We start from the raw sequence: 72,089 nt of genomic DNA, 5'->3' as shown, positions 1-72,089 counted from the left end.
TTTCCAATCTACAGATATCAATGCTATCTGGACCTAGAGCTCTATGGGACCTAACTGGTTAACTTCAATTTGCAACTGTGTGTGTGCTTGTATATGTATATATATAGTATATGTATATATATATATATATGTGTGTGTTTTTTGCTATACATAATCATTTACTTAAACCATAATACCCCCCAGGCTCTTCATAAGAACACCTCTTCAGTTTCAAGCCACCTTAAATTCTCCAATCATATGAGTAAGTCAATACACTTGTATTTTACATTCTATATATTCCCTAATCTAAATGATACTTAACCCTTCTATCATTCATACATAAAGCCTGCTCCTCTGAGACACAAGCCCTTTTTTACTTTATTTTTGGACATATTATACTATCAGGTTTTCAATATCACAGTAAGTGTGACCATTCAAAATAATTTATTATCTATGTAATTATGTATGATGCTTAAAAATATAAACACATAATAAAACCCTATTTGCCACTGAATCCCCGTCTCTTTTTCTATCTACTTCAATATTCTAACCTCTGGGTCTTTGGAGAACCTCGCTATAATTACTATATCTATAGCTCACAGTATATTAGTGCGGTGGTCAGTGGGAAGAATACATCTTATATTGCTGGCCAGTGGGAAGAAAGTCACCCTTACAGATAGCTCGAAAGATCATTGGGGTCACATAAAATGACCTCGGAAGCAAATATTGTTCATTGCTCAAGGAATGTCCAGCAACCTCTGAAGGAACCCAATGATCCCTACTAAGTCCTGGTGGAGAAACACTAATCTACATCAAAGCCATCCTAATATCTTGGCCACCTAATCTCCATTCATCTCCACCAAAGCTATCTTAATATATTTGATCACCTACTCTCTGTCCGTCACCCCCAAGCCATCTTAATATCACCTATTCTCCATCCATCTCCACAGAAGTCATCTTCATATCCTTGGTCTCTGGTTCCCCATGTAACTCTACCAAATACATCTCAATATCTTGGTCACCTAATTTCCATCCATCTCCACCAAAGACATCCTAATATGTTTGGTCATCTGTTCTCTAGCCATCCCCACCAAAGTCAGTATTCTCCCTAGAAATTTTTGGGTGGGAAGAAGCTGTAGGCAGATGGTGGTCCCTGCACTGTGACCCAACTTTTCAGAAACCACACAAAAACAGCCAGGTGATTACTGAAAAGTGCTGGGTGGTGCTCCCAGCTAAAAGGGGCTGGGGGGAACACAACAAAGCCATCTTAGTATCTTGGTCACCTTATCTCCATCCATGCCCATCAAGGCTATCTAAATGTATATGGTTACCCATTCTCCATCCATCTCCACCAAAGCAATTCTAGTATCCCCTGTCACCTGTTCTTCATCCATCTCCACCAAAGCCATGTTATTATCCCTAGTCATCTATTCTCCATCCATCTCCATCAAAGCTATTCCAATATATTTGGTCACCTGTTCTCCATCCATCTCTATCAAATACTTCTTAATATCTTGGTCACCTAATCCCCATACATCTCCACCAAAGCCATCTTAAAATTTTGGTCACCTAATCCCCATTCATCTCCACCAAAGCCATCCTAGTATATTTAGTCAACTGTTATCTACCCATCTCCACCAAGGCCATCCTAATATATTCGATCACCATTTCTCCATCCATCTTCATCAAGGCTTTCTTAATATATCTGGTAACCGGTTCTTTATCCATCTTCACCAAAGCCATCCTAATATATTTGGTCACCTACTCCCCATTCATCTCCACCAAAGCCATCCAAATATCTTTGGTTCTATTTTCTCCATTTTTTCAATAGGTGTGTCATATATTCTATACATGCAGCATGGGACACATCCAAGAAAGAAATCCTCAAAAATAAATAGTTATCAACATACCAAGCCACTAAGGACCATTTAACATGGATGTACATTTTTCTGATGTACCTTCTAGACAAGTGCATTAGGTTCCTATAGATTCTGTGTCATAGCAATATTTTATTTGGCCTATATCATATCATTAAATGTCAATATTGTGACATCATACACTATATGAATTATTGCTTAGAGTTTTGATGCGTACTGCATATTTTTGAGGAGATGATGGAATCAGCAGCAAATAGTAACAATCTAGAATAATACTAAACGATCAGTAGATGGCGATGCAAGACAGCACTAAAAAAGAACACATTGTTTTCGGTCCTGGATTCATTTGATGTTTGCCATAATAATACAATTCCAATATTAGAAGTGATGAAGTATCTGTTCCAGTTCTCAGCTGTAAAACAAAGCCCTTAAATTTATTCCCCCTGGAAAATAATGTGCAGTAACTGATTTTAAAGACAGCAAAGAAACGCTACTTTTCCTTGGCATGACGTCACAAATGATGATTTTAGACAAAATGAGGCCCTGGTTAGTTATGAATTTGGAAACTGAAATACAAAACTGTACAAATACAATATAACCTTGTAATTTTGTCAATTGGAGCAACCTAGGCCATTGCCCACTTTGCCGTACCATAAAACTTTCCATGTTTCTAACTACACAATGCAAAACCCCCAGCACTTATCCCTACTAGCCAGTAAAGAAGAGTTATTTATTATTCTACCAAATAAAACTATGATGAAGGTATAGTGGAATGGTTCAGGACCAGCTCAAAGGCAAGGTGACCACAATGGTTGCCTTCTGATTGCATACCTATGCCCTTGTATACCTTGTGACTGTCCATGTTGGGAAAAGGAAAGCACCCACTGCCCAAAAGTGCCCATTTAGTTCCAGCGGTGGCATTGTCTGGCTGTAAAACAGCTCAGGATATACCAAATATTCAGGTAATTGACTAATAAACAATAATGATGGGGCAAATTTTTACGCTTATCAGTTGCTGATGCTGGAAACATTTTTCTTTTCAATGACACTCAGTAAATTACATACATACACTTTGTAAACTGAGATTTATGTTTCATTGACCCTTGCATTTTATACACTGTTATACAATACATACCCCTGACCCCTGCACTTGATTTATTGTTGTATGTTGTCAACACGAATCCCTGTACTATATACACAATGTTGTACAATACATACTCCTGACCCCTGCACTCTGTATGCTCCTTTGTATGCTGACCACTGCACTATATACACTATGTTCTACATTATATACTTCTATCCCCTGTACTCTCCACTCTGTATTCTATATTACATACTCCGACCCCTGCACTATATACATTATGTTGTACATTGCATACTGCTAAGCCCTGCACTCTGTATACTCTTTTGTATATCATTTACACTGACCCCTGCACTATATACACTATGTTGTACATTACATAATTCTAACCCCTGCACTCTCCACTCTGTATTCTATTTTACATACTCTGACCCCTGCACTATATACATTATGTTGTACATTGCATACTGCTAACCTCTGCACTCAATTTACTGTTGAATGTTGCATTAATCCCTGCACTATACATACTCTATACATACAATATGTTGCACATTACAAAGATCCAACCATTAAACTTTACATGCTGCTGTATAAAACTTATACTGACCCCCTTATAGAACCTACTCTATGTTGTACATTACAATCTCCTGAAACCTGTACTATATACAATATGTAATCTATTACATAGTTCCATACACTGCACATTTTCTGCTTTGCTGTATTGTTTTTACAACGACACCTCTTCATACTCCGTGTTGTACATTTCATTGTTCTCACCTTGTACTCTATATACTGTGTTGTATGTTACATACTCTAACATTTACTGTTTACTATGTTTGCTATGTGTGCAATAAACAAGCACATGAATATATGTCAATAGGGCGAATAGATCTTTTTTTTTAACAACGTCCCCTTAGGCTAAACCAGGCATGGGCAAACTACGGCCCCCAGGCCATATTAAGCTTTTTCATCCAGCCGGTTGTACTCTCGCTCTACTTCAGTAGCTCCAGTGAAGTAGGGAGAGAGTTCAATGGGTCACTGTCCTTGGATCTGGCGGGTGACCCACCGAGCGAGATCAGGAGAAGCACCGTGCTGGGGGGGGCGCACCGGCCATGTGCCCTATACAAATCCTGGGCTCGGGGAAGTGGGCGGAAAAACCTGCCCAGATCTGCGATAGGAGAGTGGGCAGGTTTATGCCATCATGACATCACGTTTAGTGGCATCAGTATGGCATAACCCTGCCCACTCTCCCATCGGCCAGGCCCCTCTGTCAAATTTTATATCAGATTGTGGCCCCTGACTAAAAAAGTTTGCCCACCCCTGGGCTCAACCCACAGATGAGCATAATGTTTTCAAATGCACCATTGGCATACTGCATCTTTTTGTTTCTTCATTTTTGCATTTTTAATATGATTTTTATATTCAATTTTAATTTCTTTTATGGCTGCAAAATTCTTGATCTTCACAATTGTCTAAACAGGTCGGAGTAACAGTACATAAATACATACCTGTGTTCCTGAATAGCTGTTTCATTTAAAATACATTGGGGTCAATTTATTAAGAAGTTAATGCGGAATTCAGCAGCATTCTCTGGTGGAGAATCAATCACTACCATTGAAAACACATTGGAAACATTTTTCTGCATCAGCTTGGGTTAGTGGTGAGTATATAAAGCTTGGGGCTTTTATGTTGAGAAAAAATACAAATGTGTGAAGCAGATCCACTGATTTAATCATCCTCCTTTTACTGAACTCCTAATGCATAAATGTTCATTTAAATAAAATCCTCAGATATTAGTGCACTTTGTGTCTACTAAATGCCTTTGCAAGACCAGATATTACCAATGATATTATCAATGTGTGCTGCAAATAACCAGTGCAACGAGCAGAGATGTGGGCAAGGTTGAACCAGGGCTCAGCAGAAGTAGTCCCTAGGGCCCACTGGGACAAGGGCAGCAGAGGCTATGAGCACACCAGAGGTAGATTTTAGGGCCCATTAGAATGCATAGCTTTCCTGGCATTTGGTATTTTTCTGTAAGGCAGCAGAGACCAGGTACCCACCAGAGATAGTGCCTAGGGCCCACTAGAATACATAGCTTTCCTGGCAAATTGGCATTTTTCTTTAAGACAGCAAAGACCAGGGACCCACCAGAGGTATTGCCTAGGGCCCACTAGAATGCATAGCTTTCCTGGCATTTTTCCCTATAGCAACAAAGACCAAGGACCCACCAGGGGTAGTGACTAGGGCCCACCGGAATACATATCTTTCCTGGCATTTGGCATTTTTCTGTAAGGTAGCAGAGACCAGGGGCCCACCAGAGGTATGGACTAGGGCCCACTAGAACACATAACCAAAAACTAATTTTGGAAGCAAATGACTGGGTCCCACCAGAAGTTTTTTTTATCGTTCTTCAGACCAGTCCGAACCTGGATGTGGGAGGGACCCGGCATGTCCACCGGCTACAGGCTGCCTGCTTTAAACTATAGGAGGGGGCAGAGACAAGAACATCCCCCCCTGCACAAGAAGAGAGAGCAGCAGTGACTAGCCTTTATTATAGGAAGCTCCTGCACAAAGGCAAAGTTTTACGCTTGAAATGAGGTAATGATTACCTATACCAACACTACTAAGTCTGGACTACCAGTCAAGAATGCTGGCATGTAGACTAGAGATCCCATGGGAAAAAAATAAACAGAGTGTGTGTTTGTGAGAGAACTGTTAGTTAATTTGAGAGTTAAGTTTATGATGTAAGTGATGACGAGGATGGACCCTGGTGATGAACGTTAGTTATTTTCATGTTTGACCAGGTTGTTAGGTTAGGAAAGTTTTAGGTATTTCGATGAAAATTTAGGTTGTTAATGATTACAGGGCACAACCCAGGAGATGAAAGAAGGTGTTAATGTTTACAGAGGTCGATCCAGGTAGTAAGAACTGGTTCCAGTGAACACAGGAGATTTTTCAAGTGATAAGGGAGAGGGGGTGTTAATGATCACAGGGGTTGTCCTGTCTAATAAAGGGGAGCTTGAGTGATTATGGAAGTAGACTACTTGATAATGAGGCATGTTGGGGATCACAGGATTTTACCTGGATATTAATCTAAAGCTACGTACACACTTCCAATAATTATCATTGGTAAACGAACGACGAATGATCCTGCACGATATCTGCAAACAATTGTATGGCACCGATCCTGTACATACAGATAACGACACAATCTCTCTCTCTCTCTCTCTCTCTCTCTGTATTTGAGTGTGTGTGTGTATATATATATATATATATATATATATATATATATATACACACACACACACACACACTCATATACACAATACAGCCTGTATCGATCGAACGTTCGTTCATCGCGCATGCTCAGACCATGCACGATCACTGAACGACCGTAAACACGATAGATGGTCAACGATCGTCGTCCAATCCGATCCGCCGGTCTGGTCTTTCATTTCCAACGACTATCCTCATTCGTCGGCGTTGTTGGTTACTTTTTTAACGAACGATTTTTGGCCAATCGGTCGTTCGTCGTTCGTTCGTCATGCATTTCCAACGATAAAAATTGGAAGTATGTACGCAGCTTAAGTCAGCCAGGGAAATCACTAGCCTCCTTCACCGTCAACCCCTACCATACTGATACAAATCCCAGTGCCTTTTGCCACTGGGTGATGCATCACCGTAAAAGTACTAGGACCAAAGGTGATTGGTTCGGGCCCTTTGATAATGGATGTGTAAATGACAAGCCTTTGCTGGGATTCCATCATGGAAAAAATTGTAATAGCATGTTATTTTATCCATATATATTATAATATTATTATTATTATTATTATTATTATTAATAAACTGAATTTTTATAGCGCCAACATTTTACACAGAGCTGTACATTAAATAGGGGTCATAAAATATACTAGATACACTAGGTAGTAGTTTAGTGTTTAAGGCTTGTAAGTATAAAATATACAAAAAAGTCAAACAAAAAAATGCACGGTAAATGTTCAACTTGCTTCAGTCCATAAGAGGTAAACAACTGCTATTCCAGACAGTCGTAGTCTTACTTACAGAAAAGGCTGGTATATTTTAATCCTTATCTTAGCTCTATATGGTGAAGAGAGAGATACACCATAATGCCTGGAAAGGGAAAAAGAAGCGTGTGTGTTTAATATGAAATGTTCCAGAGAACGAAGAGTGACTGTAGGAATGGAGTCCACATATCTACCATAAACAGTTCTAGATAGGGCACTCTTGGAGACAAGGAGTTTTAAATTTGGTTTGTGTTATGACAACTACAAGCTTAGCAAAGAGCAGAGACTGAACTGCTCGTGACTTTTTCTTTCCCAGAGAAGCACTTTAGACTCTTAAAATGTTTAGATTTGGAGTACAGAAGATGGTTTAGAAAGAGCAAGAGGACATGAGGCGTGTGTGTGTGTGATCCTAGCCCAACAAATGTACGCATATTACATACCACGTATAGTGGTACTTGGCTTTTAATGCATTTCATTTTAGGAAATCACTCATAGACATAAAAAAACATACTTGTGGTAAGGGGTTTTTCATATTTGACTTATGGATAAATCCAGTTGCCTCTGGAGACCTCCAAAAGTGTTTTTAGGTTATACATATTATTAAAATATTTTTTTATGAGATGCATTTTTAGTTGTTTATGGTTTCATCTTTTCATATCGTATTTAGAGGTCTGTAAAAGCTCTCTCTTGCTAAAACTCTGCTGAGCCTTTGAAAGATTAATGTTTAATTCCTTCAGGGTTTAGGTCAACATACCCAGCATGAGTTTTTGCTCATTTTTTTCCATGTGGCCATGACCTTGCCATGTTACATAATAACACAGGTTAAAAAAAGACACAAAAAAATACAACTTGAACCACAAGGGAAATAAACGTTTAGTGCTATGTCTTACACAATATCTTATAAGTATGAAGGCAATGGACACCGTTCTAAGAAACTGAAGTCAAGTGTTTCCAGTGAAGAGCACTATTAATGGTACAGCATACAAAGACAATTGTGGGACTCCGGGACTGATTTATAAAAGCTCTCCAAAACCGGAGAAGATAGGTGATGCAGCAAACCTAGAATGGATTTCTTAACAATCATTTACTATTAATTGGAAAACAAATGTTTTCAGTTCTGGACCAGATCCATTCGAGGTTTACTGGTTCAATCAAGGTCTACCATGTTAGTCTATCTTCTCCAGTTTCGGAGAACTTTTTAAATTAGGCCCCCAACAATTGTGGAACAACAATTTAGTGAGGGTCAGATTTAGATCCAACTTAACTGTATTCACTTTGCACCAAAAGAAAACCTGACCTTAACCTCAAAGAACACCTTTGGACTGGATTAAAACACCAATTGTGAACCAGGTCTAATATATATGCAAAAGGTATATCTACAGTATATCTAAAAACTCCTATCACAGCTACAATATATGACCTTGTTGGACATTCTAAAATCATGGTCATTATAAAAGCTGGCCCATGATGACCATGGTTTTGGAATGTTTCAACAACCTCATCTACTGTAGGTGTGATAGCCTGTTGTCCAAAAACATTTGGCCAGATTTTATTGCTAATTTCTATTGTACATATTAGAAATAAATTTATAGGGTACATAGAACCATTTACTTTAATCATTTCCCCCAAAAATTCATTCTCGGTCCAATGTCTCTAACACACTACTTCCACACCAAGAATTTTTACAAGGAGCCAATTAATCTACCAATATGATTTTTAGATACAACCCTTTCGAACGATCAAATGGCATGCAATTGTGTCTGGGGTGGGTTTAGAACCAAAGGACCAGCCAACTGGCCACCATTTGGTATTTACATAATAATTATAATTATATGTAAAGTTTTCTTTAAATATATAGAGAGAACATTGAGTATCACTAACACTTTTACTTTGAGCAGTTTCTAGTCCTTTTTACCCCGGAGGAACCCTTAAAACAATTCTCAGTTTAGAAGAACACTTGCTAATTTATTGAAAAAAATTATTTGAAGGACAGGGGGGAAAATTGCCCCCTAAAGTGATGATTAGAATATTACTTCTACAGACATCAAAAAATCACTGATGGCATCTAATTGGCTCTTCCACTGATGGCTCTTCCAAGTAGCATTGACTCTGGAGTTATGCAGTCACCATTGAATGGCCAAGATCAAACTCCTAACTACCTCTAGAGAAACCCTTGGGTTCCACATAAATCAGATTGAGAATGGCTGAAATAAAGAAAAATGTAAACTGACCCAAAAGTTTTACATACCTTATTATCCTTGCATGTTATCAAATCATAATCCAATCCAATCCAAATGACATAAAGATCCATAAAACCATGTTCCTTAAGTCACCAAACATTGAATGCCTTTAGCTTGCAGTGATGACAATCAGCCCTCTTTGATTGACTACCAATACATGCCAACACTTTCAACTTTCCTATTTTATTTATATATGTTTTTCCTTTGCATCTAATTAACAGATAACTCATTCTTTATATCATTTCCTTTATATCTCAAACCTAACTTGCATTATATAGCAATCAATAACAATAATGCAAATAACCCACAGAGGTCAAACAGTCATTGAGCATCACAGCCCCTTGGCCAATCTGACCACTCGGTTAATTCACCACAATGTCCAAAAAGAACCCCACTCACCAACAAATGTCACAAGAGCTCATGTCTTTCTTTGCTTTGGGGTAGCTTTCAGCCTCCATTGGTGTTTAGGTTTGTGCTCAATGGCAGATTCCATGGACAACTGCTGCATTCATGTATTTCCCATGAGCATTACACATGCTCACATTATTTTATCAAAGCTTGATATTAGTTTTTAATTGGTGTTCTTTCACAATTTAGAAGAGTTGGAGTGATTTAGAAGATACTGCAGGACTCATTAGTAGCGTTGAACAGGTTGGTTGAAAAGCTTTCAATAGCAGTAACAAATAAGTCCCATTGAGTTAAGATTATCTTATCTTGTATCTCTTTTAAAATGTTTTTAATAAAATTGTTGAGACAAAATTAACAAAAAGAAAACAGTGTAAAGCACCTAGAAAAGAATCCTGTAGTAACAATGGCAATCCTGTAGTAGGCCAATGGCAGAAACCACAACGTGCAGTAGGGGGCCTGATATCCATCACCTCTAGTGTTGGACATCAACTGCAGAAAGGTCATTTTATTGATGTATCAACAAAACAGAAATGTATTAATTTGTGTCCTTTTATATAGATAGAGTTCAGCTTTAAAAATCCTAACAATCAATAATAAAGGCTCTCAGACTAGCTCCTCTGACAGCAGACGGAATTGTCAAATCGCCAGCCAAGAAGACCAAGCTGTTCTCTGCCATAAATATACCAGACGTAATAAAAAGGCAAACATCATTTATCCCCTATGAGTTTTTTTAATAGCTTGTTCCTCAGTTCCTGGTGACTGGATGATATGAGTCACATTGCTTGGCTCACAGTCAAATGCAAAACTGACGGTGGGAATCTCCTGGCTCCATCCCACACGCCATGATGTCACTACTAACGTTAGTCTCCAGTTAAAAATTAGGACATAACTCAATGTAGACAAAAACCTCTTTAATTAAATTGCTAAGAATGGATTTTCATGTTAGGAAAAAAACAGCCATTCCATTTACAAAAGTTGTAAACAGTTTTGGCACTAAAAGACAAGTTCATTATTTGCTGCTTTCCCTTGTGCATTTGCTCATAGAGCTCAAAGCGACCCTGATTTAGTAACAGAGTAGAACTTGTTCCCATTTCTTTCACATAATTGGATATTCTTTGCAATGTTCATTTTTATTTTAGATCCATGACCTATTCACACATAAGGTTGGGGGAGAGCAGATAAACAGCCAATGGCTAATTTTGTGAATCAGGCTTTTGCTCCTTTAATCAATCAGGATCACCATGTCTAGACAGAAGGACAAGCAGCTTCAAAAACTCAACTGATACAGCTAAATTGATAACATGAAGGTAACCCTACTCTTTATGGATTTAAAATCCTCTATCTTTCCTAAAAAGGCTATGCACAAGATTTTGTAATGGGAAGGTGTTACTATTTTGCCAAAGGAGCATTTGGGATTGGGTCAGCAGTAGGGTTGAGGTCAGGGTTTTGTGTAGACAACACCAAATTCATCAAACAACGTCATTTTTGGAGTTGGGTTTGTGCTCAGAGGCATGTTGGGACCTAAAATTACCTTTCTTTACTTGTTACCACAGTCTGGAGTGCACACCTGAAATAATTATGAAGGCATCCACATAGTAAACGTTCACCACTCCTTCACATCTTGCCCTCAGAGATGCCAGTGTACATATACATCCCATATAAATCCTGTTTAATAAAATGAATAATAATTAAGGTAAGGGTGTCTGGTTCTCCTATGGTGCAAACAGAAAAAAGTTGAAGAACCACTGATCCTAATATGGAAGTCCACCTGATGCAGCTTCTTGTGATGGGATATAAATAATGATTCAGAGCAGAGTTGTCACCCAGATCTAGCCTGTATCTGCTTGTACTACAGCGGGATGAAAAAAATGTTGTAGGGTGCATGGCTACCAGCTTTGTTACCTGTTCATGAACCTATAGCTTGCCAGTCAACACCTGCCCACACTAAAGCTACGTACACATGTCAAATTTTTCTCGCCCGATAATCGGCTCAGGGCAGATATCGGGCGAGAATCTGGCGTTTGTACAGCCCGCGTCGTTCATCCGTCCGTGGTCCGTCGATCCTAATGCAAGGGAAGAAGGGGGGAGAACGCAGCAGGGTGCTGCTCCGTCGCTCTCCCTCTCCTCTCTCCATAGAGCAGAACAGTGCTATATGTACAGAGCTCGTTCATGCATCGTGCTGTTCTTATGGTTGAAAAGGATCGTGAAAGATCTTTTCCAAAAACAAGAATTGCACGTGTGTATGCGGCTTTAGTCCCACTCACTTTTTTTTGGATTGACAGTATTGCCTACGATACTGATGTTCTCCCACTGGGCCTGATTTATTAAAGTTCTCTAAGACTGGAGAAGAAAGACTATCATGAGAGAACCTGGGTGATCCAACAAACCTGGGATGGATGCTCATCATTAGTTGTCCATTGTTTTAAGATCCATTCCAGGATCGCCGGATCACCTAGGTTCCCCTATATTAGTCTATGTTCTCCAGCCTTGGAGAGTTTAATTAAATCAGGCCCACTGTGATTTACAGTGAGAGGGGAAGCATGTGGGACACAAATGAAGGAGGATTTTGCTCAGTCAGGGAAGCTAAAGGGTTTTGATAACTTTCTGAGGGTTGCATGGGACTTGTTTAGAAGATCATAAAGGTGCTTTGAAATATACTTTAGGAATTTTACGAATTTGCCTTGACTTATAGATAAGGTGCATTTGGGAACAGGTTATTGTCATCCTTCTACAACGGTCTACATAAGGGTTTCATATGGGGTTCTGCAGGAGGTTCACTGGGGTTCGGCAACTGGCCAACATTGCAGCAAATTCATATCCATCTGACATTGCCTTTAGGGTTTCACTCTGAGGATAGACAGGAATGCAGGATAAGCGAAGAAGATCTGGTCTCTCTAGGTATAGAACACTGGCTGGGAAATTTTTACCCTTAAAAACCAAATCAAATGTTCTTTAGCCACTGAACACCGATGTATCTTTATTGTTTATACAGACCTGAGTATTTTTCACATATCAAACATTTATTATTACTGGTCACTTTAAAGTACTGTGAGCTGTAAGTAAGAAAATTATTTCAGGGGATCACAAAAACCTTTTAAGGGTTCCTTCAGACCGAAAAGGTTGAGATATCTTCATGCAATCCACCTGACCTTGTTTTTATTTGAAGTTTTTTGCTAACTGACTTTGTTTTATTGTAAATAAAAAAAAAAAAACAGCAATAAGAAGTATTCGGACAAGTGCTTCATAGAAACTGCCACCATAGAGATAAATGATTTCTACTTTCTTCCTGGGAAATTCAGTTGAAGGAACACAAGTATGTGTTGCCAAATCGTGAATCTAATTTTGGCTTATAGCCCAACTAAACACAAAATCAAGCAAGGGAAATTCTATTCTTGCTCAGATTGGTAAATTAATTCAATCTGGTACAGAAACAAAGTGGCAGACGTAATCCAGTGCTTGCATACTGTATTACAGATATTTCCACTCATTTAAGCCTATAGGAAGGTCAATCAGATGTGACCATGTGACACCCAAAGTAAGAAGCGCAGTAGATGCCAGGCTTCATTTCCAGCAGTAGTAGAAATCATTGGCCTGATTTATTAAAGTTCTCCGAATCTAAAGAAGATACTATTCTGGAAGAACATGAGTAATCCAGCAAATCTAAAATGGATTTCCTCAAACTCATTTCCTATTAGTCTGCAAATGTTTTTAATCATAGACAACGATCCAGGACTCTAAATGTTCCAGATCACCCATTATGGTGTATCTTCTCCAATCTTGGAGAGCTTTATTAGATCAGGCCCAATGTGTATACATGGAGGAGATTTTGTAGTTCACATGAATTAGGTTGTAAGTACTTGTAGGACCTGGACCTGCCCAAACTTAGCTCTTCCTATCCGCATGCTTGGCATATGAACTGGTTGACTTCTTGTGCTGCTTCTTCATTTCACACTCCAATTACCTGTAAAGGGACTAGGAGAGACTAAGACCAGGTCATATGCAGGTGTTTATACTGCTTGCATTTCAAAAATAAATTCCTTTGTGTATTATTTATTACACAGCTGCACATTTTGTGTATGTATATTATATGGTTTGTCCCAATCACCATCATTATCACCGGACAGCTGGTACATTCCTGTAGACATGGCCCATAGGCTTGGTTGCATTTTCTTTGCACTAGAGTTGAAACTAGGGCCATGACATTATTTGCTTGTATGTTCTGGTATGTATGTTTGTATTTTCTCCTTGTGTTTATGTAGGTTTACTCCCATGCCCTAAAAACAAACTAGTAGGTTAATTGGCTTCCACCTGGAATGGCCAATGTTTGACATTACTCCATGACTTTAATTATGTTAAGGAGCTTTAGAATGTGAGCATCTCTGAAGTTGAATTTTATATTTATTAACCTCAGTGCTCTGATTCTTTTCTAATCTGTTGTTATTCCTAAGTAATAACAAAGGTCCGTCATATGTGCATGAATATATGGTTGTGAACCTAAAGCCGGTCCTTATATGGTAATGAAGCTGGCGCGACTAACTCCATCTTGTTTTACTCAACCTGACAGATAGGCTGAGAGGTTTAGGAATTTAAAAGGATTAAAAAGAAACTAAAGACATTTCCATGCAAGATATACAGGTCAGCAATTGTATTTAATGTAATACAGTAAAATCACAACAGTACACTCTTCCAGAGATTAAACCACAGTCCTAATACACTAATAACTATTTTTTTTCATAATGACACCAGAAGCCTAAGCACACTTTCAATATTTTGGCACATCTTCACAGGGGAAAGGGTAATTTTATGAGTGTTGGTGAGACCACAAAGTATCCTGTGACTGTATGTTTTTTCTTTTTTTTATAACAGTGTCTCCTCCATCTAAAAGTCAGCAGCAATGTTACATCCTATTGAGAACAGGAGGAGCACAAGGTCTGTGATTTGGCACAAAGATCCAAGGGTTCACAATGAAGTGAGACATATTTCCACTAAAGGTAAACAGCTGATACATCCAAATCCAAATACAATTCAGCTCAGGGTCTTCCCAGCCTTCCAGGTCCCAATCTTCCATTTTCATTGTGTCTTTACTTTCACCTTCAGCAACTTCAGACCTTATCTTTAACTTGCCCTTTGTACATAGACTTCCCATCCCAAGATGCATCATTTTCTAGAAAGTCCAAACTTTGAGAAAACCAATCTTGGGGATGGTGGAAACCAAACTTAAGAATGATGGAAACCAAATTTTTGGGATGGTGGAAACCAAACTTTGTCATGGTGGCTTTAAAAATACCTAATTATGAACATGAAGATGAAGAAGGTTTTACAGATAAAAGGTAAAAAAAAGTGGTAAAGTTTGGACAAATGAAGTCTTTGGGACATCTCATGTGGCTCATATGATCCTACATGCTCAAGATTTCATAATGCTCCACTGAAGCCTTTAACGTGAAATCAAATATAACTGCACAATAATGTTAAGGAACATATGTATCTAAAGAAATTAAATTGTTTTAAAAGATAACATGGATTTGTATGTGATAGACAACATGGTGTAAATTTAATGGGCCAGAGTGTTGTCCTTGGGTTCTGGGTTCCATGACCATCCTTGGCGTTACTCAACAGAGGACTTCAACACAACACAACCAGCAAGCTATCTTCTAGGTCCATGTCTGTTTATGGCCCTTTCAATGAGGAGATAGTTGGCCATTTATTATACTGAAGCAACATTTTTTACTCCCATCTCAAGAACTTCTCAATAAACTGTGGCCAGCTGGAGGAACAGGGGGGTTGAATGGGGCCGTGGTGGGCTAAGGGAAGAACAGCCATTGGCCGCTGTAGGCATCATGCAGACAGGTGTCACCACAAGCTCATGCAAGGGTGTAGTGCCTGACATGGAGATCCCTGGTATGGGGGGACTCCAGAAGTCAAGTCTTCACTTTCTGGCTGTAAATGGCAATAGAAAGAATAATTAAAATCAGCAAGGACTTTTAAAAACTTAAAGGCAATACAATAATTATACAATATTCCCAAAAAATGTGTTACTCCAGCATTATAGGACAATAAAGGAAGAAAGCATAGCTAGCTAATCCCAAGAACTCAATTTGAACATGTTGAAGTCCACTAGTCCTTGGATGTGGTGGCTGTTTTTCTTTTTTTTCACTTGGTGATCCTTCCAGCAACACACTACAAGTCCTACAATGGCAAAGTTCATTCCCCATGTCTATTTCATTCAGTTCTATGCAGTGACCTAATTTGAAACTATTCCACTGTGCAGGAGCTTACTGTAATACAGAGCAATCACTACTGCTCTTCCCTTGTGCAGTGTGACTGGTCCTATATCTACTCTCTCCTGTAGAGGACAGCCTAGAGTAAGTGGGCCTGTTGGGTCACTCTCGGAGCCTAATGTTGTCACCTGAGAGTATTATAACCTCCACATCTTCTCTGTAAACTAGAAGGAGGTTTTCTGTAGTCCTCAAAGACAATTGGAAAAAATGCAACTGATAACAGTCTGCAAAAAGCACAGGACAAATCAAGCTGAAAAGATTTCTGGAAGCATCAACAGGTTTATTGTTGCATTTATTTGGCAGTCATAATGAAAGACAATTTTTATCACAGTTGGGTCAAATTAATTTCACTCTTGTCATCCAGTTCTTACCTCCAATCACCACTTATCTTTCTCCTCCTGGACCGTTTCCCCGCTGTTTTCATCGGTATCTGCTTCAGCACTTTGACCCATTTTAGTGATATGACGTAGGAAGGACGTTGCATTAAATGCCCTCTAAGCAAAAATGTAAAAAAAATTGCTTTATGTGATACATTTACTTTTATATAAATGTTTTCACCTGAGATTCGCCCAACTTTTACCCTACCTAAATCTAATATAAAAAATATTTAAAATTTGGGTAAAAGTTGGGTGAATCTTGGATGAACACATTTAAAAAAAATCCCTTAATGTTTTTGTGATGTACATGTAAAATCAGCTCAGAGACCCTATCACCAACTTTGCCATTGGTGCCAAAATTTACCAAAATGTTTCTTTCCCTTCTGTAAATTATAATTTTACTTAATTGCAATGCAAACCTTCAAGGATAGGTAATTCCCTAGCATAGCCTCCTTCGTCACACAATATAGTTCTTTCAACTGCCAGCCAATAGCAATCCACTATTCTGCATATCTTAACAAAAGAGGGGGACCTGTCCTCTCTCTACGCTTTTGTGGATCAAAGGCTGCTGTCCCCGGTTCTCAAATAACGAAATAATGAGCATTCCTTTACAATATGATTTAGAAATATAATTTTGGGAAATAAAAGTCTATGGTGTGTGAAGATGAAGGAGTGCTCCTGCTTCAATGTATGAAAGTCCAAACAGAGTCTTCAATGATTGTTATCACATGGATACATTTTCTGGAATGCTATATGCTGGCATGTCATACATGACTGTAATTGTTCAGTAGTAGCTCCCACTTTTCCATAGGAAATACAAGTATCCCTTTTACAACAGGGCCCTGAGCTACAGACCATTCATAATCCAAAAACCGTCTCACCTTCCACTGACTCCGGGCAAAATTCTTCTGGATTTGCTCACTAACAGAGCCATGGATGTCTCTTTCGAGAGCTGTGTCTCCTGAGATCCTGCAAGAAGAGAGTGATTATTTTGACATGGAAACTTGTTTAGAGAACAGAATATAGAAAACTCAATACAAGACTGATGGAGAACTATCTGAAAATTTTATAGTAAAGGCAAGCTGGCTGCTCTTCTTTCCCCATTTATTGTCAACAATAAAACTCCTATTTTGCTCAATCCATTCCATCCTCCAAAATATTCCTTATCTTAATCCAAACTTATTCAACAAGTATATTATCCACTACACAAACAACTATGAAGTCATAACATACGTTTACTACCTGCAATAAAACTCTCTTGAAAGCGCTTAGGTAATTTAAATTATAACAGTTCCCGAGGTGGAACTTAAGATATGGATACCTGGGCAAAATTATTTTTCCTTGGATCCTAATATCTTCCGGTCTTGTTATAAACTCACTAAGAAACCAAAGAGACTAACCTTCCTATTTACTTTAGTGGAAGGACAATAGAAATGCAACCAGTACAGTTTACCTTTTTGACAACTCTCCATCATTTTGGAACAACCAGACACATAACTTTTGGGTCCAATAAGATTTGATATCCCCTGATGAAGCTAATTTAGGCGAAACACGTCGCTTGAGACTTATTCTATGTCTCTGGTAATTCAAACAATATTGTATGTACAAAAATCATATGTAGTTCTTGAGCTGATCTTGTATTTTCTCTTGAACATAGCATGAGTATGATATGTTTTTATACATTTTTATGTTTATGTTTGTGTATACATTTTTATGTTTATGTTTGTTTATGTATTACTGCAATTTGAGCTTTTCAATATGAAATAAAGTAATTGTTTTGCCTCCTTTTCTCTTTCTCCTCTTCCACTCTACTTTCCTTTACAATAAAATATGTATTTTTTGAGGCTTAGCACACCATCAAGTCTACCTGCTAGTATCTCATAAATTATCTGATCCCCCCAACTTGGCATAGTCTCTGATTTCTTATTGAGATATCTGAATAAATTTAAATATAACTGTCCATTAATTAATTGATCATGTAGTTTATTTGAAAATGCCAGCAGAGTAAATTTCACCTGGTACCAGACCCCATACCAGGAAAAGGAGAGACAAGAGCCAAAGTGAGCTGCAGTGATCATGGGTCAAAGTGATAGAGAGGTGAACTTGTAATTCCACTGCTTCTCCTTTACTATCCATTCATAGGCTGGGGAAGGGAAAATACCTATTTGTATTATCCTGAAATAGAGAAAAGTCAACCCTTGTGTCTTGTCAGACAGGGCTGTGCTTTGTGCCACAAGCTTGATTGGTAGAAATGTAAATCCGGTAAGATGTAAGGTGTAAGGTGTAAGGTAAGATGTCTCCTTTGTATGTACTTTATATTTGCATTTAGACAATTGCCTGAAGATCAATGTTAACTGTGTACAAAACTATATCAGCAGTTTTAACTGCACAAGGAAATTCATTTTGAGTATCTAACTGGCGCTTCTTCTTCTGGGACTGCTGATTCCTTTTGGGTAATTTTTCTATGTAGCGAAAGAGATTGCCTTTGCTGAGAGCATAAACACGGAAGCATCAATCACACAGAATAGGTACACAGGCTCAAATAGAAAAAGCAAAGTATCATTTAATGTTTTGCTATATATTCATCATGTGGGAAAAACTGCACTCAATTATTACGACTCATGAAATGCTTCACAATGCACCGGGGACAAGCTGGCAGCTCTGCCAAGCACTGTTGGGACGGGACATGCTGGTTTGATATGAGAAATGAAGATGTATTTTCCTGTTGGCGTTTTAAAAAAACTAAAGTACATAATGGAGGTAACATAGAAGGAAAAAGCAGAAACAAAAAGGGGGGGGGGGGGGCAGGGAGGGCAGAGATGTTGAGAAAGGATTGCTCAGACATCTTTCTGTGGGCACACAAAAACTGACAAGGCTAAGCTCAATTCTAGTTGGCTCCTTGGATGTACCCCCAGATCAGGGATAGTTTTAGGAAATGGCAAAATAGAAAGTGGGGACCCCAAATAATTCCAGCTTACTCAACCCTTTCAAATCTGTTTATTGGGGCACTGGGTAATTGGCCAGTTTGCCCTAAAATTGTCCTGGTCTCACACCTTTCTTATACCCACCACAACCTTCAAACATCTGCAAAGAAAGGAATTTCAACCCACCCATGATCCCATTCATTATACTGATAACCAAGGCTGTGGAGTGGTTGAGCATAGGTTGATTCTGGTGAACCACCTCAATAGTGTTATAAAAAAACACCCATCCGAACAAGCCACAACACCTGCATTCAGCCAGGCATCCAACATTTTCAGAACCAGACCAGTAGAAACAGTCTGTGCTTATTTTGGGACGGGTCTTCTATGATATGCGGTTAATTAGACTTGTGTTTGAGCATGTAGCAGTGTGCAGATAGTAATGGATAATGTGAGAAATATTCTTCACAAGAGAATAAAGTGAATTGTTTTTGCATGGACTGTATTTTGTCTTTTTCTTGGCCTGTTGCCTAAGCCTGCCGTGAACTTGAACTTTTTACAAGTGGAGTGGCAGTCGAGCGGTCAGCGCAGTGATCTTACCATGGATGCTGCAGGGCTTGTTCACAGGTCAGCCTCTTCTCCGGCTCCCTCTCTAGCAGGTGTCGAATAAAATCTTTAGCTGGATAGACAGATGTAATGTAATGAGGTGAGAAATTCAAGAGTTCACCACAATTTATCATCAACTGGTAACAGACAGCTCAATCATAGCAAATGAACCCAGAAGACACAGAAGACTGCTGGCACAGGACCAGTCCAGATCTAGTGAAAATTCCAATTTGCTTTTTTGTTTCTCTTGGACCAGCAGAGATGACCCTTTGAAAGATACGAGGTTCTATGTTATAAAATATCACCTGACCTGCATTTAAAAGTGGATAAATGTGGACAGATCCCAGTACACAGAATACTCCATGTATACCAAGCCTTTGTTCATTGGCCTGTAGGCCACAATACATAGCAAAGAAACCTGTGATGAAGAAATCCCGGCCTCAATAATGCATGCCAGGGAGTTTGTGGGTATTTTGTATATGATTCCTTAAAATGCAACTCCAAGAAGTCACCCCTTTTATGTTACCAAACATAAAAAGCAGCTTTGGCTGCCATATGGCCTGGTTTTCTGGTGCTTTTCCCCAAAGACTCAAAGCTCCAAGGTCCAGTACTGGTCTAACCTCCAACATCATTCAAGTCAGTTACTCTAAGCCCAGGCAGTCATTGACACACCCCATGAGGTTTTCTTTAACATGTCAGACTGGGTGTCCTTCAACACATTCAAAAGAGATTCCCACATTATGGCATCGCTGCCACACACAATTTTCACATTTGCATACTACACAGCCCTGTTCCAGAGCGAAGAGGACCCCAGGGCATCATAGGATCCACCAAACAACTGCTGGATCCAAAGATTGCATAAGGGAAATAATGCATACCTTATAGAAGAAATAGGTGCTGGAGATTGGTTTGATGGTAGAGAACAGGCTTGATTTTTACATTGTGTGTGTGTGTGTGTGTGTGTGTGTGAATGTTTGCTTTAAAGAGCACATTATTCATGAATCTAAAAACCTCAATCTTGAATGTGCAGGCAACCCAATCAAGACGCAAGGTCCCTATTGTCCTTAAGCCATACCAGGTTTCATTAGAAGAAATGCCCATTTAAATTATTACACATCTTCAAAAGATAGGCAATAAAAAAAAAAATAAAAAAAGCATCAAATGTTAAAAATGTCTGCTGCAAGGTACAATATCAGTTACAGTCTAGTTAAAGCAGCAGTATCTTGCTCCCTATGGACTAGATTCCTGTGTAATGTCTCCTATAAACGTATCTTTAATGGTTGACAGCTATAAGACAGGACACCTTTATACCCTGGAGATCCTATTATTTTATTTTTATAACCAGTGAAGATCTTTTTCCCCTTTTTAAACCTTCATTAGAAGGGATTTTTGTGGCTCTGGAAGCATACAGAAAGCTACAGACGCATTAAGTGAGTTTGTCTAGGCTAAAAAAGTGTCGATGAGATGTGATGAAAGGAGCTTCCAGTAGGGTCATACAGAGCGAAGATGACAAGACAACCTTTATACTAACTTTTCACACAGACGATGGAAGAGACAGCAGGACCAGCTGGCTACATGGCAGATATGTATGGATCCTCATACACTGGCCATCATTAACCATGAGGTGTTTGAGGGCACTGGCTGAGGTAGCACGTAGGAGCGGTGAACACCTCAGCACACCTTTATGGTAATCAACAGGGCAGATGTCAGAGCTTCTTCTGTCATTCCAATAGTGTTTCACGTGAAAAAGGGAAATCTTTTTTGCAATTGATTAAAAGCAAACTGCTGCTCTGATATATAATATATTCTTACCACCTAAAAAAAAGATATAGGACATAGGCTCTTGTGTTTCATTGTAGGCCCTTTGGTGCCCAACTTATGTCCCACTGGTACCGGGGCCCGAAAAGTTTAATTTTTTGATGCATTGGACAATCTAATAATATGGCATGCAATAATAAGCCTATAGAAATGTAGCTCACTAGTGAGTGGGCTCTAAACCTTGCTCTCATCTATCAGACCATACTTCATATTTGGTCTGAGCCCCACCTCTTTTATAATACAAAAACCAGGAAAGTCCCTCCAGGAAAAAAAAATAATAAAATGCAAAAAAAAAAAAAATACAATACAAAAAGAATAGAAAAGAAACAATGTACCTGATTCGGATATGTCATCCCAGTATGGTGAGTCAAATTCATACTCTGCCTTTATGATCTGATTGAAAAGCTCAGAGTCATTTTCGTCATAGAAAGGCGGATATCCACATAATCTAAAAAAGAGCATCCTCATGTTAAACAACTGTTCATCCTTTAGTTATATGTAACGATAAAGTGAATGATAAAGTGAATAGATATTTAGGCATATGAATTTTATTAGGAAGTATTGATTGGGAAAACAAGCCCCCAAATGTCTTCTATAACATTAAGCACTGTGAACCAACTGATTTATTCTCGAAAAGTTTTCAAGAATTACAGTTCTTCTCCTTTAAACTATAAGACATATTGTTCTTGTTCAGAAGTCCCCAGAAGTTTGTAACTAATGTAAATATGGGGAGGTAACCCAGTTGTCACAATAAATAATTATCACTGCTTCCATTGGCTAGTGGTTGTCAGAGGGCAGGGTTCTTGTGAGGTGAAACAAAGCAACGTGCAAAGGAATGCAAAATAGAAACAGATTTGCTTCCACTTTAAGCTTAACTGATACCTGAAAACACCTGCAGTCTATAGGCTGAATAAATACTACCAATCTATTGCCTATCCCTGAATTATGACACCTAGGCTGCATGCTTAGTTTTGTAATTTTATGTTTACCTAAAGCAGCCTTTTTGGACTTTTTTTTAATTTGGAGAGAACCTTGAAATAACATTCAGGTATTCAGGAAACCCCTGACAATAATAACAACGTCCCCATTGCTGGCTTTTGGGATGGATTTCACCCCCTAGACAACAAAATGGTCACTGGTGTCATTTAAACTGATCTGAGAGGCAAAAAATGCTTATTGCTCAAGAAACCCCCCAGCAACCTCTGGAGGAACCCTGGGGTTCCAGGAAATCTTGGTTGAGAAACATTGCTCTGGAGTTTGACTTTGGTACAATATGTAACAAAATATGTTGATTGAGATACGTGTGACATAGGGAATAATCATCAGTAATAGGGGATACTTACAGAATATAGGAAATGACACCTAAGGCCCAAACATCAACAGCTTTTCCATATGGCTTCTGCTCCAAGAGTTCAGGGGCTGCAGACACAAACAGCAAATCAGCAAATGAAGATGATGATGAAAGCCAATAATTTATTCTAAATTGTTTAAGTATATCAGAAGAGTTTAGTGTTCGTATATTAGGTATTGAATCAGATTCTCTAAACATTCTTTGATGGAAGATCAATCACCATTATTGCAATTACATGGATCTGCAAGAGTCTTCATCAAATAATGTTTGGGGAGTCTCAAATGTATTTCTTTATAAATAGACTCCTTTTGGTTGCCAGTGAAACATCTGATCATCTAAAGCCAACAAAGCTTACATGCTCTTGCAAACTATTCTATTGGTAGAAGAACTCTACAGCACAAGGGAAGGAAAAGCCCTCACCCACGTAGCCTGGTGTCCCACAAGCTGTGGCCATCATTCCACCATCTTCAATCTTGGAAAGGCCAAAGTCACTGATCATGATTTTCGAGTCTTCAAAAGGAGTTGCATAGAGAAGGTTCTCTGGCTGAAAGCATAAAGTATAAACTGAAACAAATAAATATACAAGCTGTATGTGGCATGTGGAATGCTTCTGTTTTATGATAATGAGGAACATGGTGGACAGATCACATAAATCAACTAAATAAAGAAGTCAGTAAGCATGGAGTCAGCCAGGGCTGCTGATTGCAAGAACAATTCAAAATGGTGGTTATCTCACTTTAACTGCATGGATAATACAAGCAGATAAACAATGGTCTTTGCTCTATTCTGATTGTCCTATATCTTGATCTTGAACAAACTTTGAAGACTTTTTCTTTGAGAAATACGCATGCATCTGTGCTCCTGAACTGAACCCATCATGTGAGAAAGTTAACCAAGGATCATGAACTGTTTACCTCTTTACATCTACCCATTTGTTTCCTATCAAGTTTTAAAGGACACCATGTCTGTAGGGGGCAGACTTTTCCATTATGTTTTAGCGCAGATGTCAAACTTATTGAGATTCATATTTAGTTTTGGAGCCCATCATCCATCAGCCTACTAGGACCTATCATATAATTGGTTCAAGTTATGGTTTAAGCAATGTTGATTTCTTGATGAGACTTTTGATAAAAAAAAACATCATTAAACCCCATCATTTAAGACAGGGGTGTCAAACTCAAATACACATTGGGCCAAAATTAAAAACATAGACAAAGTCACAGGCCAAAATTCAAAACAATCCAATGCGGGGCCACACATAGGCAGATAGGCCACTTGGCGATAGACACGAGTGATGGCGCTACTACAATTCCCGGCATTACTTGCGTTTATAAAACAGTCCAATGCGGGCCATGCATAGGCAGAAAGGCCGCTGGTCAATAGACGCAAGAGATGCCAGGAATTGTAGTAGCAGCGCAATTTCAATGCAGCAGCGGGCCAGCTGCAATTCATATTTAGGATTTCTTTGGGGGCCAAAAAAAGGACGTTGTGGGCCAAAGTTTGACATCCCTGATTTAGGAGATGCCCCGTAAAGGCAGAAGGATTTTTTTTATCATGATTTAGGGTACTTCTTAATAACTGTCTGCTCGCATATATAGATAAAGGGTCCATCTTAAAGGTGATGGAATGGCTTCCTGACTGTCATCAAAACATTTTTCTCTCTGTATGTAATGACAATACAATGCATATACACATATCTTCTAGTTTTCATTTGAATATTTCTTTGACAATACAAACTTAGGATCAACAGTAGTAGAACTTTCCTCTTGGCCTTTTTTTACAAGATCCAGAACCTGAAGATTTGTCAATACTAACAGTGCACACATACTTTTGAGTTTGAATTTTCAATTTATTCCATAAAAGAAGAATCGGGACCTTCTCATGGGGATTTCCAAACAGGTTATAAGTGATCATGAGCATTCTTTTTCATTGCTAGCTTGTTACAAATGCTCAAAATCAAAATTATTCCTTGGTTTTATTGAGCTACCTATGGTCATCAAATACTTCTTTTGCTGTTAAAAATCAAAGCAGAACAGCCTGGTTAATAGTCTAGTGTTGGAAAAAGAAGGAAGGTGGAAATAGGAGATGGCGATGACAGATGCTTAAGGCCCTTATAAAGATGTTTGCTGCATGGCCGTCTCCAACTTCAATACTCTCTGAGACCAGAAGATCCAAAAGAAGCATGCAGATCATGAAGTCTCAAATGACCTGATGATCACATGTCTTAGTCTATGTAATTGTTCTGAGACCGTGGTCCAGATAGTTAGGGATGAGCGAGCGAGAATATTAAGTTCGATCTCGCGGCGAATGGGGCCTTTCTCACTTACAGAAAATGTAAGCGAGAACGAACTTCTGATTCGCCAAGAGGTCGAGCTCTTGTTGAACAGGAAGATTTCAAGGGTTGCATCATGGGATCGCACACTCTTTTCAATGAATGCAGCCACAGCTGCAATCATTGAGGGGATGCCCAGCACAGGAGAACCTCCTGACATTGTTATATAGGTATCTCTTACAAATGATACATTTGTATTTGTAAAAAATGTATCATTTGTAAGAGATACTTATAATACAATGTCAGGACGTTCTCCTTTGCCGGGCATCTTCTCAATGATTGCAGCTGTATCTGCATTCATTGAGAAGAGTGTGCGATTGCATGATGCAGCCCTGGAAATTAACCTCTAGTGGCTGGGGATTGCACGAACAGGAGGATTTCAAGGACTGCATCATGCAGCCCTGGAAATCCTCTGCAATCCCCGGGCACTAGAGGTTAATTAACCTCTAGTGCCCCGGGGATCACAAACAGGAGGATTCCCAGAGCTGAATGCAGCTCTGGGAATCCTCCTGTTTTAATTCCCTCTTCTGATGGTTTCGCAATCCATTGGAAGTTCGAGGAAATTTTTGCAAGAATGCGGGAGGCATTCTCGCTCATCCCTACAGATAGTACTAAACCCATCAAATCAACAAAGACCACAAATGGTTTAGTATCTTCAAAAGGGAACGCCTGCACTTGCAGCATCCATAATTTCTATGGCTATTAAAAATTGGTGGAAAGTTGTATTTAGTAAGCTAATACAAATTGCTATGACTCCACTTGTCCACATGTCCACTGCGCTTTGCACACAACCATTACACTTCACAAAAAACATTACATTAGGTCATAAATCATTGATATCCTATACAGTTCCCTTTTTTTTCCTATTACAGTTTGATTTCACAATACCTTGAGATCACGGTGTACAATTCCCATATTGTGCAAGTACTGCACTGCGTCTAGGACCTGCCGGATGAGCTGACTGGCATCCTTCTCTGTGTAATATCCTCGTTCAATGATGCGATCAAAGAGCTCGCCACCCGTTACACTACAAGACAGATGTCATGAATCAGTGTGCTATCTCTGCGTATTACAGTGTCACTCAGATAAAGTAGGGATTAAGTATGTTGAACATCAGAGCAATTTTGGATTAAATGTGTTTCTGGGGTGTACCTGAAGATAGCAGATAATCAAAGCTGCCTGGGTCACTTAATCCGCTCTGTTCTCTTCCAACAAAAAATAAAAGTGGAAGTAAATTCTTGTTCGGGTCTTTTTACCCTCAGGGTTCAACCATCCTAAATCTAGTGTACTGTAGAAGTGTATTAGGCAGCTTTATCAAAACCACACTTCAATGTGCATTCAACAGCCACCTGTGCCTAAAACAAATATGATTCCCTTTTTTAATCACCCTACCCTGTTGGCTGCCTATTTGTGGAATACAAAGACACCTTCAGCCCTTTGCTATATGAGACAAGGAGCAGTCCTTCCTTTTTTATAGATAGTTTTGACTGAACAGATAAAAGTGCTCACATAGGATGATAATATGGCAGTTCAGAAGAGCTGTGATCTCCAAATAACCAGCAAGTGCCTCTGAAATTTGGGACAAAGGCTTAGAGGGTCTTGCGGCCCTTTCTAGGTTTCTGGGAAATCATCAAGCTATTCAAAGTCTTCAGCATATGCTTTCTGTGCTTTAAATTTCAGTCAGCTTATGGCCACTCGGGCATCTCCTAGATCTGGGACCGCTAACCAACCCATCCTTCTCCAGACTCATAACTACCTACATCTCCCATACCAATGAAAATTCACATAATTCCTCACTTCACCTATGACAAAACAAGAAAATCAACATTCATCCACTGGGACTCTATCCCACATGTATGGTTGTTGCTTACCAAGACTTTTTTTAGACTCATAAGGAGTCCTTCACCAGCTGGCAGGAATCTACCGCTCTCTCTGAGCTCATGAGCAACCATGACCTATATGACCTTCTAGACCGGTGTTTCTTAATCAGGGTTCTACAAGAGGTTGCTAGGATTTCCCAAAGCAATGAGCATTGTTTTTTGCTATTCGGGGTCAGTTTACAGATATTAGTGATCCAGTTTGGAGATCTGTAACAGTGAAATTTTTCCCAATGACCAGTTATATAGGAGGCATCCTCTCTACTAACCACCACACTAATGTATTGTGAGCTGTGGATATAGTTATTATAGAAAGGGTTCCTTGAAGACCTGAAAGTTATTTCAAGGGTTTCTCCATGTTAAAAAAGTCAAGAAAGACTATTCTAGATTCCTAGATTCTAGAATTCTAGATTCATAACTTTCAACACTAGCCAACCTGCAACCACTTAACAAAAATATCTTGACATAAAAGAGTATGTAAAGCCTTAAATAAGAAAATTATTTCAAGGGTTCATAAGAGGTGAAAGGATTGAGAAAGCTTGCCCTAGACACTGTATTAGTAAATAGTGACAGATAGTTTGTGACAAACAGAAACATCGGGACCTTGAGACAGCTGATATGTTCTTTTATCACATTGTCATCCTTGACCAGGATGAGGCACACAATTGATTTATAATAACTTGCTTATTACCATTCAATGGGCTCCCTTTAGCTAGTTCTGAATTAAAATAATATTTACTTACAGTTCCATTGCCAAGTAAAGGTGAGTGGGGCTCTCGTAGATATCTTCCAGGGCAACAATATTATTATGATCAATCCTACAGAGATAAGAATAAAAATAGTTACAGGGAAGAATCTTTAAATACTGCATCCAGATTCAAAACAGAAGTGAAAAACATGGAGGACTGGGCTGATCACAGCTATAAAAAAGGCCAAGCAGTAAAGGTGCGTACACACTTCCAATTTTTATCGTTCCAATCGAACGACGAACGATCGATTGGGCAAAAAATCGTTCATAAAAAAGTAACCAACGACGCCGACGAACAAGGAAAGTCGCTGGAAACGAACGACCGGACCGGCGGATCGGATTGGACGACGATCGTTGAACATCGTTCGTGTGTACGGTCGTTCGTTGATCGTCCATGTTCAGAGCATGCGTGATGAACGAACGTCCGTTCACTTTCCTGTCGTGCACATAGTTCCTCTATCGCTTAAACGATCGTATCTATTGTGTGTACAATATCTACGAACGATCGTGTCGTTACCTCTATGTGCAGTATCGGTGCTATACGATCGTTCATATATATCGTGCAGGAACGTTCGTCGTTCGTTTTCCGACGATAATAATTGGAAGTGTGTACGTAGCTTAACTCTATTCATGTGAATGAGGCTTCTGATCACCAATTTTGGTTATTTACAATAGAGGCAATCAGTTATCACTTCAAAGTAGTGGATATAGAGGAACAAATAATTGGTTATCTGTTATCTGATCTCCACTTCTTAATAAATAGTCTCCTTCATGTTGTGCACAAAGAAATCTCTCCCTATCATGAAAGCCATAATGGACTGTTTGTCCCCCAGGCCAAAGCTTCCCAGTCCAGGGCTTAGCTGCTGTCTCCATATTTTCTGTTTGAAGTATCTATTGCTTATCATAGACCAGCCTGCATAACTTAAATCTTAAAATGATTATTATAGCTCTGTATTTTCTAATATATCCCTAAATTATTACTTTTCTTAATGCAAGCAGTGTAAGTACAAGAATGGGACCTAATATCAGCGGTTTGTATGGGCTTGGGGAGATTGGCTGATTATGTGGCTTCTCCCACCCCAATCAGTTGTGCTACTGTGCGAGCAGTAATCATTGGGTGGGGAAGAGACTCGGTAGAGAGGAGATGGTTCACACAAGTGTATTTCAACTCTTGATTACTGCAGCAGAATGGGTGCACAAAGCCTACCGGGTTACCTACCCGGGAGGCTCCATGCAGCTCCTTATCTGCATGCCCGATCTCACGCAAGCCCAGTGAAATTGGCATTTTTTTCCCCATCTGCATTGCACTGCGCGGGCTTGAGATCGGGTGACATATGAAGAAGAAAAAAGAAGACCAAAGAAGACCAGTTTTAGCAGTTTGACATTGAAACTTAGCTGTTAGGATCTAGGGTGCCTATGGGGGGAAATGTTGTAATCTTGATAGCCTGTGGGTGCAGTGTTTTGATCTGGCATGCCTGTGGGGGCATTGGTATAATTTCGCATGCCTGTGAGGGCTTTGTTATGATCTGGGGAGTCTGTGGGGGTAGTGGCATGATCTAGGGTATCTGTGGGGGCAGTATTTTAATCTGGGGTATCTGTGGGGGCAGTGTTATAATTTTGAAAGCCTGTGGTGGCAGTGTTATGGTCTGGGGTGCCTGCGGGGACAGTGTTATGCTCTGGGGTGCCTGTGGGTGCAGTGTTATGATCTGGGATGCCTGCGGGGGCATTGGTATGATTTGGACTGCCTGTGAGGGCTATGTTATGATCTGGGGAGTTTGTGGGGCAGTGTTATAATCTGGGGTATCGGTGAGGGGCAGTGTTAAAATTTTGAAAGCCTGTGGTGGCAATGTTTTGGTCCGGGGTGCCTGCAGGACAGTGATATGATCTGGCTGCCTGTGGGTGCAGTGTTATGATCTGGGGTGCCTGTGGGGGCAGTGGTATGATCTGGGGTGTCTGTGGGTGCAGTGTAATGATCTGGCATACCTGTGGGGGCAGTGTAATAATCTGGGGTTTCTTCAGTTGGTCAGGTCTGGGTTCAGCAATATTATAACCAAACAATGAGCTAAACTGACCCTGAATAGACTAAATGACCAGTCAGGGGATTTTTTTCTTCCCTGATGGCATGACATATTCCAAGATGACAATACCAGGATTCATCAGGTTTAAACTGTGAAAGAGTGGTCCAGGGAGCATAAGACATCATTTTCACTCATGGATTTGGTACCATAGAGCCCAGACTTGAACCCCATTGAGAATCTTTGGGATGAGTTAGAGAAGACTTTACAAAGCTCTCCGACTCTCCCATCATCAATACAAAATCTTGGGGGGAAAAATTAGTAAAATTCCAAATGAAAACAAATGTGACATTTGATAAGCTCATTGAAACAATACCATGGTGAATGTGTGCCTTAATCAAAGCTAAAAGAAATCCAAGAGAATATTAGAGTGTGTGATTTTATTTTTTTGCCAAGGCAGTACATATATACAATATATTTATACACATAAGAAGGCTTTTGGCTTGTGTTTAACATGGACAAGTTTTAAAAAAGAGGTCTGTGCCAGTTGCTCTGATGATCTTCAGATTTATTCTAAGTGCCACTGAGTAATGTACGGATTGATAGCGCTTCTTATGACATTTTAAGAGATAGCTTTATTTCCCCCCGATCTGTGAAATCTCACGTACATAATTATACGGTGGGCGGGTAGTAAAAAAAAAAAGATGGACGTTGCTTTGAATAATTTCATCTTTCCTGGGAGACCAAGCACAGGGAGTTCTGAGGTTCCCATAGCAACCATGAAAGTTCTGCTTTTGGGCTCAAGTATGAAGAAGCTATAGAACTGCTGAAAAAGATTAATTTTTGATCAGATAACAGCTTAGAAGGCCACATTTCAAAAATGCAAAGAATTTTATTTTGGTGAGGAGGGGGGTCCTTTTGTAAAGGATAAGCTCATACAAAAGGCGACGGATCTATTGGGGTTTTATAATACAGGTTGAGCCGTATTGCATGTTCTATTCTTACATAAACGTAGATAGGAAAGAATAGTGAGACTGTTTCTTTTGGTTTCAACTTTTTTTGTGGCCAAGAGGAAAACCAGAAGATGGCTGGTCGTATTCAGATAAAAGAAGTCAGTTGGGTGGTAGAAATGGTGTTGGCTCATGTACCTTGCTTGGCCATTAAAAATACCTCATGGACATAAAGCTATTATTCTCTTGAAACTTTGGAGTTCTTTGATACCAAAATTAATCTTCTTCTTTATGAAATTGATGATGATGTCAAATGGAAACAAAGATTTAGGGACAATTATTGCCCGGTAATTTCCTTATAATGGCAATCAGAAATGGCATTGGCTTGAACTAATTACCATATCTGAATGGGGTGAAGGTTGCCAATTCATTAAAAATATAGCCATGATCGCTTCCTTTTAAAAACGAAAAGGTAAACGTGGCGATAAGACTTTGAATTTATGAGGCTTCCAAATTACTTATGTTATTAGAGGTTGAATCTCCCAAAGATTCTGCTCATAGTGCAGGAGATGCTAAGATAGGGGTGTTAAGCAAGTCTTTCCATAATTCGTACTGGAGTCACCCCTTGTGAGTGTAGGTTAGCTTTTCTCAATATAAGATGGTATTAGTTTTGTCCATCCATTGGTGGTCCTTAGTGGACTACTGCTAATTCCAACTTTGGATGATCACAAGGGATTTCCAAGATTTCCAAATACCCATGGGAATACTAAAGGCTAAGAGCCCAGTTTTTGTGATTAAATGTTCCTTTTCAATAATGGACAAGTTTGGGGTGTTTCCAAAACATATAGTTGACCCATCTAAGGGCAAGAGTTGATGAAACCAGTTTGAGAAGCATTTAAAGTTCATTGGCAGGTTATCATTGACCTTAAAATGACCTCCTTCTGACCTCTATTTGACTATATGTAAAACAGGTTTTGCATTTTCACTTGGATGAGAATGCAAAACCCATATGAATCAATAAGAAGCCCATTGGAACAGGCCCTTTCCATAGAAGGGATCTGATCACCTTCTGAAGAGTCAGTTCTGTCCATGGTGGCCCCTGCTCAGGTTACATTCCCCTTGCTTCTATAAAAGCAGACAATGAAAGCCTGCACAGAAAAAATAGGATTTCGGGTAAAAGCAGAAATCTGTTATATGTACAGCCATAAAGAAAGGTGCCAGTTGGAGCAGAATCGTGCACAAAAAAGAAGCAGCATTGATTATACTATCTCAGGAGCAAATAAGGTGTCTCTGTTGGCATTGAACAGTGTCGTACTATTATTCCCTGTACTGCCATCCGGTAAATGAGGGGTTGTTTAAGGAGGCACAAAAATTGCATCACATATTAAAGAGTACATACTGAGAATTGAATGACTACCCCAGTCTACCCAACAAATCTAAGATGGCGGTGCCCAGCAGAAGTCTCTTTAAATCAGTGGTGCCCACACTTTTTTTGGCATGTGAGCTACTTTTAAAATGATCTACCAACAATAAAAACTTGGACCTAATAACGTCTGTGCGTGGTAGAGTTTATTTTGAAAGGCAGGGCTCTGCGATCTACTCGCGCGGCCTTTGCGATCTACCGGTAGGGCACTTGTTGGGCACCCCTGCCTTAAATGCCTGTACATCACCTCCTCAGTCTTATAAGCCTGGACTGAAATCAAATCACAAATGCATTAACAAAATCTCCCCATTTTTTGTTGAACTGTTACTACTGCTATTAGATGCAGACTTTTTTTTTAAATGTTATCCCACAATCATGATTCTAATTTAACATTTCTACACGCTGGTCTGCTATGAGATGTAATCCAACCTTGTTATGAATATTAAGCTTCTTGTCTGTAAAGATTTTAATTGAATGCTTAAATTTGGCATGAATCTGCAGAGTTGTCTGCATGTTGAGATAATCTCTCAGGTTCTGTAGCCGTACTGTGATGCATGCACAGCTCCTATTATTACAGCATGGGACACTAACTGCTATTAGTGCCTGAGTTCAGCCTGTTCAGGGTAAACAAAAACAAAAAAACACCTGGGGTACGGGATAATAAAAGTGGTACTGTGCAAAGTCTATGCATGCAGAATAAGAACAGATACAGAGAAATACACCAGGGGTATAGAAAAAGAGAAGTGGTACTGTGCAGAGTCCATTCATACAGAATAAGAACAGATAACCGAGAATTACATTGGGGGTACAGGAAAAGAGAAATGGTACTGCGTAGAATTTAAACATACAGAATAGGAACAGATACCGAGAATTACACCCAGGGTACAGGAAAAGAGAAGTGGCACTGTGTAGAGTCTATACATACAGAATAAGAACAGATACTGAGAGTTACACCCAGGGTACAAGGCAAGAGCAGTGGTACTGTGCAGAGTCCATACATACAGAATAGGAACAGATACCAAGAATTACACCTGGGGTACAGGAGATCCTGTGCCATAAATTACAGGGTCCTCTGCATCATTAGATCTTCTTATGAGGGTCAGAAGTCCTCAGTGATGCAGACAGTGGTTCTGATGTTGTTTTCCATATTATTAGTGGTGCTGATGTTGTTCTTCATACGTGAATACAGGGTGCCTTGGTGATGTTCCCCTAAGGCAAGGGTTTTTTGACACCTTTTACTCACAGAATGTCCTCAGTCTTTTGGGATGAATAACACTGGCTGCCATGTCTTCAAGACTGAGGACATCTAGTGGCAGAAGGAATACCTGCACAAAACCTAAAAGTAATGCAGGCAGAGCTGCTTTTAATGGTAAATGCCTTTTGTGTTGGAAGTTTTGTTCCAGATGCAATAAACTCACAAAATTTAATCAGTTGGTTTCTATAGTTACTTTTCAATATTACCTTGCACACTTACGTGACTATTTGACAATCAGCCATACTGCTAATATCTTAGCTCATCCATATATTATTATCTAGAGAAACCCCACCTGCTATGCACAGAGAGGTTCTAGAAAAAGGTGAAGAGTTGAAATAAGAATGTAATGAAGAGCAAGAAGTCAATTACCATTGCAACAGCACAAAGGCACAACCTGTGTGTATACAGAATATTCGCTTATGATTTTTGTTGCTTAGGAGATTCTAAAACCAATCATACAAGCTATGAAAATATGATGAGTGATAAAAGTACTTTAAAGCATTGCCTGAAAAAGTGTTGTTTCATTTCAGATTGAAAACTGCAATCTGGAAACCTTTAGTCATCGTTCTTGCTATGCAGCATATTACATAATGACATTGATACAATGGGGAAAAATATACGTGCCCATGGTGGTGAGATGACACGAAGGAAGATGGAGGCTCTAAATGTTTTTTCCCAAGATCAACTTTTACCCAAAATGTACACATTTCACATTGAATTCAATTAGAAGATGTCTTTTACTCATGATTCATATCTCATTCCAATCGAATCTATTGTAAAAATGTGTAAAATTTGGGTAAAATTGTGGTTGAAAACACCTAAAGACCCCCAAGATTATTTTCCTTTATATTAAAGCCACTTGTATTTTATGCGTTTAGAAACACATCCAGCCCTATTTTTGAAATGAAACAAAAAACTATCTCTGGTGGAACGCTATTCCACAGTTACCCAACTCTTACTATAAAGAACCATTTTCATGTAAGACAGGTTTAAACCTTTTTTCATAACAGAGCAAAGAGCACCATTGTTTCTTTATGTAATTATCCTAAGGCGGAGCCAATAATCACCTAAGCTTTGCAAGCTCCCTCACCTACATCAATATCTACCTTCTCTGGTCTTCAGGGTTAGGTAGTCTTGGCCATCGTGGTTGACCATGGTGACATAATAAGGAACAGAATTCACACCTTGCAGTATTGAAGACTGACTTCCACAAATGTTGGAGGATAATCAGAGACCATTTGGCCATTGGGCCAATAAGGAAAAACCTAAATTCAAGTATTTATGCTAAATTGTGTTCAGGGGTAAAACCATGAATTTAAATTAATTTCTTCCTCCTTATTTATACTATGTATAATTGGTATGAGAATCTCCTCTGGCTACTCAAATAAATATTAGTACTTACTAGTCAATAGGGTGTAAGTACTTTTACAGTATCATTTACACCCCTATTGACTAACCATAGTAATACGTCAACCTGGTGGGTTTGCTCTGAGCTGGATTCACTGGGAGATGATCATTTGCATGGACAACCAATTGAGAGCCAAATTTGCCATAGTGAACTGCTAAAGTAAATAAAATGTAATAAAGTTAACATTTTAGTAGGTTTGTGTGTTCCATATGTATCCCTTGGGTAGCCACCTTGCCCCAATAAGAACCACATGTAGCCCTTTGATCCCCAAAGACCCCAGTAATGAGAACAATGATTTGCTGCAATGGCATTGATCTCTAGAAATCTCATGAAACAAGGCTTTGAATGTTTTTGGCAGAAATGTTTCAGTCTTTAAGGCAGTCAAGGTCTTAAATAGATATTAGGTTCACAACCATTGACTTATTCTATATTCTTATTCTATATTATCATATGCTGGATAATGCAAGCATACTTAGCTTATAATATATCCCAATGCAGATTGCAATATTTAGATGGAAAGTAAATTAACCAAGTCATCATTTATTATGCCATTATTTCAGTATTGGGGAAACTGGTTGGTCATTGTGAGTTACCTCGTTTCAAGTGTGGTTAGTAAACTTGCAGATTCGTTTTCCAAGTCCATATACATTTACCTGGCCATGATCGCATTTATAATCCAATCATGTGACATTAACACTTAACCCCTAAGTAAATAGAAACATGCAAGATGCATTACAGCTCATGTTCAGGTAATAAAAGAAGGAAGAGACAATTACAGAATTCTTGTTTAAAATTAGGTTTTCCCAAGGCACCTTGTGGGATGGTGGTTCTATAAATGCAGTCCAAGTGTTCTCTAAAATGCATGGTCATCTTAAAGTGACCCACTTGAGAAAAAATTATGGGTTTAAAGGAGAATATTGGGTATGTAGCTTATATAATCATATTTAAATATTACATATGGTCTCTATCTATTCTTTAATATTTTCTTACCATGCCTATTTTCACATTGTATCATTGTGTGGAGGTAGCCATCTTGGTAGGGACAGGGTTTTCCTTCTTTATGTTAGAGAATCCAGCAATGAGAATGGTGGGCAGAACAGTAGTGACAACATGAGATCCTATTGGAACTCCCCTGATCCTAGCAATCAAAGGGAACCCTGGTACTGGAGTGCCTTGACATTCTCACATACCAGAAGGTGTCCTAGTATACTTCAGGAAAGATCAGGACAAACCTTTAATTTTTTAGGATACTTCTTAAGCACAATTAACATTTATTATGCCCCCTAATCATAAGTAATTTTCACTTTTTGAATACAGTACTTTCAACCTCTGATCCCTTACTGGCCTACTTACTTCTTCAGGACGGCAATTTCATTTTCCACCACTGCTTCCTTGCCACGTAGAGCCTTCTTTGGGATACATTTCAGGGCTACCAGTCTCTCTGAATCTTTTTCTTGTGCAAGGACTACCTCTGAAAAAGCACCCCTAGGAACAAAATATATGAAATTAGTATCTGGACAACCACTGAATATACAGAAAAATTGGTAAAGCTACAAACATTAGCTAAATGTACAGTGGACACCAATCTTGTGACCTTTGCAGAGACTCCAACTGGGGGAAAAGTCAGGGGTAAAACAGAAACCAAGGTGATGATCCAGGAAAATATTTGTGTTGGCTATATTCTTACTGGTTATGAGGTTGCAGCTCCTAATGCAATTTTGTCCCACATTGTCAGACAATTCCTTCATTTATAATTGGGCTAGAATTTAGGATGGAAAATGCCATAGTTTCAGTCATTTCAATGATAAATATGAGACCATAGATTGGTGATTAAACAGAATTATACTTAATTCGCACCCATAGCTGAATTTATTTGGTTGCCAGATGCACTCCAGGTCCACAAGCCCAATCACCACTGAAATCTCAACAGTTTAGTCTTTATAACTAAAGCTACGTACACACTTCCAATTATTATCGTCGGAAAACGAACGACGAACGTTCCTGCACGATATATATGAACGATCGTATAGCACCGATCCTGCACATAGAGGTAACGACACGATCGTTCGTAGATATTGTACACACAATAGATACGATCGTTTAAGCGACAGAGGAACTATGTGCACGACAGGAAAGTGAACGGATGTTCGTTCATCACGCATGCTCAGACATGGACGATCAACGAACGACCGTACACACGAACGATGTTCAACGATCGTCGCCCAATCCGATCCGCCGGTCCGGTCGTTCGTTTCCAACAATTTTCCTCGTTCGTCGGCGTCGTTGGTTACTTTTTTACGAACGATTTTTTTCCCAATCGATCGTTCTTCGTTCGATTGGAACGATAAAAATTGGAAGTGTGTACGCACCTTAAGGGTGCTCATTTACCATATATATCTGCTCTCTTATATTTCAGGTCCATGTTCAACTTTCATGGCTGTTGGATATCTAACCTCATAGGACCTGATTTACTATAGTTCCCAAAGACTGGAGAAGATAGACTGTTATAGGAAAACCTGGGTGTTGGATTTAATACAAATCATTTGATTTTGGTTGGCAAATGTATTCAATCCTGGACAAGATCTATTTCAGGCTTGATGAATCACCCAGGATTCCCATGATAGTCCATCTTCTCCAGTCTTAAAAAATCAGGCCCATAATTCCTAAGAAAAGCTCCACAGCTAAGTATTTTAGCAGCTCAACTGTACTCCGAACATGTCTTAATCACAGATCATAAAGCCTTTCAATTGCTTAAGAAATAAATGCCCCAAAATGTGGCACCCTGAAATTAACATTGTGAATATCACTGCCTGTACTCCTGATCTACATGTACTAAAAAGAAATCTCTTTTTGAAGGATGTCCAGCACTTGGAGTGTTGGATTCATGGTCATCCACCATGCTCAATAGTTTCTTCTAATGCTTTATATGTCACTAAAAGACACAATAGTTGAGTATAGGGCAGTGGACAGTACCAAAGAGTGCAATGAGTTACCAAAAATCTGTGTCAAACTTTTTAGATCCTTAAGTATGAACCCTGGATTCTACAACTGATTGTCTATATTCATATGCAATATTAACGTTGGAACAGCTTATTCCGGTCATTGGGGCTTTGAAAGTTTGCACTGCAGCACATACATTATTAATTATAAAGAATGCACAATAACACACCTTGACAAAGTGCATCAACCTGACCTAAAAAAGACAAGACATTCAAGACACACCGGGCCTTGGCCAGTGATAGAACTAGAAGTTTTTTGAATAGGTATTTGAATGTTGTCAGAAGTTGAATTTTAACAATTTGCTTTAAAAAATCAATACATTGATCAGTCAGAAGAGATTCTTTGTCCGGCAATATAGCTAAAAGCATTCATACAGTGATTGTTACACTAAGGCAGGGGTAGGCAAACTCTGGCCTTTAGGCCAGTAGTCCATTCTGGCCTAATGCCCCCCTGGTCAATCCAGCCTAATCCCAGCCGGCAGGGGTCGGAAACCCACGGCTGTTATGCCTCCCTTCCCTATTTACTGCGGCCAGCGTTGACACTTCCACCGCCAGGGTGAGGGGACACTCCCTTCCCTAACACTCCCGCAACTCATACGGAGGAGAGGGATTTCCCTTCAGGGTGTTCCTGTTGGGGGGCGGAGCCATCAGCGTGGGACTTGAGAGAGAGTCTGGCCTAGTGTGCCTTCTTGACCTCCCTTAATGGCCTAGTAGCCAAAAAAGTTTGCTGACCCCTGCACTAAGGGAACATGGTCACTTTGTCCCCTGAGACCATGGAGAAGGGTTGGGGTTCTACCAAAAAGTTCTCAATCACACTCCATTACTAACTAGTTCTATACATCTCACTACACTTCAAACTAACTTTTGCTTACATTTAACTTTTATAATTTGAGTTCTATTTAAATTCAGATCTTTTTAAAATGTTGGTCAACAAAGGAACATTTTCAGCAGGATATGGGTTTATGAAACCCCAGTCCATATCACTGGGCTGGGTTCACACCTTCCTATGCAAGCTTTTATGCCCTTTTCCTCTATATGGATTTTAGGAATTGTTTGGTTATTATAATTGTATTTATTATCAGTAATGTCTCACTAACAATACTGGTATACTAATATATACTAGCATAGTTTTACCTTTCATGAGATCATTCTAAAGGAATGCAACTCATCCTTTACCTGGTATCCTTACAAGATCCAATGCTGGTTAAAGGATGATCATTGGTCAGTACTGAAACCCATCAAGATTTATATAGGGGGGTCCTAGTCCATGCAAGTAAAAAAAAAACCGTTTGATCCACCAGAAACCAGTATGGTCCTAACTTTGTTAAGTGAGCTGTACTGCAATCCCTAACTATGTTATCAGCCATGCCCACTTTTTCTTTGTGGTCTACAGATTGTTTTGGAGATTTGTAAAATTTGAGCTGTTCTAAATCCAGCAAAACGAGACAGCAATGGCAACACTGCTTGATATTTAAATGCATTGTGCTGTGTTGTGTTGTCAACACAGACACCGGGTATTTTATGGACAAGCAACATTTTGAACAAGAACAACCATGGAGAAATGTACATGTATTGCAAAGATCTACCGAATTTATTTTTTAGGTTTTTTTCAAGATATTCACTTTAGGCGTTTTCATTGCTTTGGTGCCTTAAGATAAACAGATAGTTCTACAGTAAATTTGGACACTTTGATGGGTTAAAGGTATTATTACTATATAATTATTTCTCATATCACACCTCGTATGTTCTACAGCGCTGCTAAGAAACAGTAAAGATGACACATACAGTCCCATTTACTTGATTTACCTCTAATTGTTTTAACGCAGCTTTTCCACATCTTCGGGCCCTACATGCTAGTGACTTTCTGCTCTGCTGAAGGGACATCCACCCACGCTCTGTGTGCTCAGAGCCCACGCTTGCCCCTTCCGCCGCTCACTAACTAGCAGTCCTCCTCATTAACAGAGGGGAGGCTGGCATCAACTCCCACAGACGATGGCACTGTGTGGGAGGAGGAGGGCAGTGACAACGGCATCCAGCCAGGCTGACATGATGGTTTGCAAATAAGGCGGAGGAGGAGAGAGATTGGATTAATCAAATGTATTACGGTGAAGCGGGCAAAGCTGTGATGTTACACACACACATACACTATTTCCCCCTGATTCCCCTGATCACAGCAGCCTCACGCTGCACGTTGCTTACTGTAAATGTCCTAGTGCTGTACCTAGCCACGCATAACTGGCCCTCCTTCCCCTTCCCTGACACATCGTGGGCACAGGCCCATAATTAAGACATTGGGTGGATTAGAGGAAAAAAACAGCAAGCGATGTATGCTAAAATACTGAATTTACATATCTGTGCTTCGGCATGTTTTTAACAGGTGCTCAAAAAACTACGAAAATTCTCACCACCAAAAAAATGGACTGTGTACATTCCTATAAAATGAGCAGCCTATTGGGCTATGGAGCCTAGTTAAAACAGAAGGTATTTATAGGTCTCCTTTTCATCAAAGATCCAAAAAAGAAGGAGTTATCCTCTATTTTAGGATAAAAAGTCATGCAAATCATTATTTTCTGTCCTTTTTGCCCAATGTTTATCCAGCACTTATGATTTATACAGAACATTATTATACAGCCAGGTATTTCAGGCTGCTTGCCATCATCATTGGAGTGTATGAAAACCATGGATTCTATGCCTATGGCTGGGGCATCTATGTCTAGTGCTTATGGACCAACCCAATGAGACAACCAGACAAGTGAAGGAGGCTAAAAAAATCATGGAAGGAAAATATGCAAATATTTGCTGTTTCAAGAATCTTTGCTGTACTTCTCAATAATGGAAGGTCTGTTTATGCTGGCCAGGCTCCTTTTTATCTTTCCTGGCAGAGACTTGTGGAATACAGAGAAGGCACCATTGCAAGCGAGATTCTACCTGCTCTGAAATCCACTCTCTACCTAGAAGACACCTGTGATGTCATCCTCACCTGTGTAGCATAGATGGAAACTGAGATTAAGGTAAGTATAATTCTAACATAATGGTTTACACTTACATTTTTGACCTACATATGGTGATTTAAGAAAGGCATGATGGCTGGTCAGCACAAGTGGATCTTCTCTTTGATTAAAAGGTCTTCATTAAGTTGGGTTTTTGGCCCATCTCACCATAAAATGACAAAAACACAAATTTGCCAAATATTTATCCTAAAAAATACTAAACATATTGCAGTGAAGAATTAAATAACAGAATGAAAGTTAAGAAGCTTTAACCTGTCATGTTCTTGTCACAAAGCCTAAAAAACATTCTGCCAGGAGAACAGGTATAAGAATACATGTACTGGGCTGATATGGTGCATGGAAAATGTATAAATGCTTTTCTTAGTAGTTTTCTTCCTGATCTGGTGTATGGTTGGAGACTGAAGGTCTTCAGGTGTAGGCCCTCCTGGGCAGCTGACCTAGTCATCCTACTCCATGAATACCAAATCCCTAGAGAAAATCAAATTCTTGACTTTGACATAAGAATAAATATTTGTAGTTAATAGATGTCAGAAGTTGTCTAATCTACTTAAACTCGTCTGGATGTCCATGTGAATTATATAGCTTCCAGAGACCCACAGGTTGTCTCCTCCAATCACTGGTCCTTGACATACACGATAGGTCCCCTTAAGCTGCAGCTTGTCTAGCCTGGCCATCAGTAAACTCAGCAGGAAAACAAAGAACAAAGCTTGTGCAGATAGAAAATGACAGACAACAGGGAGTGTGTGCATGACAGCAGCAAGCAAACTGAGCAAGTAAACCTTTCTGCACTCCTGTCCCTCAAAGCGTGTTCCAACTGCTGTCATTCTGTCTGCAGGGTGCAAACACCCTCTAATGTGCTGGATTTCCTTTCACAAGAGAGAAATGCACTTGTTCTATATATACATCATCATGCTACCACAGCTGAATTGTTTCTAGGTGTTTGAATTAGAAGGATGGGCTGGTGAACCAGAGGTTTTAAAGCAGAAGGGGAAATATCTAATTTTGTTAAAATGGTTTCCCATTTTGATAAATACATTATTACAGTTACGCTTGGGTGAAAAACAGAAGCTCTGGCCCTGAAGGTTGTGTCTCCTGTGCAAACTCTAACCACCACCTAACCAATCCCATTAACCATTCTGCTGTTCTCTTGTGTATTAAGGAGACAACACTGCCCAACAAATCTCCAGTATCAAAATCACTCCCAAATTTGCAGTCCTGATCTCCAATTGGGCGCTGAGGTTTCTTCTGAAGGCCCATTTCCCTCTGTTGTGTTCTGTAATGATGTAGGCATTGGTGGGAGGATCCACAGAACGCAGGCCTTTCCAAATCCCTGAGAGGGGAGCTGCACCATCATTAGGACTTGTTCTGTTATGTTGAAGACAAAGAACTCACACTTTGTCTTCTAGTTGGAGACTACCCATACTGGGTTTAGTTAAAACATCCTCAATATAAAAAACATACGATCAGTAAACAGTTGGGAGAACAGAGTAATATAATCATCCCATATTTGGATTGAGTATCATAAAAACTAAGAAGAATTATTAACAAACATCACATCTGTGTTTCCTAGGGCCAGCAACACCTTGAGACAAAAGCTTGTAAATCCAAAAACAAACCCAACACCTAAACACTAGCAAAGTATACAACATATAGGCCAGTGTAGTGGAGAATGCAAAGACTTGAACTATGGGCAGACAAAACAGCCTCTCCACAAACACCATAGTCCAACATTTCATGGTCAGGATTCGATGGTCAGGAAAGAGACGTTTTTTTCGACGACAGTGAGGTGCTTATATTGGACATAAAAGAAAAACTGGAAAGACCTTTTTTAACCAGAGCTGAGGATCTTCAACACTATTTATAACACACAAACAATTTTTTTTACATCCCAGTCCCAGCTTTTTGATAATCCACACCTTTAGTTAATCAAGTTAATATAACTTGAAAGATTAACACCTTTTTCAGATTTATGGCACCAGAGGTCAGTATTGGATTATTAAATTGAAATAGGTTCTGAAAGCTTTGACACATCTTTTTCTTGGAGAATCAATATATTGGGCCTGATTTATCAAACCTCTCCAAGACAGGAGAAGATAGACTATCATGGGAGAACATGGGTGATCCAGCAAGCGGAATGGATCTAGTCACCCATAATAGTCTATCTTCTCCAGTCTTGGAGAGCTTTGAAAAAATCAGGCCTATTAATAGAAATAAATGTGGATATAAAATACCAAGGTAGGGTCCTGTAACTCATTAGAACTGGAGGAGCCTCTTTGACCAGTAAAAAATGTAATTTATTGTTACAGAACACATCCAGTTGAATGTTGGTACCTACTACTAACTGGTCCTAAAAGTGTATGTACCACCAGGTGATTCAGTAAATTAGCAGAAAAACATCTTTAAGAAGTCCTATTAACATCCCATGTGACTACCTACTACTAGTTAAATAGTTTTCCAAGTCCAGTCTTCGAGAGCCATGATTCACTTTAATGTTTAATATATGTGTAACAGGCATCTTAAAAGTTATGGTATACAACAAATCGTAAAATTGCTTTGACTATATGAAAATCCTGGTTTGCATGTGACCCTCGAGGACTATAGCTGGTCATGTCCTTGAGATCTACAATGACCTGAATAAATGAGGACCTTTGATGGGGGTTCCCAATTCTATTCACTATTAAAAAATAAAAACGTTTTTGATTAGATATACTTTAGGCTTCATTCTCTATTAAAAAATAAATGTTTGAGAGTTTCCTAAACTCTTTAGCATGGTGGCTAAGGTAAGTGCTCCAACCTTTGCAGCACTAGGTCCCAGGTTTGAATCTCCGCCAGGACACTAAATTAAGTTTGCAGGCTTTCCCCGTATCTGTGTGGGTTTGCTCCGGGTACTCCGGTTTCTTCCCACATTCCAAAAACATGCAGTTAGGTTAATTGGCTACCCAAAATTGTGAGCTCCCTTGAGGGACAGCTAGTGACATGACTATGGACTTTGTACAGCCCTGCATAATATGATGGCGCTATATAAATATTGTGTAATAATAATAGTATGTTTTACATAATGTGTAGGGGATGTGCTTTGAATAAGTTGTGCTAAAAAGGTGCTCCCAAAATGTAATATATGCAATATGTATGTGAATGTGCATGATGGCTACACCGGACCCCTATTGTAGACTCGTCCAATAGAATAATGGACAATAATCTGAGCTCTACCTACAACCCTAAAGGTGGCTTTTAGAAATGTGATTGTAATGATATTAACCTATAATCACATTAGTAGTTCACTGGTTGATTTCACTTGCAATTACGCTGCAGGCATTTATACAAGTGCTAAAATGTAGCTCTTGCTAGGAGCTTCTGATATGTGGTGTGCGATCTCAGCTGCTCCAACACAAAAACTCAGAGAATCCTTCACACTTCAATAAACTTCACTCTGTGAAAGCTTCAGTTTAATTTTTAACCATCAGAATATTTAAACTGTGTTTGGGTCCTATGAGAGATCAGTGCACTAGAATTGTTGCTGCTGAGCCAAGAGCCAGAAAAAAACAACAAAATGTTCCCCACCCAGCAGATGTTTAGTAACATTTTAAGGATGATGACCCAGTTGAAAATTTTGTTGAGTTCTCAGCTACACACAGATCATGTGGCTTTGTTTACAAACAAACCCGAATTGAGCTCAGTTCTTATTAAGACTCAACTAAAGCTCTGTACAGATATTGTGATCATTACCAGTGACCTGATTCGGCTCTGTCCTACAGAGATTGAATGGGGGAAAATGTGCAAACAGCACCCTGGTATGCTCTCTTCTTCAATCTTGATCAGTCAGATTGATGAACAATGTTGAAGAGACTCCTATATGTTCGGTTTTTGCACGATGAGCATGATCATTCAAAGGACAATCATCCGACATGCATACATAGCTTTAGAGATACAGCAACAGCTAACTGCTATAAAGATTCATCAAAGAAGATTTCCTGCTGAAAGTATGAAAACAAAAATGAAAATCCTACAGATAAGATTAGCAAATCTAGATCTTGATGCAGTATTTGTCTTCAGTCTTTACCAATGTTTCTCTGCCAATTCAACATGAGGAAACCTTTAAAATCACTTCATGTCTTCAGGGAACCCCCTCTATACTTACTATATTCACAGCTTACTGTATAATAGATGGGTGGTCATTGACAAGAATGTCATCCTTACAGATAGCTGAATAGATCACTGGCCCGAGAGGCCAAGAGTGCCCATTAATCAAGGAACCCCTAGCAACATTTGGAAGAACCCTAGGGTTACACTAAATCCTGACTGAGAAACACTGGTCTAAAGATTGGCCTACAGTTCTTTTTTCTGCCACTAGATGTTCTTATTCTATTAGCCAACATCAATAAACTCACTTCCTAGGTTGTCCAGGATCCATCTCCACCTGTGCCTGTTCTCTTTTTGTGGTTTTCTACAGGCAGCCTGCAAAAAGAAGACCTGCAAGACCCTCCCTCAGCACAAGCTATACCACCACTAAATGTAATTGGGTTGCAAAAGCATTTTGTGCACACACAGTGGAATTTTATACCTAGGGTTCAGCATTTCAAAGTTTCAAACTGCACTGCTGGATGTTTTTGATAAATGGATGTGAGCACACAGCTCCTTTGCCTGACCCAACTGGGGTACTTGGAAGCCCAAGTCCTGTGTAGGCTTGCATAAATGGAGTGCGGAATGATATAACAGAACTGTCATTTCTGATGGTCCCTCGTCTGGCTCTCAACCAGCAGAACAATGAGCAGCCATCAATCAAGCTGGAGCAGGTGGAGTGGATGAGTGGGCAAAGCTTTGTACTCAGTTGATGAGCTCTGACAACTTTGAGATTAGCGGGATGTTGCTGGTCATGACAGCATCCTGTAGTCCCATAAAAGGAATGCACATGGCAGGCTGACAATGGTCTATGCAGTCTCATATAAAGATCAGGAGGTTTATTTACCAAGAGGCTTTCACAGGAGATATTAAAAGCTGCTCTGGTGTGTTTTGCACAACACGAATTTAGCCATAAGCTTAGCATTGTCAGGCTGCTAAAGGAAGGTCATTGCCTACTGCTAATACTGGCAGGATCTCCAAATATTTTGACACAATGATCTGATCGACAATAATATACACATTGATGGACAGAGCTTAATTTTAGCTTTAAAGCATTGCATACATTGCCATGGCACACAGGAATACATAGCCGACCCGTGACAGCTGCCCATGTGTACATAGTTGCACTTATTTCATGCCATTGGGATGTCCTGGTTGTTGCAAGTTTGAACTAAAAGCATACAAAGAGGGCCATGAATTGGTCACCCTTGTATAGCATGTGTGGGCATCACTCCCTGTGCAAGTCAATGATTATGCAAAATATATTGATGAAATTGAGAAGGAGGTCAGAAGCAGGTTAGAATCATCTTGAGGCAACTCAAGAAAATCTCGGAAGCATGTCAAATGCAAGATGAATGCACCTAAAATTAGACCGCTTTTGACCATCTACATGTCCTTTTTTTAACAACTGTGGGGGTAAAATCTCAGCTCCAAGCTCTCCCCTCCAGCAGGTACAGAACACTGCACTCGGGATTATGTCTCTGTCTTTCTGATTACACTCACCTGGCATAGAAGTAAAACAAGAATTCAGTGAGGAGGATTAAAAACAGTGCAATCAAAAGGTAGAAACAAGATCAGGAATTCTGTACTTGTTGGAGTGCATACCTCCCTACTTTTGAAAAACCACTTCAGTGTCCCCAACTCCACATCAGAGTCCCATTTTACATAAGGAGCCCCCTTTATATCAGAGTCATCCTTTTACATTAGAATCTCACATTTACATTAGGAGCAGCCCCCCAAAATTTTGTTAGCACGGACCATTGATAACTGACCCATTTCACTGGCTGCCCACCAATGTACCTCAAGTCGGCAGAGGAGGTCTCCTGCTCTTCTTCATTACTGAGCTCTTAGAGAGGAAGAGAGTCATCTAATGCAGAGCCAGGAAAAAAAACCCAAAGGTAGCAGACCTCCACTCCTTGACCACAAAGTGGCCAGCCTATGGTCATGAGGAGGACTCCGACAGTAGACTCTGTAGACTACAGGACCTGGTTTCAATCAAGACCTCTTCAACCCCTGTCCCTGCATCACTGTTCACCACAATCCTCACTGTATACCATATCATAAGAGACTCTATCACCAACTTGCAGATATAAGTGCTGAAAAATCCAGCATTTCAGATGGCTTCCCTTTTTACATAGGAGACCTCCACTTCAGAATAGAGCCCCCTTTTCATCAGAGTCCACAAATTCACATCAGACTTCCACTTTACATCAGGAGCCCCGCTTTGAATCAGAATCCTACAATACTATTAGGAGCCCCTCAGACTTCTTTAAGCACGGACCCTCAATAGCTGGCCCAATTTCACTGGCTTCTTATTACTATACCCGGAGTTGGTAGATGGGACTCTGATGGAGAACATCATCAAATGCAGAGCCAGGATGAGGAAGCCAATGGTAGAAGATCTTCCCTCCTTGACTGCACAATGGTTGGTGGCCAGAAAATGGTCATGTGGAGACTCTGACAGGCCCTCTAGAGTATGGGACCTGGTTACAACCAAGACCTCTGCAACCCCTGTTCCTGAACCACAGTTGACTTATCACTGTACCCGGAGTTGACAGATAAGGTCATCTTCTACCATCCTCCATTCCTTAGCTCTGATAGAGGACATCATTCAATGCAGAGCCAGGATGAGGAAGCTTATGGTAGAGGTTCTCTTCCCCTAGACTGCAGAACAGGGAGTGGCCAGACCATGGGCATGAGGAGGGCCCAGACAAGCCTTCTAGACTACAGGAGCTGGTCACAACCAAGACCTCTGTAACCCCTGTTCCTGAACCAGAATTGACCACATTCCTCACTGTAAACATCAAAGCCCTCCATACTTCTAGAAGATTTCTGTATGTACCCATGCTGGCCCAGATCCTCCATCTCTACCCTCACCTCCCTTTTATGTAGCTACTGGGAGAGGAGCTTTGAGTCTGCTTGCGGTGTTCACATCACATCCAAGATGGAGGCATGCAAAACAATCTCAGGGTTTTAGAAAATCCACACAAGGTAAACTTTTAAGTAACATGCCAAAACATATAAAATTATGGGAACACAACCAGTTATTTTCCCACAAAAATAAGTTTTAGTGTCCTCTAGTGGGCCCCTGGTGCCCTACATAAAAATGTCACTGTGCAAAGACTGTGCTTTCTGACGGGTCCTCCAATCAAGGTATCCAATCAGACCCTGAGCATGCCAGATCTACCTAACAGCTCAAAAACAAACTAACACTATGGCTGCTGTGAGCAAACTTTTTTTTTTAGAAATGTTGCAGAGTTTTTTATGCATTCAAATAATTGGTTCTTGTAACTCAGCTGACCAGGCTAGGCATCATCCCATAGGTTGTTCTCTGTTTCGGACAATGAGACTGCCATCTTTTCAACCTCAACTACAACGATCTGCCGACTCACACTAAATCAATGGTAACAAGACCATTTATTGTAGTGTGAAAATGCTAAGCAACTGCCTTTTAATTAGCAGAAGCTTTGCCTCACATCTATGTGAGCTCCTTCAGCTGACCATCCCATCTAATAGTCCTGACCACATGTCTGCTGATTGTGAGGCAGTGGCTCAGTGTTGTCACCTGTAACAGGAAGTCCTGGCAGGATAAAAAAAAAAAATATTTTCATAGCTTCACATACATTTTAAGACTACAACTTTTTTTTCAGAATCTCTAATCTGTTTTTTTTTAAATACTCGCTACACGCTGAGTGTTTTTTTATACTAATGGGTCTTTGGCGTGTTTTGCGCGGCGTGTATGTTTCTTGCTGTTGCCAGGGCAACCACTCGTTCCCAGTCACGGATTCTGCTATGTTTGTATTGTGATATAATTGTCATTCCATTCTTGTGATGCTATGCCAAAGGTTATCCTAACACGGGATTTTACATTGCTTATTTTCTTTTCCTTTTTTTAAAACTTGAAAATTCCACTTTAAGGGCCTCAGAGGACTTTGATTCCTGACCGCTGACTGCATCCTCTGAGCAGATGGCTGAAAAGGATTATCAGTAAATGTCACAGCTCTTCTAGAAAAAGGAATATTTCATATGTTTACGTGCAAGTTGTCTCATATTTCATTTATGCATTTTAAATCCAGATATGAAAGTTTTTCTTCTAGTTTTCAAGGAAGGTGGTTGGTGTATGATGCAATCTTTTTTTATGCCCAAAATATTACAGCAAGAAATAGATTTCTCCATTTCCTCACATACTCAGTGTTTCATTTGTACCCCGCTTCCTTTTATTCCTGCCCACCCACAAAAAAAGCCAGCCCCGGAAGAACAGAGGTGCAAGAAAATGAGGGCATTTGGAGCTTGACGATGAGGAACAATCTTACCCTGGGACCGTGTGGTAAATTGGGTAAACTGGTTTTCCAGTCCCGCAGTATCGCTGCAGCTCTGACACACCCAATGCTTAAGTCGTGTCCCGCCTCTTTCTCTTCCTGCCCACTCACAAAAAGACCTGCCCTGGAAGAGCAGGGTGCATTGAAATAAAATGCTGTGCTTTTAGAGTTTGATGATGAACAAATTTACCCAAGACCAGTGTTAGGGTAGAGTAAAATGATTTATTGCCCACAGCCATCACCTTCTCCAGGGCCCCAGTTGATGTCACGGTTGGTTTTAGGCTAGGAAAAATTTGGCAATTTCCCAGGACCCCTACCTTTTCCAGAGCCCCAACTGACAGAATGGTAGGGGTGCAGGCAAAAAGAATGCTGGGAATTTGGGGCATGCCCATCATGAATAATCTTACCCATAGCTGCTGTTGGGGTAGAGTAAACTGGGTGATTGTCTAGAGCCACCACCTTCTCCAAGACCCAAAATGACAGCACTGTTGGTTTTAGGTTAGGGCAAAAAGGAAACATTTCTAGGGACTTTCTCCAGGGCCCCAGCTGACAGAATGTCAGGGGTGAATGGAGCTTGAATGATGTGCATTTGTGGTCCCACCTTCACATGTACCTAGGGCCTAATTTTGAACCTACCTAATCCATCCAACCAATGTGTATCCAATTGGCACATCCTTGCACTACATAGTTATTGGTACATTAGTAAACTGTTTGGCTGAAATATGTGATCTCATTTTTGGTTAACCAGTCGAGAAAATACTGTACAGGTATTTGTACAATTCTATTCAAACATGGCAGAGCGTATTGCCTGATTGTGACATGTGAGATCAGCTTTGGCCTCCTAAGTATTTAATATCTAACACGCCATTCTCCGAGGCTCAAGCCTGAGGACATGTGCCAGACCCACTTATCTAGAAATAAATAGTCTCGTTTCCACAGATACTCACGCTCCCAGCTTCTCCTTGATGTTGTACACCATATTAATGTCTTCAATTTTTTTCTTCCCATTCTTCCCAAGAGGCATGGCTTCAGCTCTGTGTGAATGTCAACCTGGATAAGAAACATGACAAAGAAACCCATTACATCCCAACTGTAAGACCTTAAATATTTCACAACCTTAAAGTACATCAAAAATAACACTCCTCGCATTAAGAATTAAGAAAGAGCAACAAGCATACAATCATACAATACCATAATACACTGCTTGGCAAAAAAAGAATCCTCGAGCCTGTTGGGGCAGTGCTATGATCTGGGGTGTCTGTGGGGGCAGTCATATGATCTGGGGTGTCTGTGGGGGCAGTCATATGATCTGGGGTGTCTGTGGTGGCAGTGATATGATCTGGGGAGTCTGTAGAGGCAGAGATATGATTTGGGGTATCTGTATGGGCAGATCAGGAGAGCCTGTGGGGGCATTGTTATAGTCTGGGGTGGTTGTGGGGGCAGTGTTATGGTCTAGGGTGGTTGTGGGGGCAGTGTTATGATCTGGGGTTGGTTCAGATGGTTAAGTTTGGGTTCAGCGATGGTATATGCCCACAAATGATCCCAGCTGACCCCCCAAATATACTGAATTACCAGGTTTTTCCAATATTTGACTTTTTTCTTCCCTGATGGCACAGGAATATTCCAGGATGACAATGCCAGGATTCATCAGGCTTAAATTGTGGAAGAGTGGTTCAGGGAGACATAATTTTCACAAATTATGTCTCTGGAGGCCAGACCTAAACCCCATTGAGAATTTTTGGGATATGTCGAAGAAATCATCAATACAAGATCTTGGTGAACTTTAAAAAAAAATTAGTATTCATATATGCAGTCAGTCTCTGGTGGTTTCCACTTGTGTATCATGGACGGGAGTGGTTAGTCCACTATTTGAGTTGTAGTTCTCTGCAGCACAATGGGGTGGCTAAAAATGTAGACATTAATGTAGCTTGCTCAGTTTTCTGCAAAGGATATAATATATTTATTGGGACAAAAAGAAAATAAACTAGCAAAAAATGTTAGGTATATAAAGTGTATCTTATGAATAAAATAGTAGAAAAAATAAATGGTAAGGATTTATTGCATTTACTGCTGTTGTTTGCTATTAAGGACCATGTATGCTCTGTACAGACATTCTGCAGAATTATTGTTCTACCAGAATTCAAGCGAAATGATCAACGATTGAAAATCTGAGCTTTAGGCATTTTTGATTTTCACACCTTTAAGTTTGACATCTGCCAAGGCCCGTGAATGGACATCCTTTATCTCTATGATGAGCGGAGGTTCCTGCAGGACTCTGCATGTATGAGCATATGCTGGCACCACAGTGGATACATATTCTGAGCGTGTGTCCTTTAATTCAAATCAATACCAAGCTTCCAAAAACCAATGTTTGCATTGCCAAACCCATCCTGCTGAGAGCCCTGCGCTCTTTAATAATCATATATAGAGAAAAAAAAACACCAATCCCCAATAAGCTCCCCACAATCCACAAGAGATATAATAAAATGTAATTTCATAAACAGGATACATTTCCTTATAAACAGTCCATATCCCACAGATGGACTCCCAGCAATTACATGAAACAAGAATTGGAAAAAACTTAGCAACTTATTAAAAACATCTGCTTATATCACAGACTGATGGTACAAAACATAGCTTTAGACACGTTCTCTGTCTGCACACCACGGGACTTAAATAGAATGTTATATATATCTACAAAAAGCACTCCCTGTCTAATTTAATAAGGTAATCATAGATACCAAATGACCGACCCCAAGTACCGTTCCTATTATAAAAAATTTTAGTACTGCACTATTAGTTTGTGGGTCCAATTCCACAGATGGGATTTTTTTATAAACAAACCTTTTCTTTAATTTCTACCCAATTACTTCTGTGTGTCATTTAAAAGTTGGCCATACGCAAACTACCATTCTGTTTTCTATTCAGAAACGATCAAGAGTTGTGATGGCCACTAGCCTCTGGCATTCTCGCGACAATTTCCCCAGACTTCCAATGTTTCTGTGAAATTTTGGCAAACCAATTTCGCCATCAGAAGATCAAGGAAATTATAAGAGGAGGATTCACAGGATTCCCTGGGAATCCTCCTGTTTGCAATACCTGGGGCACTAGAGGTTATTTAACCTGTAAAACCGGGGATCGCACACTGTTCTCGCACACTGTCCACGGCCGCATTTATTGAGAAGATCCCTGGGCACTGGAGGTTAATTAACCTCTACTCCTGGGGATCACACACTGTTCTCAATGAATGCAGCCACGGCCGCTTTCATTGAGAACAGTGTGTGAACTGCAGTGGAACTGCGGAAGAGTTTCTCTTGCAGCCCTGGGAATCCTGTTTGCGATCCCCGGCACTAGAGGTAATAGGGACAAGTATCCCCATTCAAAACCTCTAGTGCTCTCTGATTGGCTGAGGAAAGCTTTGCTAGGCTCATTGGAACCTAAGAAGACCATCATTATTCATTTCAGAAAACTATACTGGATCTCATATTTATGAAGCTGACGTGTCCTGGATAAACAGTATAAGGGTAGAATTTCTGTGACTAAGCCGTGCTTAGACAGTGCAACACCAATGAATTTGGAGGACCCCAAGAGGTTCCTCAAGCCGAAAGTGATTAATGGCCATGATTGGTTATCTAAAACTTCCTGAATTTCATTTTCTTATAATTGTGCTGACACTTTTTATCATCAGGCTTCTTCCTTGCTGTTCAAACAAATCTTTCAAATCTTTGATTGGACAGCATGATGAGAAAGAGTGTCAGTACACTTGGAGAAAAGATATGTGGATTTAACATATATAACTCAAATAGCTCTGCATATATGGTGGACAAATATAGATAAATAAATTTGAATGGAACATTCAGAAGAATGACAATTGAAAATAATAGACCAATAGCTGAGAAATAAAGTGCTGCTGTCCTCACCACCCAGTGTGGGTGGGATCCTGCGTACTACAAACATCAGATGTCCCTGTTCTGTTTCCTGAAGGAGCGAATTAGTCAGTGAAACGCGTCGACATCCACAGGGGGCACCCATCTTTAGGGTGACCCTAACAGTAACATCTATTATGATGTTTGGTTTGCACGTTTTATTTTTAATTAAGTTTTAGTTGTAAGTGATTTTATTGGTATTTATTAAAGCATAATATTATTATTAATAAAATAAATATTATAATATCATTATTAATTAGCAAATATTTGTGACCTAAATTCAATTGGCCTTTAAAGTCCCAATTGAAAATGAAATCTTTTTTGATTTTGATGTATATCCTGTTCTAGTAGGGATGTGGCCCGGATATGTCAAATAGGGTGGATAACACACTATCATGGTTAAATACAAAAGTAGTCCAATCCCAAGCCTCCTTGTCCCCAGACTTCCTTGTCGCCATCTTCCTTGCCCCTGGTTTCCTTGTCATTAGCAACCTTGTCTTTGGCTACATTGTCGTCAGCTTCCTTGTCCGTGAGAACCTTGGCCTTGCCTTCCTTGTCCTCTGCCTCCTTGTCCTTGGCTACCACGTGCTCAGATTCCTTGTACTTGGCAGCCTTGGCGTCTTTGTCCTCCACCTCCTTGTCCTTGGCTATCCTGTCCTCAGCTTCTTTGTCCTTGGCAATCTTGGCCTTGGCTTCTTGTTCTTGGCTTCCTTGTCCTCCAGCTCATTGGCTTCCTAGTCCTTGGCTTCTTTGTCTACAACTTTCTTGTCCTTGGCAACCTAGACCTTGGATTTTTTGCCTTCCACTGACTTCCATACATCTGGTTTCCCCCTACATCTCCTACTGCATTCTGTAATATAAAGAGAATATTGAGGTGTCTTTGAGCAGACCGTGACTGCCAGCTTGGCCTCTACTTCTGTAGGTAGAGTGAGGCAATATGGTGGCACCCAACTGGGGACAAACTGGTTTGAAGGGATAGGCTGAGGTACAGGTTTTAGTACAAGTGGGTTGCTCATTGGTTTCATGGCTCATGTATGTTGGTGGTTTCAGGAAACGTTGGTCAACAAAGGGATTACTTGAAAGCTGAACTGCCGGCTAACACCTGAATACATATAAAGAGACTGTTAAACCTGCCAAAATTTTTGTCCATCTAGTCCCAGGATGTAGCAGCAGAGGAGACCTGACCCTGCAGAAGTTTAAAATTGTTTGTAGGTCTGCTCCCCTTCTCTTATTTTCCTGGTTGGAAGATGTCCAGTATTACTTAGCCCCTCTCTACTTCTATTCTGCATGTACGGTCTATATGCCTGGAGTTCAGCTTTAAGCAACCCATACTAAAAATTCTTCACCACGGGCTTTCAGTAAGTAATTTAGTTCTATGTTTCCAAACATCAAACTTTTCAGTCTCCCCTGACAGTCTGTGAAGATACAAGGCCATTGTGCTCCATCACTGCCTTCCATCAGACGTTGTCAAGCACAGCAGAGTGTCACCACCGATAATGTACCTGTCGAAGCAGCTGTGTTCTGCATCAGGTACATACCTCGGGATGGCGAGAACCCCCTTCAAATTGTCTGCATTTAATGAATGGGTCCTGGTGAAGCTCCATCATTTATCACTGTCATTCGCTCCCAGATGAGAATTCTAGCATCCGTCTCCAAAAGAATGCAAGGGAAAAACATTGAGTCTTATTTATTATATTCGGTAATGAATTTTCTCCTCGGTGACAGTTTGTTTTAATGCAATGAAAAATGTCATCACATTACTGTAATATGGAATTTACACGGAACAGTACAAATTAAGGAAGGGGGCACCACCCACAAAAAGTCTATCTGTGTTGGGACAATCAAAAAAAGTTTCAGTTGTCACCTAAGGCATTTTGGTCATTAAACTCTCAATATATTCCTTTTTAGGAATCCACTAGAGGGATGTACAGATAGTTCACCTAGTGATCCAGGAACAAATAATGAGAAATTAGTAGCTTGTGGGTGCTGCAACATTAAACTTCAAAGCAGAGATTTGCTCTGCAATACCTATTTCAGCCACTAGATGTCATTGGTTTGATGGGCTGTGACTGGACTGTGATATGAGAAGCAGTACAGTCATGAGCTGGCTCTGCTTTCTCTTCATACCAGTATTCCTAGAACATAAATAAATGGGGCTTGTATTTGTTGCAATAGTCAATGCAAAGATTTCCTGCTAAATGCTTTTTTCAGACACAGGATGCTTTCAGTCGAATGGAGAGAGAGGGAGGGAGGGAGAGAAAGAGAGAGAGAGGAAGAAATATAGAGAGAGAGAAAGAAAGAGAGAGGCATTTACAGCCCCCTCTTGTTCACAGTCCTCCACGCCGTCTGCACAATCTGAGTCAAATAATTTCCGAGTTTCCCGGACCTGAATGATAAAAATATAACGGCCTGGCATTCCAGAAGACAAATGAGCAGCAGCACCAGACAGCAGCTTATGGCTAACTAGCAGTGCTCGCTGTATGTTTGTTCTGAAGCTGCACAAAGGAAAGTAAAATGCGTGACTGTGCTATGAAATGAAGACCTGGAGATGGGTAAAAACCCAGCATTAAATTCTAGCTGTCATGGAACCATTTGTCTGTCATGGCAGAGCACTATGGGAAATGCAGCACAAGATTTATGCTCGCCCTATGGTGGGGTATGTGCATGGTAAAGAGAACCTATACTACTAACCTGTGCTAACCAAGGTGCATTAGTGCACTGCATTGCATTTTTTTCTGAATGTAAACACAAAGCACCTGATGATGAATACCATTACAATGCATTGGTTTGGAAAAAAAAAACCTTTGTTCAATGTCTTAATTGCCATAAACTGTCAAAAGTTAGGAGCTAAAAGGTGTAATATGTTCACAGTTCTCACCTCAATGCTCAATTGGAGACCAGCAATCTAATGGTCACTCAATGGGGCTCCATGACAAAGTCAATGAGGATCCCTCAAATTGCTCACAGCTGGTGTGCAGACCCAGGAGCTCAAGTTTGGAGATCTGACTAAACTGAAGTAATTTCATTCTGCAGCATTCACCAAATCCCGAAGCTTATATGGATTGGTGTTTTTTGTATTAAGGTTGCTAATATAGAAGCCATCAACACAAAGCTGACTTCCAGCTGTGAAATCTCATTGATATCCTCTGCACTCAACATCTCACCAGCTTGAAACTGATAGCATAAAAATGAGGTCACATAAGGTTTCCATATCTGTATGATAGCACTCAAGAGGCATGTGATGGTTCCACAGAAGGGCCAAGAATGCATTTTTATGTGGAAAGACATAGGGGTTAGCGGGAGGAACCTCAGGAGACATTGGGCATCTAATACATCCAGTGTCAGATATAAATGGTAGCTTTAAGCTATGCAAAAGATAGAGAGTTGGAGTCACCACCTGCACAATGCTCCTGATTAACTTCTTTTAGCTAGGAAAAGGGTCCCTTTAATTCACTGATCTGGGTATGTGGATTGTTTTACTTTTCTGCTATGTGTATTAGATATATATATATGTATACAGATATTTTTAAAACCATTTAGTAGACAGGGTCCTTGTAAGTCCAATTAGAGCACCACCTAGTCATTGGGGATCCATTTCCATCCCACCCTGCCTGCCATTTGCTTGCCCCTTGTCACCATTGTCACCATTGTCACTGCTTCCCATATGGAAAACAACATAGGGAAGTGCGATGTAATAGCCAAAGCTACCTGTTACAGCACCAAGCAGTTGGTTGAAGGTAGCAATGCCCTATGGAGGGCTCAAAGCGCTTGACTGGCATTGGTTCTTCTTGAAGACTCAAAAAAATGTTCTCATTTACAATTGTCAATACAAGGGTCTCTGCCCACCCAGCCCTAGATTTTTTGCACCATGGCAGATAGTGGTCACTGGTAAAGCCACATACAGACACAGAATGTTACTGCCTGAGACGGTCCAACAACATCTCATGGCAATCCACTGTGCTGGATCCCAAAACAACCGTTGGCAAATGCCTGCAGTTATTTCCTAATGGAGAGGACACAACAGGATGCCTTCCTCTCCATGGAAGAGAACAATGCTTTCTGCATAGCATTTATTGTATCTTCACTAAATTTCATCCAGCTTATGGATCAGCAATCATTTCTAGCAACAATTAATCAGCGTGTGTACCTAGCTTAAGCCCTAAACAAAAAACAAAACAAAAACAAGGACACACAATGGGGTGGCAATGCTCCATAAGCTGGATGAACCTGTATATCATTGCCAAGGGAAAGCAGTTACTGGCAAGATCACAAAAAGATGGTCACTTTTATCCGATAGCAATTATTTAAATAAAAAGGCCATCTTGTTTTTAAAATTTTTATTGAGTGGTTGTAAAAATTTGGTTTCTGTTTTTTTTGGGGATAGGGTGAGGGAGTTTATGACACTATGAGCACTGCAACTTTTGTTTAAAAGTATGTGGCCCTCTCCATCACTTTATATCCATCACTCCTCATCTCCATCTCTCTTCCTCACCTCTATAACCCTTTCCCATCTTCATCACCCTTTTCATTGCTCTGTCCCCCTCACTTCATCCTCATTCTCATCAGCCCTCTCCATCACCCCTAGTCTCCATCTCCCTTCTTTGTCCCATCACCCCAGCCTCTCTATCACCCTACCTAATCTTCATCACCCCTTTTCATTGCCATTACACCTCCTCATCTCTACCATCTCTCCTCATCTCGATCATCCCTCCTGGTCTCCATTACCCTTCTCATCTGTACTTCAACCCTCCTCATCTTCTCCATCACCCTTTCTCATCGCCATTACCCCACCTTGTCGCCATCATCTATCATCATCTCCATCACTCATCCTCTTCTCCATCACCCCTCCTCATCTCCATCATCTCTCCTTATCCCCATCACCTCCCCACCACATTCCCCATCACCTCTCCTCATCTCCATCATCCTTCTTCATCTTCATCATCATCACATTTCCCCCATCTCAATCACCCTTCCTTGTGTCTATCACCCCTCCTTGTCTCCATGATCCCTCCCAATCTTTATCACCCCTCTTTTTTTCTATCACCCCTCCTTGTTTCCATTATACTTCCTCCTCTCCATCACCACTTTTTTACTGCCGTCACTACTCCTCATCTCCATCACAGCTCCTTATCTCCATCAACACTCCTCATCCTCACCATGCCTCCTCATATCCATCACCCCTCCCTGTCTCCAGCACCCCTCATTATTTGTTTTACCTCCCTTCGTCTCCATCATCCTTCCTCCTCCCAATCACCCCTTCTCATCTCCTTCACCCCTTTTCACTGCTGTCAGCCCTCCTCATCTCCATCACCTCTCTTCATCATCCCTCCTCATCCCCATCACCCTTTCCCATCTCCATCACTCCTCCTTGTTTCTTTGACCCCTCTTCATCTCTATCATCTTTCCGCATCTCCATCACTCATTCCTCATCTCCTTCATCTCTCCTCGTCTCCATCCCTCCTCCTTTTTAACAAGCAGAAGAAGGTATTTTTTGCACTTATCAAACAGATATTGAAAAAATAAAAATTTTAATAATATATTAAAGCAAACAAAGGGAACAAACAACAGATGCTCATTGTCAGGATTTTTATACACTTTTAAGGCAGCTTTTCTCAACCTTTTATACATGGAAGATCCCCTTCTACAATTATACCCTAACCACAGCTCACAGTATATTAGTGTGGGGGTCAGTGGGAAGAATTCCTTTTACATTGCTGGCCAGTGGGAAGAATGCCACCCTTACATTTAGCCAATAAGATCATTGGTGTCAGTTAGACTGACCTGAAAGGCACAAACTGCTCATTTCCCTTGTAACATCTGGAGGAACTCTGGTGGAGAAACTCTGGTGTAATGGCTAGTACATAAACCTGGCCGTAGTCAAGATCCTAACCGATGGAGACCGATTGGAAATGAATGGGGTCAGTAGTCAGCAGCTGAGGACTACCCGCCTTCAAATATTCCAACACTGGTCTGGCAGGGTTCCAGCTCCTGGGAGCCAACTGCCTGCCAGAAAGAGGTCCAGATACATAAATACATTAAGTTACTTTATGTGGATTGCTTTCTGAACTGAATGGATTTGTAGATGAAAAATTATGTCTAATTTTTTAAATAATATTTAGCATAATAAATAAGGATATTCTGGATCTTTAGTTTAAAAAATAATTTGAACTGCTCTAAAATATTTTTAATTGATAATAGTAAACATTGTAACATATTTAGGGTTTAGTTAATAATAATAAATATCCATAATAAAAAATATTTTGGAATATTAAGAATGGAACTCCATTGGAAAAATTAGAATAACATTAATGATGTCGATGAATGAATTAAACTATAATATCTGCAGGAAGTAACCAATGCTCTGTATCAGTGTTTCTTGACCTTTTGAACATGGGAGAACCCTTGAAATAACTTTCAGCCCTGGGGGAACCCCTTCTGTGATTAATAAATCCACAGCACAGTATATTAGTGTGGTGGTCAGTGGGAAGAATTCTTCTTACATTGCTGGCCAGTGAGAAAAATGTCACCCTTACAGATAGGCAAAAAGTTTAGTTAAATTGACCTGACAAATTGACAAATTGCTCATTGCTCAAGGAACCCCTAGCAATCTCTGGGGGAACCCCGGATAGGATATACTGCTCTTTATTGTATTTCCCCTCCAAGTGAGTATTGGGATAGTTTGTGTCTTAATTTTAGCTGTGTCGGAAATCAAGTTCTTAAGTATACAGCTACTGCCATTGCCCACATTTTGGTTTAAGCGCCAATTCCCATCTCTGATGCAGGACATATTTACTGCTGCAGGTAATCTCTACAGTCCAAAATGACTGCACATCTATCCAGGTTGTTCAGACTACTGCGATGCAACAAAAAAAAAACTTCCAGCTTTTCTGCAGTAAGATTTGTCACAGGGGTTCATGCAATGGACATAACATTATGCATTAACTTTTTTTTTTTTTTGCAGACCCCCACCTTCTTCAAACAAAAAAGAAATACTGCATTTGGTCAAGATGTTTGAAAACACACCCTTTAAAAACCTGCACTACTGCATGTGCATGGATGTGAAGTGGTCCCCTAGATTGAGGCATAAATGAGGTCACCCTGAAAGTCAACCATAGATGTATAGCTACATCCATCAAAATCCACTTACAGATATCTTGTGACCAAAATTTGACACCACCTTGCATATGTGTTACACCACCTCTATATGTATATATATATATATATATATATATATATATATATATATATATATATATAGCAGCCGTCAAAAGTTAGATCACAGTTAACCATGAAAAATACCCGAATTTATCTAATAATATATTATCTAATAAAGCATATATGAAGCCACCCCTTAGGAATTTCAAGTTTAATACGTACAGATCAAATCCTAATCTGGATCAGACTTTAGCTTTCAAACATTGGAATTTACCTGCAATCTTTCCTATAATGAAACCCATGCCTTTTTAAAATGAACCCTTCGTGTCTCATGGCACATGCCAGCGGCAGGTAAAACCACATCAACTTTCTAGGCTGAGCTCCGCCACCGAAGCCTGTGTGCCCAGCATGCGAAATCCCAAACTAATGAGCGAGCCAGGCGGGCATCCCATCCTCATAACTAAGCAAGTGTTGCGTGCAGCACCCTGCTACAACTTAAACGAAGGCGCAGACCAACTCTCCAAGCCGCCAACCCCCACCATTTCCCATCTTCTGTCAAAGGAATTTATATATATCAATGATCCGTGCGAAAATGCACGATCTTGAATCTAATGAGTTTTGGGAGGGGTCACCGGTTTGCCATCCTAATGAATTTATTTGGAATTGAGGAATGCTGTTGGCAAAGGGTTACGCTCCTGGGAAAATTACAGGGGGAAAAAATATCGCCAGGGATCCTGCGTGTAGGTAATCAATAAAATGAGCCAATAAAAAAAAATATATTGTTGTGCTTTAAATTGGAGACTCACCTGGCTGTGATCAATAGTGCATTAGCCTGGTCCGCCTGGAGGAAAGCTTCTCTTCTAAAGTGATGCAGCGCTGTGTGACTGTGTGAACATATTCCATGCTATTTAAAACATTCTCATCCCCTACAGTCCAGGCCAGCAAACTGTAGCTCTCTCTCTCCCTGTTAGCGCTCTCTCCCTTCCTATCATCTGTTCTCCCCACCCCTTTATCATCCATCTCCCTTAAAGGGGTCCAACCTTATAAGGATATTGCTGAAAAATGTCTGCAGATCACCGGTTGCTGCCAGTAGCCCTGGGAAGGATTCACAGAAGATGAAAAATTCTATTGCATGAATGAAAACAGGGGATACATTAAGAATGCGACACACTGGTGATCAGGAAAAGTGGGAAATTAAAGGACTCCTATGGGGGAATACAAAATTCTCGTAATCATATGTGGATAACGTTATTCATGATATACTTTTTTTTTTATATTATATTTTATATATATATATATATATATATATATATTATGTTATATTTTGCTATATTCCAATTACCATGCAGATGAAGCAGGTACAGCTGGGACAAACCTGGTGGGGGTGCATGCAATGGGCAGAATTTTTGTTCTGTAACTTTTTTTTTTTTTAAGAAAAATAGTTCCTGTGGGTTTTTGGAAAAAGTGCATGTGTGGAATGAGTGACGCATTAGGCTGCTGCAATAGAAAACAATGCAAATAGCTGGTCCCTTGCACCAGAAGAGGCAGACTGCACCAAGGGTAACACATTTGCATGTGGTTGCGGCTGTGGTCGCAGCCACAGTGTAGTTCTTTTGAAACTGCATGGCCCTAGAGTGATATGTCACCTTCTGGAACTGTGCCATGATCTGCCACACCCACATGCACCTGTTGGCAAAAAATGGTTCCAAACCACCCCCATTAACTTGAATTGGAGCACTTGGGACCGGGGTTAGGTTTACAGCATATTGCCGCAGGTCTGAAATAGCCTAAAAAAAGCCATGAAGAAGACAAAATATGCACCTGGGAACGGCAAACTTGCACTACAGGTAACACATTTACACACAGCTGGGGCTGTGGTGTAGTTTTTCCAAAAGCAACCACAAGGTCAAAAGATTCTGAAATGGCCTCCAAAATGCATCAAGAACCCAATATGTTTTTTTATTATAACAATATTCATGTAACAAGTCCATATTTCCCATATGCCTCTGCAAAGGAAATGCATGTTAGCTGCAAGCAGAGGCACTGATAATGTGCGTTGCATTTTAATGCAAAAGTGATATTAAGAAAGATGGGATAACATTGTATTGTGTAATTTAGGAAAATTCTGGAGGTGGTCACTATTCATGTATAACTGCTATTAGCCAGCTTGACATGGTTGTCAGACCTCTTCTTCAGATCATTTTTGATTTGATATTCTTCATCCAAAATAAGGAATATGTGTATAATAAAGTATCTGCAGATAAACCCCAGCTTTTATCACAATTGTAATGTTTGCAATAGTTCAAAGTAAACAAAAAATGAACAAAGGGTCTGAGTTGGCCACATTGCAGGTTCATAGACCTTTTAGAAGTTTCTGCTTTGGCTACTGCGGTTGCTAGAGTGAGATCTGTAAATTGTCCCCAAACTATTCTTGGAACTTCTGATATACAGTAAATCCCACTTGAGTCTCCGAGGCAACAAGTGATTAAGCAACAAGTGCTGTCAGCACCTCGGAAACTACTGCAAGAGAATGTAGTGGCAGCAATCCATCACAAAACGGCTTCTGATTTCTAACCTGCACTTGAAGTCGGGGGACATTTAAACGATATCCATGGAATTCAACATTGACAAGGGCCAAATTGTGATGGATGAATGATGGGTCAGAGCTTCTCCAAAATTGCAGGTCTTGTTCACAGTATTCAGTGGTTAGTACTTACCAAAAATGTTCTAAGCAAGGACAACTGGTGAATCACCAACAAGGTCATGGACACCTAAGGCTTTTTAATGTAGGAGGAGTAAAGGCTAACCCATCTGGTCGAATCCTCCAAATGTGCTAGGGCCAAACAAATCTTTGAAAAACGTAGTGCTGGCCATGAAAGAAAGGTTTAAGAACACACAGTGCAAGGTATACGGGACCACATAGTCCATGCGGACTACTGTCTACCACTAAAAGTGTGAACATGAGCATCGGAACTGGAAAATAGAGCAATGGAAGATAGTGACCTGATCTGATGAGTCTTTTAGATTATCTGGATGGCCAGGTACATGTGTGTCCTTTACCTGAAAAAGAAAAGGTATCAGGATGCACTATGATATGAAGGCAGACCACCAAGAGCTTGAAGGATCTCCTGCCAGATACCACTGAACACCTTCAGGGGTCTTAAGGAATTTATGCCTCAATGAGTTAGATTCTTTTGGCAGTACATGGGGGACCTACACAATATTCGGCAGGTGGTTCTTTTGTTTTGGCCGATCCATGTAAAATTCTACAGGGAGGGTTCTCAAAGGATTGGAGGTGCCTTATCGAGGTGATGAGCACCAAGCTTGGTAACAGGCAAGTCAGTTGTAGCACAAACTGGTAAAAATTTAATGATGACCATGAAAGAAAAGTGTCAGAGCATCACAGCTTGCTGCATATAAAATTGTGTAGCCTCACAAAACTCCACATGATTCAGCCCTGTCTACCACCAAAAGCACCTACATAGGCATGAGAGTATCAGAACTTCATCAAGTGATTGAAAATGGTGGCCTAGTCTGATGAGTCATGTCTTCTTTTAGATCATATGGATTGTTGGGTGCAAAAAAAATAAATTGATGGCAGCATAAACTATAGAAAAAAGACAGACCGGAGGAGGCAGCATAACTTGAAAGATCTGCTGATAACATCTTGGTGTCAGATACCACAGGAGACCATTAGAGGTTTTGTGGTTACATAGGTTGAAAAGGACATAAGTCCATCAAGTTCAACCACTAGGAAAAAAAAGCTACTACAAACCAGCATATCCCAGATAAAACCCCACAGATATAGTTGATGGAAGCCAACACCTTGTGGTGTCCATCACCGGACATATCAGAGCTTTTGGAGGAATATAGCGTACCTACACAATAGTAAGTGGTTTTGTTGTTTTGGTTGATTAATGTAAGCTAATATTTAGGGTTAATCTAACAAATCAAAAGTAACAATCTCCTATGTGATCATATTTCACAATTTTCAATCAACACTCTTTTTCTAGATCTCTTAAAAATGCTTCACATGTTGGACAGAAAACAAATGGCAGCTGAACATGGATCTCATTGAACATGCTGTAGGAATATCTCCATGACTGGATATGAGCTAAAGGAATTGTTTGTACAGACATTCACTCTACGTCAATGACGATAAATTTAAGGACTTGACAGTCATTGTTTTCTTTGTCTAACATGCAGGTAGAGCACGCATCGCATAAAGATTACCTACTGTAAAGCATTTCTGAAGATGTTCTTCACCTTCCCTGTGTTGCTTTTTTGGATACACCATAACCTACTGAGATAATTTTATATTTCTAAAGGAAAATGCAATCAATTTTAGCCTTTTGATGTGTTGTGAATTCAAATGTGATGGCACCCCCTTGCCCAGCCAGAAGATGGCGTGTTCCCATCTGATGACACTAGGCATGTTCGGGGCAATTAATGCTTCAAGCAAGGGATTGCCCCAGGGAGCAAAAGACTCCCTAGAGTTGTAACTCTAACAGTCCTCTACTTTCAAGTTCCATGTTTTCATTTTCTATTATACAGTTGCTGTATATTGTGATATGGCAGGACTTTATATGTGGTTTAATTTAGGGGAAGCATGCGTGGTAGCCAAGGGTTGAGTAATGGCAGCTATCATTTTGTTCTCGATACAGGTTAAGAACATACTAGGTGGAAATGTCTGAAACCCACATTGGGGAGATTTTCCTTTACTTCCTGTTCCTGTGACACAGAAGGAAAGATAAAGAGGGAAGGTAGATGAAAGCACTAACATCCAACCCAACAAGAGTATCACCTGCCTGGATATAATTGCACTATTGCTTAAACAAACTTAAGTAAAAATGCTGCTTTCTGCCCTCCTGCTCTGTGTTGGCATAGCAGAGTAGCAGCCAAACCCCTTTGTTACATGTCTTCATATAGACAGGTAGACAGAAGAGCAGAAGGTCTATTTTTTATTTTTTATTAGGTATATTGGGTTTTTCTGGTTTGCCAAAAAAAATGTTGCGAATAAAACCTTTTTATCTCAGTTGAAATATGTTTTCTGCCCTCCTATTCAGTGCTCTGTGCTGGCATAGCAGAGTAACAGCCACACCCCTGATTAGGTTGTCCTTACACTGACTGATATTGTGCAAGAGATGGGGTGTACATTATCAGGTATGTTATTGAATGCAGAATATTGGGTGAACTGGATATTTTTTTTGGTCTGCAGAGTTTGTGCTGTGAAAAAAATGTCTTTGTAGAAATGTTTCTTTCTGTCCGCCCTCTCCTTTGTTCTGTGCTGGCATAGCAAAGTAACAGCTCTACCCCTCATTAAGTGTCCTCAAACAGACTGGTATGGAGGAGGAGAGTGGGCGCGCATGACCAGGTCAGTCATTAATCCTCCAATCGACAAATTTATGTATTTTCATGTCCACACCTATTCTTTTTTTCATCTCTGGAGGCAGCCATGGTTGTCACACATGCTTCCAACATTTCTGCCTGTGTTTATTGCCATTGCATGTTGGATTGCTAATTTTACAATAAATATTACCTTAAGAGTGCCCTATTCCTAATTTTGTAATAAATACTAAAGGAGTAGTTCAGTATTACAACTGAAAGTCCAGATTTAAAAAAACTCCAAAGTTCGAGGCGCTGGTGCGTAATGAGATTTTCGGGGTGACCATTGGATGCCATCTGCTAGATATGTGCTATTCTGTTGATGTCTCGGGAAGACCCCCTGCATGTACACAGATGCTTGTGTCACCCGCAGCTATAAGCCCTCTGCAGGCGGGTTCTGCACACACACCGAGCCTTGGCACAGCTGCAATTTGCCAGCAGCAACTTTATATCTTGGCGTTGATCAAAAAAAAAGGGCACCAGTCTCCATACAATGCAGATGATGTTTATTAAATAAGGCTAAAGTCTACCCTGATATAAAAGACACAAATTATTTTAATTTATTTATTATTTTTTAAATGCAAACAGTCTCAGTACTTATTCTAAACTAGTATTAGTCCCTGGGATAGGTAGAAGGCTGCAATCAGATCATGTGCTGACAACAAGTATGCTGGTAGGATGGTAGAGCGGAATGACAGAGAGATAAGCTCTGGAGCTGCTTCTCAGTTCACTGCCCAATTACAGTCTGGGGTTGGTCTGCGCTCATTGGAAGTTGATTGAATAATGCTTCTGAGGACATCTAGTGGTGAAAAAGAAGTACTGCAAAACAGAACTGAGTATTCCAACTAAACTAAACTCCCTATTCAAACTATAGTTTAATAGACCATAATGTTTTATCTTGCTATTTTTGGTGAAAGTGTACAAGCTACTCAATAACTGATAGCTTCACAAATCCCATTGTTCGAGGTAAATTCAATTCAGCTGATTTTTTTCTAATTATTTTAGGTTGCCTGCTGTGTACATAGACAAGGGGCTCACCACCACTAAAGATTGTATACAAAAAGCAGTAAATATTTTCATTGGCTGGTGGTCATAAGGGGGTGGGACAAGGGGGTGGGCTAGGTAAACTTGAATTCAGCTTGGGCTTTGTTGCCTATTCCTGTTATATGCTCAGCTCTGCCGTACTGCAAGACGTTGATACCCAACCGCATTCTGATAATTATACTGCTTGCATTTAGGTTGCCCTGTCTTTGAAAAAAAATGCAACCCCCTCTGGATGATCTGGGTATATTGCAAAGATTTTAACAAACTTTGTTGCAGATTCATTCTATAGAATGCTAATTCCCTGGATCTAAAGCTTCATGGGGTTCAAGTTGTGGGGCAATTATCTGACCACTTGAGCTGCTAATTCATTCAGAATCAGAAGTTATCCCCAGGATCAGAACACTAATCAGGCAAGCAGTATTTTGTAGAATAAGGTCATTAATGGCAGCTTGCATAATCTCTCAGTGATAGGTTCACTTTGAATACAGAGCTGCAATAATTGGTATTACCCAGATCTGCCTGAGATTCAGGTTAAATTTTGACGAAACCCTCCAGTGTTGACTTCTCATCCCTATAAAGAACCATGAGCTAAACTCTGAAAAGGGTGGAAACAATATACTGGGATCTTCAACTCAGTTCCTAATGGCCAAGATTCCAACACATTTTTGGACAATAAGGGTAAGGAATGGTTTAAGGAGTCAGAAAATGACTCCGGTCTGTATGTGAACCTTGGAGTTCAGGGCCCCTGCACCATACGAAGGTTCCATGAAGACTTGCAAAGCATATACTAAGACCATGAGAATTTGGGAAGCACTGGACAATATCATCAATATTGAAATTTTCTGGCACCATCTAATGGCTTTGGGGACACTATACTCTTCACATCAGTTTGGGAGTTCATATCAGCTTCGTCCCCTTTGCTTCTGTTCCACACACACGCCATGTACCAATAAACTGTTCTGGTATTACAAAAAGAAAAAATATGCTATGAACAGGACCCAGCACTCCTTTTTGAATGGCTGCCTCCTTGTTAAAAGGGAATATTAGATAACTGGTATTTATAGATAACTTCCGTTCAGCACTTGTTGAGTTATTTGATATTTGACCACCTACATCACCTGAAGAAGCAAATGTTTCAAAATGTGTCAGACTTTAAGGATAGATTTTCATTGTTGTATCAATATACATTCATGTAGCTGTCTGCTAATATCGTATAACTGCATACTATTGACTGGAATTTGAATATTGTCCCACCAATCCATATCCCCCCTCCTATTGTATGCTGCTTCCCCACTTCCTAGATTGTAAGCTCTTCTGGGCAAGATCCTCTCCTCCTCCTGTGTCACTCTCTGTATCTGTCATTTGCAACCCCTATTTATTGTACAGCGCTGTGTATTATGTTGGTGCTATATAAATCTTGTTTATTATTAATATTATTATTATGAATAATGTAAATTAGATAAATAAAATACTTCTATATTATGACACTCTGAGATTTTAAATGCTATGACTATTTACCCAAATACCTCTCTTCATAAACAGACCAACTTCAGGTCTATCTATCCTTTCCTTTTGTGTACCATTACCACTGGTTAGGATTTTACTTTATATGAGGTGACTCCTTTCCCCCTTTCCCTGTTTCTTTTGTTGTACCATTGTCACCATTTTGACAATACCCTAACCTCTATCACAATCTACTAAGTACTTGTACTAGCTGATCCTGTGCCAGGGAAAGCCAAAAATTGGAAAAATTGGACATGGACCAAAAATTGGAAAAATTACCAAAAACTGGACACATTGGACAAGGACCAAAAACTGGACGAATTGGACAAGGACCAAAAACTGGACACATTGGACAAGGACCAAAAACTGGACGAATTGGACAAGGACCAAAAACTGGACACATTGGACAAGGACCAAAAACTGGACACATTGGACAAGGACCAAAAACTGGACACATTGGACAAGGACCAAAAACTGGGCAAATTGGACAAGGACCAAAAACTGGACAAAATGGAAAAGGACCAAAAACTGGACAAATTGGCCAATTGCCCAGAGCCCACTCCTTCTGCAAGGCCCCAACAGACAGAATAACAGGAGTGCAAGGTGCTGGAATGTATCAAATTTGCAGCCCCAACTTTGCCCAGGGCCCTTTTTTGTCCTGATAACATTCTCCTGTCCCAGTGATCTGACACTAGAGTGAAAATTAGGACATCTCAGGAAGTAGGCTCAGGGAGTGGGTTTAATAAAACAAGCCGTCACGATTCACGAGGAGTGAACCTTTCGTGAAGACTTCTCGCATTCACCTAGAGAGACACCTGTCATTAATGCTTCATTACAGCCCAAGTTGACAGATCTAGGGAATACTGTATGCTAATTGCGTCCTCCATGATGGTGAGCTGCGCTAGAGATATTATCAGCGTAGCTGTGCTTGGCTCTGTACAGTTGGATATCTGCTGTAAAGAGGGCATTAAACATGAATTGGAGCCTTGAAAGATGAATGAGGCTGGCAGGTTGCAGGGAGAGGCGGGTGCAATAAAACAGGTCAGGAGATGCCCTGACGTCATTGCCTGGATCCTGCAAGCAAATAAAGCAGGCGGAGGGGAATGGGGTGACCTGACAGTGCCAGTGTGTGCGAACCAGTGCCATGTGCAGCATTAAATAAAGCAAGAGGAGCATCCCTAATAATAATGCATCAGTATAACAATGAAGAGATGCAGATAAAGCATTGTCAGTGTGAAATTGATGCTGGCTTAGCAGACCAGAACAAAAGGAAAAAAATCAGAATATTTTTTTTTAAAAAAGAAGATAAAAAAATCCCTTTTTTAAAAAATAAAATACCCATTTGTACTTTTTTCATTATTTGATACATCTCAGTACTATTGATTTCCTACAGCCTAGTGGCAAGCATTTCGTATCTGCATGAACTCCAGCAATAGCTGCATGAAATTTCTCAGCGTGGGTTTGCTGATGGTAACAATAGTAAGCCATGATTCATCCTGATTTATTAAAGCTTTCCAAGACTGGAGAAAATGAACTATCATTGGAGAACCTGGGTGATCCAGAAAGGGATCTGGTCCAGGATTGAAAACATTTGCCAGCTAATAGCAAATGTTTTGTTTTGTTTTTTTATTTCATGACATTTTTATTTATTTTTGGGATAAGTTAACTATTTGAAATACAGAATAATAAGAATAATAAAAAATAACATACACTATAAAGAGAAATAAAAAGTAGACATCTCTTGTACATTACAAAAGAAAATAACAATCAGGCTATGAAACAAACTATGAGGAGGAATAAATTAGAAGTAAAAATACTTTTGTTAAATGCAACAATTCCTTCCACCTACATGGACATATTATTACCAGCAGTTTACAGTGTCACATATTACCAGCCAAGTAAACAAAATAACAGGGAAGAACCAGGGAAAGGGAAGTTAGAGGAAACATTTTCCCAGTACACACTTTTATACCGCTTGAGTTACAAAATAGATTCCCGAATACATTATATGAAAGACAAATTCGGTAGAGAATATACTCGCCATGGGTCCCATATCACAGAGAAATTTTCTTGTGTGTCATTTAAGACAATCGATAACTTTTCGTTTAGGAACAGGTTATCAACGAGTGAGAGTACGTTGTGGTAGGGGTTAGCACTCTGGCCTTTGCAGCACTGGGTCCCAGGTTCAATCCCCAGCCAGGACATTATCTGCGTGGAGTTTGCAGGTTCTCCCCGTGTCTGTGTGGGTTTCCTCCCAAAAACATGCAGTTAGGTTAATTGACTTCCCCCTAACAAGTGACCTTAGACTACATTAATGACATATGACTATGGTAGGGCAGATTGTGAGCTCCTTTGAGGGACAGTTAGTGACATGACTATGGACTTTGTACAGCGTTGCATAATATGATGGCGCTATATAAATACTGTGTAATAATAATATGGAACCTGTTTTTTCCAATTTTTTGCTAAGGTTTGCTTTGCTGCCAGGAGAACTTTAGTACATAACCTGAATTGGGTTTCAGTTAGAAAAGGAGGTTTAAAATGTAGTAGGGCAACCCAAGGATCCCGAGGTATATGTTTGCTGAATAAACTCCATAGGAGTCTGAAAATCCGACCCCAAAATCAGATCACTGATGGACAAGACCACCAAATCCGTACCCATCTACTGGCAACCTCTAAAACACAATCCAGTATCTGTCTGGGACACATGTTTCATGCATACAGGAACCATGTACCATCTCATCATGACTTTAACCCCCCTAGCGGTATTCCCAAGTGTGACTCGACATGGGTTCCATGACACCCTGTAGTCAGAGGATGGCCCCAAATTTAGGGTTGAATGATGTTGGGTGTCATATACCATAGAAAACCAAGGACATCTAGTGGCAGGAAAGAATTGAAAAAGAAAGAAAGGATGGCTCATAATAATTGCTCAGAGCTATTTTGCACCTTCAATAAATATCAGGGAAGGTTTGAATTAAGTAATGTTCCTATCAAAGATACATAAAGATTTTGGTATATGCAAAAAAAATTAAACACATAAAACCATATTTGATTTATAGACTTTAACCATCAAGGATCCATAAACATGTGATTGCAGTTTACCAATAAGTAGATTTTTGGCCATAGTAGTTGACAAGCTCAGCTCTAGGGTTCCACCAGTCTCTCCTGGCCACCTGACTCTATGGGGGAGAATCCTCTCTTACCCGTTCCTTCCCCCAAGATGACCCATTGGGAGAATATGGCCTCTTGTATCCCCCCGACACACACACAACACAAGAATGGGCATGTATGTTCAACTGGCATAAGGTTTTGTTGAAAAAAACAATCATTTGAGAGAAACATCTCAAAGACTTTTGTATCACGCATGCTCCTCTGGACACCCTCATATGGCCAACTAAAAAAATGGAACTTCAAGAAAGTGTTTCATTTCCAGCCTAGGATAGAATGGGGAAATTTATTCATTGGCATCTGTGTCTTCAGTGACATTCTATACTTTTTGTCTTAGAGACACAGTAACAACAACAGTAAGATAGTAAGTCATTTTCTAAAAACCATTGGACGTCCAACCTTGGAGAATTGCCATTGAAACAAGTAAGCTCAATGGAAAATTTGCAGTTGGAAAGTCGGTGATATATTGGCGGGTATAAGCACCTCCT

At 40.0% G+C, this 72,089-nt stretch overlaps 1 protein-coding gene across 1 annotated transcript; it reads right to left on the bottom strand.

The window, feature by feature from the left end:
- Positions 1–14,240: 14,240 nt before the first annotated feature.
- Positions 14,241–61,460, bottom strand: PNCK (pregnancy up-regulated nonubiquitous CaM kinase). Its single transcript, XM_072429839.1, has 12 exons — positions 61,305–61,460; positions 50,365–50,467; positions 36,323–36,454; positions 27,914–27,988; positions 26,182–26,320; positions 23,382–23,505; positions 22,954–23,029; positions 21,946–22,058; positions 19,787–19,865; positions 17,147–17,234; positions 16,260–16,382; positions 14,241–15,547 (listed from the first exon to the last, which is right to left on the bottom strand). The coding sequence occupies exons 2-11, from the start codon at positions 50,439–50,441 to the stop codon at positions 16,266–16,268; spliced, it is 1,020 nt and encodes a 339-aa protein (XP_072285940.1). The 5' UTR covers positions 50,442–50,467; positions 61,305–61,460; the 3' UTR covers positions 14,241–15,547; positions 16,260–16,265.
- Positions 61,461–72,089: the final 10,629 nt, after the last annotated feature.

This window comes from Pyxicephalus adspersus, chromosome Z (assembly GCF_032062135.1).
Source record: "Pyxicephalus adspersus chromosome Z, UCB_Pads_2.0, whole genome shotgun sequence".
Taxonomy (NCBI): domain Eukaryota; kingdom Metazoa; phylum Chordata; class Amphibia; order Anura; family Pyxicephalidae; genus Pyxicephalus; species Pyxicephalus adspersus.
The sequence above is the reverse complement of the archived record's forward strand: the minus strand, read 5'-3'. Positions and strand labels throughout refer to the sequence as shown.

Bases quoted from the DNA above. Each gene is read 5' to 3' on its own strand.
- PNCK (XM_072429839.1), bottom strand. From the start codon at position 50,441: ATGCCTCTTGGGAAGAATGGGAAGAAAAAAATTGAAGACATTAATATG. The intron at 27,989-36,322 runs GTAAGTAGGCCA...TTATCTCTGTAG, and splicing joins GAAATTGCCGTCCTGAAGAA to GATTGATCATAATAATATTG. The intron at 26,321-27,913 runs GTAAGTAAATAT...TCTGTCTTGTAG, and splicing joins CTTTACTTGGCAATGGAACT to TGTAACGGGTGGCGAGCTCT.